This window comes from Dromiciops gliroides, chromosome 1 (genome assembly GCF_019393635.1).
Source record: "Dromiciops gliroides isolate mDroGli1 chromosome 1, mDroGli1.pri, whole genome shotgun sequence".
Lineage (NCBI taxonomy): Eukaryota > Metazoa > Chordata > Mammalia > Microbiotheria > Microbiotheriidae > Dromiciops > Dromiciops gliroides.
This window is the reverse complement of record NC_057861.1, coordinates 617,056,161-617,128,249: the sequence shown is the minus strand read 5'-3', so window position 1 is coordinate 617,128,249 and position 72,089 is coordinate 617,056,161. Positions and strand designations below refer to the sequence as shown.

At 40.1% G+C, this 72,089-nt stretch overlaps 1 protein-coding gene and 1 pseudogene across 1 annotated transcript; one reads left to right on the top strand and one right to left on the bottom strand.

Annotated features, from left to right (window-relative positions):
- Positions 1-10,404: 10,404 nt before the first annotated feature.
- Positions 10,405-11,065, bottom strand: HRCT1 (histidine rich carboxyl terminus 1). The gene has a single exon (XM_043973560.1). The coding sequence runs from the start codon at positions 10,891-10,893 to the stop codon at positions 10,558-10,560; it is 336 nt and encodes a 111-aa protein (XP_043829495.1). The 5' UTR covers positions 10,894-11,065; the 3' UTR covers positions 10,405-10,557.
- Positions 11,066-48,883: 37,818 nt separating this feature from the next.
- LOC122733142 lies at positions 48,884-49,461 on the top strand (annotated as a pseudogene).
- Positions 49,462-72,089: the final 22,628 nt, after the last annotated feature.

Here is a 72,089-nt window from a genome sequence, read left to right as displayed (position 1 = left end):
CTGTCTTCCCATCTTAACTCTTTGTCCCTTCTAAAGAATCTTTCACATAACTACCAATGGAATCTTTCTTTCATATAGATCTGATCATGTCATTCTCCTACTTAAAAACCTTCATGAGCTTCCTATTGCCTACCAAATACAGAGTGCTTTACTTGGCATTCAACATCTTCCCCAGTCTCATGTTACTCTCCTCCATTCATTCTATGCTCCAATCACATTAGAATACCCTGTTCCAAGAAGGTGTACCATACTCCAATACCTCTGTGTCTATACTAAGGCTAGGGAGTAGCCTGACAGTTGGCACTTAATAAATGTTGTCATGGCATGTCTTTAAGTTCTCATGATATATAGTTTTCAATTTCCCAGTGGTCTCTAATTATTGACTAATTGTATTAGATTACAGAATTGTAATTTCCCACTCAATCTTTCCCTGGACTCTGCCTTTGATAGACTGACTTACTGATCTACCAGGAATGGAAAACTGTGAAGTTGATAGTCTCTTTCTGCTACAAATATGTAGGCTGATAGCCATATTCCTAGCCCATTGTGTGTGCATGCTGGCTCCCTTCCAGTGCTTGAAGCAGGATATCCTTAAAAAAATTATTTTAGATTTCAATATGTTAATCTCCTAGCCTGGAGCAAAAGCAATTTTAATGTGTGTTTTTTTCTTGTTTTGTTTTTCTTTTTCTGAACAAGGTTTCTTCAGCTATCTGGGAAAAGTCTTGATCTAGGAGACTATAAGCTGTTCTTTGTTTCTAATTAACCACAATTTCCTTTGTATGAAGCATTTCTAAATCCATATGTATTGCTGATTTCCATAATTTTCCCTTATACTTGTTCGCATCAGAATAGATTCTGTCAGAATTAGTTTATGTATGATCAGCGATAATAGAGAGTGTCTAAGACAAAAGTCCTAGGAATGTTGAGTGCTGTAGGTGTTTTTTTTTCCTTTGTTTTTAATTCTTTGATTATCTTTTTTAAAAAAAGAAAAGAATGGGGGAAAGGAATATATTGAAATGAAGGTGTGGAAGGGATGAGCGTACAAGCAAAAGACTACAAAGAAAGAGGATTGGAGGGGAGCAGACAACACTTGAGCCTTACTTTCATCTGAACAAATCAAACAAGAGAAGGATACACACACACACACACACACACACACACACACACACAATGGGGTACAGAAATACATTTCACTTAACAGGGAAACAGGGAGGAAAGGGGAGAAGGAAGAGAGTGTAATGAGAGGGAATGTAGATTGAAGAAGAGATTAGTCCAAAGCAAAACAAACTCTGATCACAGAAAGAAAAAAAAGATAAGACCCTGAGACTGCACACTGAGCAAGGGAACAAGAAAAAGGGACAGAAGATTAGAAGTAGATTGCATTAAACCCAGAGCACCATTGCTGAGCACACTCCTTGCTCACCACCTTCTTCTTTATAAAGAGGGGCCAGGAAACTGACCAACATAATGACCTAAAATGATTCCAGCACCTTTAGATAAAACATGCTACCCAACTCCTGACAGATAACATTGGATTCTGGGTGAAGATTGAGACATGTGATTTTGGTCATGTACAATGTGGGAATTTGTTTTGCTTGACTCTACAAAGAGTATTGTTTCTCTTAATTCTTCAGTGGTTGGAAGGGAAGGAGTTGGAAGAATGATAAAGTGGATTTTTGTTTTAAAAAGTGAAGTTTTTTTAAAAGGCTATTTCAATAATCTAGGGGAGAGATAGCCAGGGCCTGAAATGAGGTGGTAATTCTATGAGTAGAGAGAAGGGTTCAAATGTGAGAGCTATTATGAAGGCAGAAACTGTAAGATCTGGTAAACCAATGGTACAACCCAAATAAATATTTCTTTGTATTCATTTTCCCTCCACATCTACCTATAATATGAATTAAGAATACCAAAGGATCTGTAACCACACGAAATCAAATTCTTTTATACTCCATTACTACAAACAATATGGGCAAGGGTTTCTTTTTTGTTTTTGTTTTTGTTTTTTTTTAAGTTATTGTAAACTAGAAATGAAGTTGCAGGCTATTTTCTTATCCTCTTAAAGTCTATGACAAAAACCATACTTAAGACTGTTCACAGGATTTTGGTTTGAAAAGTCCCCTGGGCAAGGACTTGCTTATGAAAACTGTTTTCATCAACTAAGAATGCTTGTGATTCTTTTCACATTCTGACATTAACCCTATGAAACCAAAACACTTTTTGGCTTCATCTAGAGCAGAATGAATACTTCTTCAATGAATTCATTTCAGCATCTTTATTCACATTATAGAGTGAAACATTTAAGAAATAAAATCATGATTAAATAGTGACACACTTTGGGTTTTATGCCCTTCCAGGTGGATACAACCCCTCCGTAGTTTAGAATTTGAACAGGCAGCTTCCAAACAGAAATTCAGGGGTTGGAGGCTTTGGGGGAAGAGGAGGATCGGACAAAGCAGGGGTCAAATCAAGCACATAGCAATTAGCAATTGTCACAGAGCTGATAACAAAGGACTTTCTCAGTAGAGCTGTCCTAAACGTGTGTGTGTGTGTGTGTGTGTGTGTGTGTGTGTGTGTGTGTGTTCAGGTAAGAGATAGCATGGTGGGGACCATGCCTACGGACTAGTGATTTCCATATGACCAGCCTTATAGATGTGTTTATGATAGCAAACCCAGAATTCTATTTTCAATTTGATTCTTCCATGTCTAAAAACATGTGTTCTAATGACCTCATATCGGGATTCTATTTCTTAACTTGTGCTTTCTTTTTATAGGCCTTTAGAAAAAAAACAGGCTCATAGGCCCTCATGCAGGCAGTGTTAAATGTCCACAAACTCTTGCATTCCTTACACGGAACTTTATTAATGTTCCTGCCAGGACTTCTCTAGAAGATATACACAAGGTAGTATTTCTATGTTGGCTATATAATCATTTTGTGGTATTTAGAAGGATGGGGACTCAATATTTTGCACTGTGATTCTCTATTCTCAGACTTAAATCTATGCTATTATCCTATACCATTTCCTTGCACTGTGCTCATGTTCCCATGGCCCCCCTATCCCCCCACCCCCACCCCATAACCCCACTGGACTTACTTTTTCCATCACAGATTACAGCCTATTTCAATTCATTGTCCTGGCTGTGCCACAGGGACTGCTGGATGGGATGGCTTGTTTTGTGTTTGTCTGTTCCCAGTCTCTGGGTACAGTTCCCTCACTCGGCTTCCAGGGTTTCCTGCTGACATATCCTTTGTAGCTTGACCCCGCCCTTATTTGAATAGCAGACCACAAGAAGCCAGACCAGTTAGTTGCTAGTACATTCCTTGAAGCCTTTCCCCTGATTGTAAGAGGAGAAACCTTCTAGACAGTGACTGTTTCTGAGTCTGGTTTTTCCTTGTCTAAGTGCCTTGCCCTGATACCATGTACTTATTATCATCTTTGCCAGTGTGAGATTTAAAATTGGATATTAGATCATAAATTTCCCCTACTTAACCTTTCCCTTAATTTATCTCCCAGACTAGTAAATGGAAGAAGCTTTTGGTTATCCTAACCGACTGTTAAAAAACTTTCATATTTTTTTACCACATTTCCCCCCTTTGCTTCCTCAAGAAACAGAATGTTTCCTTGATGTAACAGTAAAAAGAATATAATAAGTATTGCTAACTAATAATATGTGAACAATATAGAAAAGGAAGAGAGGAAAGTTTTGTACAGAGGGGTGATTTTTTTTTGTCCTCATGAACCGACGCTTTGACATTAGTCTTGCAAAGGGAGAGCCTCTGCAGAGAGTACATGTTACAGATAGTATATATTGTAACAGAAAGGAGATAGTAAAAACTAATAAAGCAAAACAGTTCATATAAAGTCTCTGAGTTCTCTTGTCTTCTTGAAGTGGTAAGATGTCATCAGGAGGAAACTAGATTCTGGTCTGGAAAACTGGATTCTGGACTCTGGTCTGGATTCTGGATTCTGGACTCTGGTATGGAAAGCTGGATTATCTTCTTTAACTGTTTGAATTGCTGTTTTTTTTACTAAACCTTAGCATAGTATTGTCAATGATCAAATTAATAAATTCCATTACATTCCCTCCTTTATATCCTTAGACTAGTAAATGGAAGAAGCTTTTGGTTTTCTAGATAGACCTTTTATTGTTATGGTAGTCACAAGATGATGTTGATTAGAAGGATAGGAAAGTAGAAACACAATACAAATCGTCTTAAGTCTAAGCTTAGTCTATATTCCTTATAAAAACTCACCAAAACCGAAGGCCACCTTTGGAGAGAGAGAGAGACCATCTGTGCATCACAGTCAGGAGACCAGCAGAGCAGGAAAAAGCCCAACTTCTGTTCTCTCCTTGTCTTTTAAGCTCGCACCCCGGAAGTCGAGTGTGTAGCAGGCAGTCTGACGTGCGCAGCAGGCGGACTGGCGTGCGTAGCTCATGCCGTTGGTCTCCTCCCCAAAAGGGTGGTCCTTAAGAAAAACTGGTGTCTTTCAGTTATCCTAACCGACTGTTAAAAAACTTTCATATTTTTTTTTATCACACCAGCATGGTACAACACAGAGATCATTGGACTTGGAATCTGAAGATCCAAGCTGGAATCCTAACTCTGTTTGCCAGTCACCTTTGGGTATGTTGTAGAACAACACTGAATCTCAATTTCCTCACCTGTGAAATGGGTATAGTACTACTTATACAACTAATTTCCCAGAGTTATCGGCAAAGGCCAATTGTTATATAAATGCATTATCAAACCATTCTGGAAAGTAATTTGGAACTATGCCCAAAGGGCTTTGGGGCTGTGCATACTGTTTGACCCAGCAATACAGCTAGTAGGTCTGTATCCCAAAGAAATTATAAAAAAGGGGAAAAGGACCCACATGTACAAAAATATTTCTAGCAGCTCTCTTTGTGGTAGCAAAGAATTGGAAACTGAGGGGATGCACATCACTTAGGGAATGGCTGAAATGATGAGCAGGCAGATTTCAGAAAAACCTGGAAAAACTTAAATAGACTGATGGTGAGTGAAGTGAGAAGAACCAGGAGAACATTGTACACAGTAACAGCAACACTGAGTACTCATCCTTGAAAAAAGCTGGGGCAAATATTCTGCTGGTATAGAAACAACTAGAGAAATAGATAAAGCACAGGATAATACTTAAATATTTTTTCCAAGGCAAAGGAATATAGTGTAAAAACTGATCTGTGTCTCTATCTTTTCCTTCATTCTACTCTGAATTAAGAGGGATGAAGGGAGAGGGAGAGAAAGAAAGGAAGGAAGGAAGGAAGAAAGGAAGGAAGGAAGGAAGGGAAAGAAAGAAAGAAAGAAAGAAAGAAAGAAAGAAAGAAAGAAAAAAAGAAAGAAAGAAAGAAAGAAAGAAAGAAAGAAAGAAAGAAAGAAGGAAGGAAGGAAGGAAGGAAGGAAGGAAAGAAAGAAAGAAAGAAAGAAAGAAAGAAAGAAAGAAAGAAAGAAAGAAAGAAAGAAAGAGAGAGAGAGAGAGAGAAGGGAAAGCAACAGGAAAAACTAGATGAAGACATTCTATTGCTATGACTCATTGTAGCATGAAAGTTTTCATTTCTCATTCAGGTCTGTTACTAACCTCTGTCTGTACTACTAATATTGTGCTGTCCTACAAATCAACACTCCTGGAATAGCAATAAATAAGTAATTCAGCCGACAATCTAAAACAGGTTGAGAATTTCCTTCCTTTTAGCCAGAAATGTAAAAATGAACAATGACTTGATTCTATCAGGGAAAAAACAAACCAAACTAGCAGTCGTTCTTTTAGAGAACATTATGAAGACTTTGTACTATTGATACCACAGCTGCAACTGACTTCAAAAGATCGTTTGTTCCAGCCTACCGCCCTCAGGCCTACAAGGTTTTGTAATTACCCTCTTTTACCCCCTTTTTGATCGTAGCAAGAAAGGCAGAGAGGGGCTAAGGTCCCACAGCTAGTAAATGGTAGGGGAAGAGTTAAAATGGAGAGCTCCTGCCTCCTGGTGCCTTGCTCTTTTCCCTACATTCCAGCTTGCTTTTGTATAAGGGGTTCCCTTCAAAGAATGACTGAGGAAAAAAATTGATTGGAGACATACGGCTTGTAATTGGGGTCAGTGATGAAATCAGATAGTTCCAAATGCCATGGGGTGGAAGTTCTGAAAACTTTCCTTTGAATCTAAGACATTCATGAAATAAACAGAATAAGAAAACTCATCCTGGGGAAAGAAATCTCTGGTGGCCAAACCAGAGGGGTAGGGAGGAGCACAGGCACTTGAGCTAAGTTATAGCATTGCCTCCTCCTTTTCTGTAAACCAAGAACATTATAACAAGGAATCAAGAATCATAAATTTAGAGCTGAAATGGAATTTAAAGTTCTTTAATCCAACCCTTTCATTTTTTAAAATTTATTTTTAATTTATAATTTTAATCCTTTTTTTTTTGGCAGGGCAATGAGGGTTAAGTGACTTGCCCAAGGTCACACAGCTAGTACGCGTCAAGTGTCTGAGGCCAGATTTGAACTCAGGTCGTCCTGAATCCAGGACTGGTGATTAATCCACTGCACCACATAGCTGCCCCCTAACTCTTTCATTTTATAAATGGGAAACCTGAAGCCTAGAGAGCTGAAATGATGACCAAAGTCACACATGTAGGAAATAGGAGAGCTGGGATTTGAACACATGTCCTCACACTTCAAATCAAGTGTTCTTTCTACTAGATCATACTGCCTCCAAAAGAATAAAAGTAAGCATTTTTCTAGTAAATAAGAAAACAATGCACATGATTCACTATACCATATTCATACCATCAAATATTATTATCTGTTTCACCAATGCCATAGTTTCAGCCCTATTGTAAAACTAATAGATGATAGAAATTAGGGATAACCTGACCCATAATATTTCAATTACTTGAGTGAATAAAAATTAATCATTTGTACTACAAGCTGAGTTTTGCATTGTTATAAAAACTCTCTACTCTCTTTTCCTCTAAGCATAAAGGAGAAGAAAAAACTATGGTGGTATGACCTATACTTTGTCCCATGGAGGTTACCACAAGTGGGAGAGTGCAATTGATCACACACCCCTCACCCCCCATCCTCTGCCTCATGGTGATCATCTGCCCACAGAGGAAAGGGAGAAAGAGATTCCATGTCCCTGACATGTCAATCCTAGAATAAGAAATGTCTACTAGAACAGGGTCCACTGGAGAGATGCTACTCCTTCAAATAGGTACAGACCCAGAGGAACAGCAAAGGGACCTAGGAAATAGAAGGCAAGCACTGAGTAAGGAAAGTCCCTTCACTTACAATCCAGCTACAGAGAACACATCTTTGGGGTCTCTAGGATTTCTAGGGACAAGTTTGGGATTGCTTAGAGGAAGGAAGTTCTTTCCTAGGGATGTAAACCTCCTTCCAAAGTTCCTGAATAGCCTATGGATAGCCATCAAGCTGAGAATTAGTTCATACAGTTATCCCTTCTATATCATGACTTTTTCCATTGCTGTTATGATATACTGTGGGTCAGCAGAAGAAATAAAATGGGAATCTTGGGGAAGTTTTTTGGAAGCTGTAAATGACACGCAAAGGCCAGCAGATGACACAGGAAAAGTTTAGAAACTCAGAAATGCATAAAATATATGTATTGGATTATATATATACACACATATATATATACACATATTTATATACATACATACACACATATACAAATACATATGTGCATATATATGTATATTACACACACACATAGAGAGTATTATATAATATTTAAAAATTATCTTTTAATACCATAATAATTCAGATTTCTTCTCTGGTATAAAGGGAGGGGCAAAAAATTATATGTAGATTTTCCAGATTGTGCAGTCACCACAATAAGGATAGCTGTACTACGTTTAGCCCACAGAAGTTAGATGGCAGCTAGCGTTAAGTAGTAGCATGGAAAGTGGTCCCTTGGGACATGACCTATCAGCTCCATGTAGTAAAATTCCTAATTATTCCTCTGATCATAGAATTTACAGCTGAAAGAAACTTTAGAGATCCTCTATGCTAGAGCTTCTTAAACTTTTTCCACTTCCGACCCCTTTTCACCTGAGAAATTTTTATTATATGAAATTGGTATACATAACCTTTTCCTATTGCCAAATTTTTCACAACCCGCATTCAATTTCACAACCCCATATGGGGTCACAACCCACAGAAGCTTTGCTCTAGATGAAGCATTCTTAATACAAATTCTATAAACTTTAAAAAAATATATATATACATTGATAACCATAGTTCAGTATAGTTTCATTTGTAATCTATTTAATAGTATTATTTGGTGGCATCCATAGGCTTCACCAGACCCCCAAAGTGTCCATGACACAAAAAAAGTTTAAGAATTCCAGCTCTTAATTACCAAAGAAGAAGTTAGCCTGAATGAAGCCCACACAATTCTCTCATGTCAGAGCCTGGTCTAGAATCCAGGTCTTTTGGCTCCCACTAGAACTCCACCCCACTGCTCCATTCACTATGACACAATTTCCCCTTATCTAATTTATCAGCTGATTATATGACAGCATATGGGAGAAGTCAAAAGCAATGGAGATTAAATTAGAGTAAGGGCAAGAAAGACAGTGTAGATCATGAAATTTTAGAGCTGGAAGGTACCATAGAGTCCAACCCCTTCATTTTAGGGATGAATAAAGGATGACTCAGAGAGATGAAGTTCCTTGTCCAAGGTTCACAGAAGGTTAATCGCAGAACTGTAACCATCAGCTGTTTCCTTTTTCTCCTTCTACTAGTATAAATGTAGTCCAGATAATTCCTGTATTTCAAGAATCTAAAACTTGGACCAAAGCCTTCATTAGCATGGAGTGAATAAGGTTTTTCCCCCATGGTGCCTAGAAATAGGGGCTTCCTGAAGTAATCTTTATGCTTTGCCTCAGTATTCTTTATTTTTCATTATGCAAATCAATAGTCCTTGAACAACAGCTCCCCCCCCCACCTTCAGGTACCAACCCCTTTCTCCAACCTCCAACCAATATGTCTTCTAGAATAATTGCATCCTCAGTCAAGTTACCTTCTATGGCAGATAATTCCCCCACACTTACTACAACTAATTTTTCCCCAAAATGACAGTGCCAAAATGATTCTACCCCAAATGAAAATTCCTAGGTAAAAGAAAAGTGGGGGTAGCTATGTGGCACAGTGGATAGACTACTTGGCCTGGAGTCAGGAAGATTCCTCTTCATGAGCTTAAATCTGGCCTCAGGCACTTACTAGCTGTATGACCCTGGAGAAGTCACTTAACCCTGCTTGGCTCAGTTTCCTTATCTGTAAAATGAACTATAGAAGGAAATGGCAAATCACTCCAATGTCTTTGCCAAGAAAACCCCAAATGGGATCACAAAGAGGGGCGCATGACTGAAATGACTGAATGATAACAACAACAACAAGGGGAAAGGACCCTTTTTGAAGGAATGTTTGCCTTTACTTTCAGTAAATGACATGACACCTACCTAACATTGTTTGACCAGACCACTGATAGATATCTTATCAAATTGAATATTAAAAATTGCTCAATAGAATGTTTGTTCACTCAAAGATTTCACTTTTTACATATATAGTCATCATTTTCTTATAAGATTATAAAAACCTTTTCAAACCACTTCTTCATTTCAGCCAACCAGCTATTAAATGTCATCACCCAGACTTTCTATTTCAACACAAAAAAGTACAGAGCAAAGTTAAACCATCTCAGAGATTAAAAGCTATAAAGTGTTTATAGTTGTCTTTATGAAAGCCCCGAAAGTGAATGGAAAGGCAGATGTTTGTCTTTTTTTTTTTTAAGGCAGATCTATACCACCCTACAAGGCACTGTCTTTTTTGGTTTAAAATTTTACTCCAGCTAAAGATTTGTGATTCTTTTTCCTCCTGCCCAACACCATATTAGCATTATCATTTCTGAATGTAATATACCAGTTGTTCAGAGAGCAAAGAGAAAAACAGATTATAGGGAAGGTGTATTTGTATATATATATATATATATATGTGTGTGTGTGTGTGTGTGTGTGTGTGTGTATACATATGTTAGAAGACATTTCTGAACACAGACTGTTAGAGTTGGAAAGAACCACAGAAGAGAGAATATTAGTATTAGAAAAGACCTTGGAATCCAGAAGCATAAGGTTATAGCTGGAAGGGATCATAGGTTATAGCCAGATAGATGATAGATAGATACACAGATAGATGATAGATAGATAGATAGATAGATAGATAGATAGATAGATAGATAGATAGATATGAAGAGAAGAGTAAAAGACAGAAGAAATAGACACATTGTCAGAGACATCGAGACAGAGAATTATACTCTATAGCTATACAGCCTATACAATATACTATTAACAGATAACCCTATTATGTTAAACACTTCAAAATGTCCTTTTCTTATCAGTTATAATCCATTGGTTCTAACATTCATTCAGAAAAATAAAACTGTCCTTCAGAAATATCTCATTTTCAGGGAAGGCAGGATTCCTCAGACTGGGAACTGAATGGAGATAGATGCCTTTCTTGATCCAAATCAGCGATGAGCCCGGTGAGCATGGTGATGACGGTGAAGATGGTGATGATGGTGAAGGTGATGGTGATGGTGGCCTGCTTGGAGAGGGTGGAGACCATGGAGGTTTCGGTGGTTACGGTGAAGGCGTCCAAGGGGACCACCAGCACGTAATGGCCAAGGATGGACCCACCTGACACGATTTCTCCCCACGGCCCTGTAGTTCCTCTCTATATCAGGCTCATGGGCACCAGCTCCATTGTGGTGAATGCACATAACTAACAGCAGCAGAAAAAGGACCACCAAGGCAACTCCAGTGAACAGGATCAATGGGTTGATGCCACCCAGAAGACTGAGCATCTTTAAAATGGGAGAGACTACAAAAATCCTAATTTGCAATCCTGGTTATCACTGATAACTCTGCCAATGAAGACAAAATGATGATTTGCTTCTTGCAGCAGCAAAACAGCCAGTTGCATATCTCTCCTTCTTTGGTCTCTTTACAGCCTGCTAGCTCTATCTTCCTGCCTGGTGTGGCTCTCCCCAGCTTGCTGTGCTGTAAATTTTGTTCTCTCAACTCCTACAATCTGGAGATGCTCCAGAGAATTTGAGAACAGCCTCTTTTGGCTTGACGTCTAGGAAAATAGAAATAAACAGTGAACTGTTTTAGCTCTGAGATAGCTACCAGAAGTCTGACTCCAGGCCAGAATCGCAGAATTTCAGAGTTGAAAGTGAATTTGTTGGTCACCTAGTCTAACCTGTACTTGAAAAAGAATCCATTCTACAACATACCTGTCAAATGGTCACCAAGTTTCTGCATGATGACCTCCCAGTGGAGAAAATGGGGCTGCCTCCTAAGATAGGCCATTTCTCTTTTGAACAACCCCCCCCCCAAAAAAAAAACCACACACAGCTAGAGTGGCGAGTGAACCAAGGACTCCCAACCCCATCAAATACATGAGGGCCTTAAAGAGATTTATGAGCTATTTGTTAGTCCAAGTATGACTATATTTAAAACTAGGGCAATGGAACTTATCTTAAACCAAACCTACATATTTTTGAGAAAGAAGGAAAAAGAGAAGAAGAAATAGAAGAGGGAGGAGATAGAGTCAGAGGGAGAGGGAGAATTTATTAAGCATTTACTCTGTGTCAAGCACTGTGCTTAGCACTGGGGATACAAATACAACAAAATAAGGCATCCCCAACCATCAAGGACTTTACATTCCAATAGGGAAAGAAAACACAGAAAGAGGAGAACAAAAGGAAGGAAAAGGGTATCCACTGTCAAGGCTGCTGAGTTGAAGGGGTGGAGAGGAAGTTTAGCAAGGGTGTCAAGAATGAAGTGAGAATGGCTGGGGCTATTCATGAATCAGTTGACTGGACTAGGGATTTATCAATCAGGAGAATGGGTATGAGAATGAAGGATATATCCAGCATGGGAAGGATGCTAATGAGGAGGCAGGAAGAAGTTCTTGGTACTGGGTTTTGGCCACTTCAAACCACACAGAATTCAGGATGAACTGACTCCAATTCAGGCGTCCTTTACTATCCAAAGGATAATTTGCCAATGTACCTGAAGGTAAGGAAACCATTAGTTTTACAATGAAGTAGCCCCTTTCTGCCTTTCCTATACAATCTAGTCAAAACTGATTCAGGCAGTCAGGGACCAACCCTGAATGAATACCTCCCTACCCACTACCCTACCTCCAACCCTTCCATCTGAGTGAGATAGCTGAGGGTCTCCTTTATAAGTCAACTAGGCATCTAGATAGCTCAGTGGATAGATAAATGGTAGTGAAGTAGATAGAGCATTGGCCATGAAGTTGGGAGGACCTGAGTTCCAATCACAAGTCACTTAACCCCAATTGCCTTATAATATCTGGGGCCATCTCCAGTTGCCCTGATATATATCTTGCCACTGGACCCACATGGCTCTAGAGGAGAGAATGAGGTCGGTGACCTTGCACAGCCCTCCCTCACTTAAATCTAATTCACTGCAAGTTGTGACATCACCCCAATGTCCTCTTCAGAACGAAGGAGAAACAACAGCAACAAATGGACTTGGAGTCAGAAAGACTTCAGTTCAAATCCTGCTCTAGACATTTACAAGTTGTATGACCGTGGCATTGTTACTTATCTACTCAATGCCTCAGTTTACTCATCTGCAAAATTAACATAATAATAGTCCCTACTTCCCAGAGTTCTTTTAAGGATCAAATGAGACAACAGGTATAAATTGTTTTGCAAACCTTAAAGCATTATATAATGATAATTATTATTGATTCTGTGGGGACCAATTTTTAATTGGGGTGTGTTAGCTAAGCAGCTAGCCGCAATATTGGGGCAAGGAAGGAGACCGACAGTCTCCCTTGAAACAGAGCAGGATTTATTTAACAAGAACGAACTTTAAAAAAAAGCAAAATAAAACAAAAAAAACACAAACAGGATCAGTTGGATCAAGGGAAAGGAAATAAAATGGGGAAAGGGAAATTATACAACCCGAATAACACCACCACCCAGGAATCAGCTGAGAATACACAGCAGCGTCCTGTCGCCTTCCAGCTTCCAGCTAGAATGGCAAATCTTCTTCCCAGCAGACCCCAGACAGCCACCAGCCAACTGGCTGGCCACTCTAACAGTCATATGACTGTCCTCACTAAGCTTCCAATCATTTTAATTTTGCCAGGCCCATGTAGGCGTGAGCCAGTGGTGATGACATGAGGTGCCAGCACCATGGTGATGGCTACAACCAGTGGGTGGAGCACCGTGCCATTTGCGGAGCCCCAGAGGCCAGGGAGCGCACTGAGGTTTTTGTTTTTTGTTTTTTGTTTTAATTCTAGCCAAAAGATGGGGTCATAAAAACCTCAAATAATAATTAATTCTTTACAATTCTTGGTGTTACTGTCAGTAAGTTCCCTAGCATAGGGCTTCTTGGGAAAAGATATTGATTTATATAAAAATGAGCAGCTGCATGGAAGGGAGAGGCTGTTAGGATAGAATGTACTCCTCCCTCTCCTTTACCATTCCTTCAGTAAACATGGTCTTACCCAAGGTAAACACTGACCTGACAAAGACCTTTATTGTTTCCTGGGTTTTTCAGAGTATTACTTGAGGTTTATGAAAGAGTTATCATCACTGACACATCTTGTCAAGGACATCTGCAATCTTTGAAGAAAATGTGATAGTTTCCTCTCATTTTTTCACAGTTTGCTCTTGGACAACCTGGTGCTACACTGCCCCTGGTTAAAAAAAAAAAAAAAGGGGTGTGTGTGTGTGTTTTTGGGGTTTTTTGCAGGGCAATGGGGGTTAAGTGACTTGCCCTGGGTCACACAGCTAGTAAGTGTTAAGTATCTGAGGCTGGATTTGAACTCAGGTCCTCCTGAATCCAGGGCCAGTGCTTTATCCACTGAGCCACCTAGCTACCCCGAAAAAATGGTTTTAAAAAAGTGGTAAAATGGATGCTTGCAATGTATCTCTCAGATTACCTTTATATTATAATAATTAAAATCAATAATAATAATAAAAGATATTTCTTTAAGTTTTGCAAAGTGCTTTTCATGTGATCTCACTGCATTCTCACAACCATGTAAGATGCTATTGTGCCTCCATTTTACAAATTAGGAAACTGAGACCAAAAGAGGTAAGTGACTTTTCCAGAGTCACACAGCTAGTAAGTGAATAATATTTGATTCCAAGTCAAGTATTCTACCGAAAAATAAACCTATCTCTTTTAGTTCAAAGATCTGGCAAGTCTCAATCTTCCTCCTAACATACCTTGCAGTCTCTTCCCACAAACTTTTGCCAGTAAGGTTTCACTATAAAGTCTTGGAGAAAGATTCATTGTCCAGAAAGATAACATCAGACACTTGGCACCATCACCTTGAGATAAAGAGGCAGCATGGAATAGTGGATAGAATGTTTGATTTGGAGTAAGGAAAATCTTGATTTACATCTCCCCTTAGACATCTATCAGTGGTGCAGCCCAGAGAAAAGGACTTGTCTCAATTTCTTCATTTATTAAATAAGGGATTGGAATCAATGGCTTCTACAGATTTTCTCACCTCTAAACCTATGATCCTATGAATATCACATCCTGTCATTTATAAAGTCTGACCCCTGGAACCTAGTCGACCTCTAAATATACTTTGAAGATAAGTCCAGGTTCACGGCTCTATTTTTCTTGGTTGGATTCTCCCTCATAAGAGTAGAAGTAATCAAAAGGGGGCAGCTAGTTGGTGCAGTGGATAGAGCACTGGCCCTGGATTCAGGAGGACCTGAGTTCAAATCCGACCTCAGACACTTGACACTTACTAGCTATGAGACCCTGGGCAAGTCACTTAACCCCAATTGCATCAGCAAAAAACAAAAAGTAATCAAAGGGAAACTTTTCCACTTAGGTCCCATTACTCAGGACAGCTCTCTACTACAGACTGGAGTAAATGACTAATGTGAAAAACTAAACCTATGTCTTAACAGTCCTTCCCAATTTTTGGTGCTGCTATTGCTGATCCTTTGTGACTCAAATATCATTGGAAGTGCCAAGTGAATTATCTTCTCAGAATGCTTCCTTCAGAAGTGAAGTAATAATAACTAATATTTATATAGCTTAAAGCTTACAAAGTGTATTGTATATATAAATATGTATATATACACACACATACATACATATATGTGTGTCTATGTGTCTATGTATATGTATACACATCCATGCATACATAGGACAGCTAGGTGGCACAGTGGATAGAGCACTGGCTCTGAAGTTGGGAGGACTTGAGTTCAAATCTCACCTCAGACACTTACTAGCTGTGTGACCCTGAGCAAGTCACTTACCCCAATTGCCTTAAAAATCCAAGGTCATCTCCAGTTTTTCTGATGTATATCTTGCCACTAGACACAGATGGCTGTGGGGGAAAAGGTGAGGTTAGTGACCTTATACAGCCCTCCCTCACTTAAGTCCATTTCACTGCAAGTCATGACATCACCCTAATGTCATGTTCTTCCTTGAGAAGAAGGACAAACAATAACAACACACATACATGCACACATGCACATACTTGCACATACATATGTGTGTAAATATATATTATATATGTGTCTATGTGTGTATGTCTGTGTATTTATATATATGTGTCTATCTATATCTATATCTATATCTATATCTATAATCTCATTTAATCCTGTTAACAACCCCAAGGGGTAGTAACTACTATTTTCAACATTTTAAAGATTAGGCTGAGAGAAGATTGTGTGACTTGCCTAGGTTCACACAACTAATTAGAAAGTTGCTGAGGCAGAAATGAGCTTAAATCCTCCTGACTGTAAGTTCGATGCTTTACCCACCATGACACTAGCTGTCCACATAGTGGTCAATCACAAAACTCAACCATTAGTTGAACCTGCATTTCCAATCACTACTATATTTTGTGTTAAGTGTCCAGTGACTGGTCCCAGTACTGAGCCTGACCCTGTGTCATCAATATGGTTCCATGCCATACAATCTTGATAATATGGCTTGATCTAGAGACTCAGTGCCTTAAAGAATCCCTGGCCAACAATCTCTGAAGGAAGCTCATCCAGGCATCCACATTCCTGGCAGAGGCAACAGAGCCTTTCAAGAAAGGAGGAATAACTTCCATAACTACTAAGCCATTAATGAGATTATCATCCTACATCCTTGTACTCTCTTATTCTACTTCCATATTTCCTAAACCAGTGACTGAGTCCATTTTTACAAATTGGCCTTATCTAACATGGAACCTACTTACAATGTGAACTTGGGTAAATTACTTGACCAATCTGGATCTGTTTTCTCATCTGTAAAATGTAAGGGGGGGGGGTGATCATCAAGGCTCCTTTTAGCTCCCCAGCTATGATCGATCCTGTGATCCTGTGATGTATTTGTCTTAGTTATTGCTCTTCTTCTTCTTCAGTTGTTTCAGTTGTGTCCAACTATTCATGACCCCATTTGGGGTTTTCTTGGCAAAGATACTGGAGTGGTTTGTCATTTCCTTATCTAGATCATTTTATAGATGAGGAAACTGAGGCAAGCAGGGTTAAGCGACTTGCCTAGGATCACACAGCTAGTGTCTGAGTTTGAATTTGAACTCAGGTCTTCCTGACTCCTGGCCCAGTGAACCACAAAGCTGCCAACTGTCCTAGACATGAATGCAAACCTCTATTTCAGGCATGACTCTTATGGTCTATGTGATGTTATTTGGGCTCTAAACCACATTTGCAATCTTTCACATTCATGAACATGATTTTTCAACACCTTCTGCATTTGGGAGGATTGTATAACTTGATAGCTGGCCATTATAGGAAGCTTTAAGGTTTGCAAATTACTTTACATGCATTATCCCATTTATGCTCATAATAACTATGTAATGTAAGTATTATAATTATCCCTATTTTGTGGATGATGAGCTCAAATGATCTGCACTGATACTAAGTGTCTAAGGTATGGTTCAAATCTAGATTTTTCTGACTACTAGCCCAGAACCCTAGGTATAATACTTCCCAATACCCTGGTGATATCCCAATCCCCTCTGAGGGCCATATGAAATGCATCCAGTTGATACACAGACCTGACATGACTTTATATACCAATTAAATTCTCAGTTGGGAAATTTTCTTGGCTAGGGAAAGTTATAGACAAAATAATAACAATCCCATTTGAAGGAACAAAAGGTCAGGAATTTCATGGGAAATAATGAAAATAAATAAAAAATAGAGGAAGCCTGGCAGTACTCGATTTCCATCTAAATATTAGAAAACAGTTATCATCAAGACTATTTAGTTCAAATCCCATTCCAGAGCCATGTGACTCTGGGAAAATCACAACTTCTCTCAGCCTCAGTTTCCTTATCTATAAAATAAGGATAATAATAGCAGCTACATCATAGAATGGTTGGTTAAAATTCCATTAAATAACTTTGCAAATCTTAAAGTACTACATACATGCTAATCATCATCATCATTATTGGTATTATTATTGATTAAAATATAGAAAAGTAGATAAGTGGAAGAGACTAGTAAGCAAGGCCTAGAAACAAGTAAATAAAGTACTCCTATGTTCTGCAAATCCTAGAACAAAAACTATAGGGGAAGGACTCCTTATTTGAGAACAACTCTTAGGAAAACTAAAATGCAATTTGATAGAAATAGATTTTGACTAGCATCTTATGAACTAATTAATTAATTCAATTCTTAGACACTTGATGCAAAGCATTGTGTTATGCCATACACCGAGATGAGTTTCAAATGGGTATATGACATAAATATGAAGGGATGTGTGTATGTATGTGTATGTGACAGACAGATATAATATATTTATGTTGAGGGCAAATACATATATAAAAAGATAAAGTGGATCATAACAAAAAACTGTTATACAAAATTTAAATATTTTGTACAATCTTAAAGAATGTAATAAAAATATGAGGAGATGCTATTAATTGGGAGAAAAGGCTACTACTCATCAAACATCTCTGATTGAAGTCTGACATTCAAGATATATAGAAAATTGACAAAATTTATAAAACTAAGATCTCTTTCTTTTCTCTTTTTTGTCAGGGCAATGAAGGTTAAGTGACTAGCCCAGGGTCACACAGCTAGTAAGTGTCAAGTGTCTGAGGTCAGATTTGAACTCAAGTCCTCCTGAATCCAGGGCTGGTGTTTTATCCATTGTGCCACCTAGCTGCCCCAGAGCTGTTTCTTAACAGTTAAATGATCAAAGTATATGGATGGTTTCCAAGTGAAGGATCAAAGCTATCAAAAACTCATGAAAACATGGTCTAAATCATGAATGATAGTACAAATGTTAGAGTTACAACTAGCAATTTTTACAACCAGGAAATTCAGTTAATTTGGATGGAGATGTGGGATGACCACAGAATACAGGACCACTTCTGGGATGAGGCAGTTATCTGCCACTGGGATAGGACATCCCAGAGGAATTCCTCTGGGTATAGCCATAATGGGAGAAGAAATACACTCCTGATAGCTATTTTTTATTAATCCTGCTAACTAGATGCCAAATTCAGGTGTTTCTATATAGCAGGAGTGTAAGTACTACCAATGACTTCTAAATTGGCACTGTGGAACAAAATTTCATGTCTTTCTTCCCTCATTCTTGGAGTAGTTGTAGCAAGACATGCACCCCAATAAAATTCTGATGGAAATGTAAATTAAAATAATACTGTTCTGGGGATCAGTTTGAAATTATGTAAGATAAAGTACTAGGCAGGCCATAGATTTTGATCTAGTAAATTCCACTTCAAGGAATATACAACCAAAAAATCAATAATAAAAAGAAACAAAAGTAATAGAAAGAATAATAAAAATGATAGACATATATATTGATATCAGTATAAATATAGATTTGGATATATTCAAATATTCATAGCAACACTTTTTTGCAGTAACAAAAAACTGGGAACAAAATAGGTATTCAGTGATTGGGAACTGGCTAAACAAATTGTGGTATTTTAATGGAAGGGAAATAATGCACCACAAGAATCAAGGCAGATACGGAATTTAAAGGGAAATGGAAATACTTATATGACCTGATGCAAAATGAGTCATATAGAGCCAAGAAAACATTGTATATACAATGTCTATAAAAGTACCACAGAATGTAACATTAAAAGATAACAAATCTATCAAAGATAAATCAAAGGCTATCATTAATATTGGTTCCAGATGGCTGGTGTGGAAGCACATCTCTTTTCTCTTGTCAGAGAGAGGTACTATAGGTGTAGAATGTTATATAGTTTATTGGACACCATTACTATACTCAGTGGTTTTGATTATCTGTTCCTGTTGCTGTTGCTATAAGTCAAAGTACTGTGTGATGGATAGAAAAAAAGTTGTAATTTACAAACTCCAATTGCATCAATAGAGTATTAAAAATGAAAATTTACCAACTTCCCAATTACATTAACAATTTTTTAAAAAACAGGTACTTGGATTAGATGAACTCTCAGATTCTTTCCAGTTCCTTCTCAGATCTTACATTCTGTGAATCTATGAGAATCTGCAAAGTGTAGAGATGTATGAACAAAAATCTCCGAAAATTGAAGAGGCATTGACTATACCACTGCCATCCTTGAAGATGTCAAAGGAATTTTGGCATTTTCCAGGAGGAAAATATAAAAACATCCTAGTATTTTTGAAAATTTGATTTGCACAAAATCATTATAGGAGTTGTTAAGGCATGACTATGATTATTTCATATTCAGGAAATAAAAATTGCAATAAGGAAAGGAGTTCACTGGCTCTGCCAAATAGGAGGAAATCCCTATCACCAAAAGATGCCCCTTGAGGGCTAATTTAATACTGGCTCTTACATTTGAATTAGGTGAAAGAACACTTAGATCTCTGATAGTATCTGTATAATTGTAGAAAGCAACAAAACAATGTCATGTCAGATGATATATAATGCTAGGAGAATTTTAGCTACAACATCACTTATTTCTCTATCATTTATATCTTCCAAGGAAATGCTTTGAAGACACCATGATTTTCCCAGAAACAAGAGAATTTTACTCATGTTTTTCTAGGATCTCTTGGTTCCCATGCAAGAAATCAAGCTAATAAGATATTGGATTTAACACAGGTTTTGTTTGACCCAACAAGACTCAGAGTAAGTTCCTATTCAAGCCTCTTGAAAGGAAAACTCTCTTTCATTTTATGGAGGGCATCAAGCAACCTTCTCCTCTGGTGGGTCCCATCTTCCCACTGGACCAATACATTCCACATAACTCGTAGTCCCAGAGTTGGGATAGATTCTAATTGCTCTTCTGTGAATATAGATCTTTGCTGGACTAATCCTTTTTCCTATTTAGTGTAGTGTCAAGTGGAGGCAGTAAGCATCCTTCTAGATATGAACAAGGTTATACATTTCCATCTCATCACTTTTGCATCTTTGTTTAATGTCATACCCAAAGTACCTACACAGGCTTTGTGAATGAACAGGCTTTTCTTCAGGCCTACATGCAAAAGAGCATCTCTGTACCTCATTATGTCTCTTTTCTGTTTTTATCTTCCTGAGAACCCTTTTGGCCCTTTGGGTTTCATCTCCTTGAGCTGGACCTCTCCACCTCTCTTCTAAGATGTCCACTCCCTCTTTGTCTTTTGTGTCTCTTTATCCAGCACCTGTCTCTAGGTGGGTCTTTATTTCCATGTAAGACTCAAGTCAAAGGGCCAACCCAAATGTAAGAACTCTATCATTACTGTGGTACCAACCCAGTGATCTTCAATTTTGTTGCACCTAAAAAAAACTGAATTTGACTCAGTGATAAGACCAAAGTCTAATCAATGGTGAAATGATCTACATTTGTAGAATGTTCTATAAAGAGAAGTCATAGTTTTTCCATGGAATTTCTTTTATTTTTTTTTTCAGGGCAATGGGGGTTAAATGACTTGCCCACGGTCACACAGCTAGTAAGTGTCAAATGTCTGAGGCCAGATTTGAACTCAGGTCCTCCTGAATCCAAGGCTGGTGCTTTATCCACTGCACCACCTAGCTGCCCCCATGGAATTTATTTACATGGATACAGCCTTGAAATGAAGGCTACGAAATATTTAGAGCTGAGGCCTGCTATTTGTTAGCATGAATCCCAGAATTCAGAGCTAAATTTGGACTATGAATAAAATGGCACACAAAGTCCCAGTCCAGAAAGCCTGCAACTTACAAAGAATTCCTTTTATGAAAGTTCATTTGTAAGCCAATTTTTGGAATCTTAAAAGGCACTTTCCCATAGGAAGAATGTTATAAATGGTAATTACTTTCCCCAACCAGTTTCCAAAGAGCCACAAGGGATCCCTTACACTTAATTTCTGTATGACTCAAGTCAAAGCACATCATCTCTGAGATTTTCAGTTTCTTCATGAATAAAATGGAAATAACATTTTTACTATTGTTCTCATAAGAGTGGGTGTGAGGGACTCAGGATGGAAAAGGCTCTCCAAATCCAGAAAAAAAAAAAAAAGAACTGTGGAATATGGATGCTGATTGACCATACTATTTCTTTTGTTTTTGGTGCTATTGTTTTTCTATTTTGAGGTTTTTCCTTATTGCTCTGATTCATCTCTTATAGCATGATTGATGCAGAAATATGTTTAATATTGTTATGTATATGTATGTGTGTATATATATATATGTGTGTGTATGCATATATGTATGTATGTATATACACACATACATATATATATAACCTATATCAGATTGTCTGCTGTCTAGAGGAGGAGGGGAGGGAGGGAGAAAAATTTAAAATTGGAAATCTTATACAAACAAATGCTGAAAACTATCTCTACATGTAAGTGGAAAATAATAAAATACATTTTAAAAAAAGAGTGGGTGTGAGGAAAGCACTATGTAAATGTGAGCTTCTTTTTCTTCTCATTGTTCTTCTTTTGCTTCTTCTTTTCTCTTTCTGCTACTCCTTATCCCCTTCCTCCTGCAATGCTATATGAATGATACTTGGCCATTTTAAACAGCTATGAGTGTTGAACTTGGAGTGAGGAAAATGAGATCAAATCCAGTCTAAGACACATACAAGCTATGCAACTCTGGGTTAAGTTACTTAACTTTAGTTTCCTCAGCTATAAGATGGTTATAGTAGTACCTATCTCCCAGAATTGCTGGGAGGATACAGATAGTATTTATAATAGGGCTTTGCAAGACTTAAAGTGTCATATAAATGTTAGCTGTTATTATATATAATATATATATATATATACACTATATATTTATATATAGTATATTTATAGTATTATATATACTATACTATACTATACTATACTATACTATACTATACTATACTACAATATAATATACTACTATAATATACTATAAATATATATTATATAGACCTACTATAGTTACCTCTTCAGTCAGGAACAAGAGACTGGCCAACGATTGACATCCAGGCCGTTTATTCATTCAAGTAATTTCTGTCATGTTTCCATGGCCATACTGTTAAAAGCCATTTCACAGGTGAAGTCCAGGCTGTCCTAAAGCTAATTTGTGCAGATAGCTCCATACTACAGCTAACCTGATTCTAACCTATGTGATTCTTCCATTTCCCCAATGTAAATATCCAAGACATATATTCAACTCTAAGAATTTATTCAATTCATTACACATGTATAAAGTACCTACTTTGTGGTAGCACTGTTGGTATTGGGGTTCTGGGGGCAATACAGAGTTTGAATATGAAACAATCTCTGCCTTCAGGAAACTTATAGTTATATAAGGAGGTCACTCATATATTGATAATTACATTATGAAGTACTAAGTCTTAGGTACTTTTATAAAAAATAAAGTGCCATGTAAATCACTGGGGGTGGGGGGTGGGGTTGGGAGGGTCAACTTCAAGGAAGAGGCTGAATTTGAGTTAGGTTGTAAAGCAGGATTTCTTAACCATTTTTGTATTATTGATACCTTTGGAAGGCTGGGAAAACCTATGGACCTATCAGGATCATGTTTTTAACTGCATAAAATAGAATACATAGGATTATAAAAGAAGTCAATTATGATGAAATACATGTATAGTTTTTCTCATTGATGTTCACAGAGCCCTTGAAATCTATTCCCAGATGCCTTTGGGGTCCATGGACCCGAGGTTAAGAGTTCCTACTTTAAAGAATGGGCAGGGAAGATGGTGGAGGAAAGGCAGTGAGCTCCTGAACTCATGACACGATCGCTCCAAAAAACATCCAAATAATGCCATAGTAAAAAGCCCAGAGCAGCAAAACTCGCAGAAGAATGTGCTGCAATTATCTGCTAACCAAGAATGGCTTGGAAGGTCAGAAGGAGGGAGCTGCTGTGCTGATACAGGAGTTGAGCCCAACCCCACAGTCACCCTGACACAGATCCAGTCCCAGCAAGGCCTCACCAGAGAAGCAGAACCCCAGAGCCTCTGAATCAGCTGAAGCACCAGTGTCATCTGGAAATAAGCTCACAGTCTGGTGAGTGGGCTGAGCCCTGGGCAGGGGGGTCTATGCTACTACAGGGGTCTATGCTGGTGCTGGGGCAGAACTTGGATTTTACACCCCTTTTGAGAACCAGGAGGTAGGCTTGAGCAGCAGTGGCCCAGGTGGGGGAGGGGCACAGGCTCATCAGAGCTAACAACCACAACACACAAAGCTGGTTGATTAGCAAGTTGGTCTGGAGTCATCTAAGGACCAAGGAATAGGCCAAGTGAGTGAAGAACCTCATTCTCCTTAAATCATACCACCTGGGACTTCTTAAGCTAAGGATACTGCAGCCTGGAAACAGTGCCCCACTTTAAGGAGCTAAAAGTCTAGTAAAAGAAAGGCAAGATGAGCCGACAGAGAAAGGTGAGGACCACAGAAAGTTTCTTCAGTAACAAGAAAGACTAAGGGGCACCCTCAGAGGAAGATGTCAACATCAGGGCCCCTATATCTAAAGCTTCCAAGAAAAATATGAATTGGTCTCAGGTCATAGAGGTGCTCAAAAAGGACTTTGAAGATAAAGATAGAGAGGTAGAGGAAAAAATGGAAAGGGAAATGAGGATGATGCAGGAAAGACATGAGAAAAAAGTCAACAACTTGAAAAGTCAAATTAGCCAAATGGAAAAGGAGGTACAAAAGCTCTCTGATGAAAATAATTGCCTAAGAATTAGGATTGAACAAATGGAAGCCAGTGATTTTATGAGAAACCAAGACACAATAAAACAAATCCAAATGAATAAAAAAATAGAGGGCAATGTGAAATATCTTCTGGGAAAAACTGCTGACCTGGAAAATAGGTCCAGGAGAGATAGTTTGAAAATTATTGGTCTACCTGGAAACCATGATCAAGGAATGAGCTTAGACACCATCTTCCAAGATATTCTCAGGGAAAATTTCCCTGAAATTCTAGAAGAAGAAGCTAAAATAGAAATTGAAAGAATCCACCAATCGCCTCCAGAAAGAGATCCCAAAAGGAAAGCTCCTAGGAATATCATAGCCAAATTCCAGAGCTCTCAGGTCAAGGAGAAAATAGTGCAAGCTGCCAAAAAGAAAGAATTCAAGTAATATGGAGCCCCAGTCAGGATAGCACAAGATCTAGCAGCTTCTACATTAAAGGACCGGAGGGCATGGAATATGATATTCCAAAGGGCAAAGGAAATGGGATTACAACCAAGAATCACCTACACAGCAAAACTCAGCATAATCTTTCAGCAGAAAAAATGAGACTTTAATGAAAAAGAAGACTTTCAGATATTTGTGACGAAAAGGCCTGAACTGAATGGCAAATTTGACTTTCAAATACAAGACCCTAGAGAACCATAAAAAATTGGAACTGGGGGACATATCTGGGGTCGTAGAGTGGGCCACTGTCTTGTGTCTGAGGCCGGGTTTTGGCTGGGATCCCCCTGGGTCCTGGGGTGATGCTTTGTCCACTGTGTCACTTAGCTAGGTAGTGACATTTTTAGGGTTAAATTGAGGGGTGAAGAGAATTCACTGGGGGAGGGGGAAGGGCAGAAGTGAAATCCTACATGAAAGAAACAGGAAAAGGCTCATGGAGTTGGGGAAGAGATGGGAGAGCAACAGGGCAGTAAATGAATTTTACATTCATCAGAAAAGGCTCAAAGACTTTAAACTCATCAGAGCTACCTAAAGGAGGGACTAACAGACACACCCAACTGGGTGGAGTAATCTGTTTAATCTGGGCAGTAAATTAGACTAACACTCATCAAAATTGGCTCAAAGACTTCAATCTCATTAGAATTGGCTCAAGGAGGGAATAATGTACACACTCAGTTGGGTGGAGTAATCTCTCTAACCCTGCAGGAAAATAGGAGGGGAAGGGGATAAAGAGAGAGGGGAAAAAGAAGGAAGGGCAGAGTGGGGGAGGGGACAGACAGAAGCAAATCCCTTTTGAAGAGTGATAGGATGAAAGAAGATGGATAATAGAATAAATATCATGGGGAAAGGAAAAGGATGGAAGGGAAACAGTTAACAATAGTAATCATGAAAAAGAGAAAAGGGGAAAAATGTAGAAAAAATATTTATAGCAACTCTTGGTGGAGGCTAAGAACTGAGAATCAAGGGAACATCTATCAATTGAGGAATGATGGAATAAGCTGTGTTATATGATTGTAGTGGAATGGTCTTGTGCTACAGGAACTGACAAACAAGATGATCCCCGAAAAACCTGGAAAGACTAATGAACATTGATGTATAGTGAAGTGAGTAGAGCTGGGAGGACATTGTGCATAGTGACAGTAGTATTATTCAATGAGCAATTGTGAATGACTTAACTACTCTCAGCAGTGCAATGATCCAAGACAATCCCAAGGAACTAATGAGGAAGCTTACTATGCACCCCCATAGAAAGAACTGATAAAAAGAACACTTGTGGATTGTACATATATAACCTGGTTGCAATCTTGTGGAGGGGGGAGGAAAGGGAGTGAGGGAGGGAGAAAAATTTGGAACTCTAAATCTTATGAAAATGAATGTTGAAAACTACCTTTACATGTAACTGGAAAATAAAATAAATGTTTGTTGCTGGAAAAAAAAAGAATGGGTACGATTTAACAGGTAAGTAGACTGAAGAGAAGATATTTTAAGCATTGCAAATATAAAAGGCATGGAAAGGGAAAATGTCAAGGATGTTTTGGGGGCACAGAATTTGGCCTACTCAGTGGAATGCATCCCACCCAACAACACTAACACTTTCCATCCTCAAGTATGCCCATGAACAGGATTTTCATTCTCTCTCTCTCTCTCTCTCTCTGTAATTCATAAGTTCATCCCTTACAGCTTGAGGATAAAAGTACTGAAATAAACACACACAAAACTCCTCCACCTAAATCTCTTTTCCCAGGGAAAGTGATCATTTCCTGCAGAGACTGGGTGTACAGACATAGTTGGAAATAACAACACAAGAATTTGGAGAGGAAGGTCTTGACTGGGCTAAAGAATTGTTTTGAATCTGAGGAATGCTGCCATGTAAGGGAGGAGAGCCTAATTCTCAGGCAAATATTTTGGGAATCTTTTATTTCAACACTGTCCACTGCTGCTTAATATTAGGGTGAGTATGGGATCTACAGAGCTTTGTATAGGCAATGCGGTATAATAGAAAGGACATTAATCTGAAAACCAAGATATCTGGCTACTAGACTGAGCTCTGCCATGAATGATCTTTGAGTCAATTAACTATTTTGAACCAGACCTGGGCTAAAATATGTGTCACCTATTTGACCTTGGGTAAGGCACTTATAACCTTTCTGGGCCTCACTTTCCTCAAATGTAAAATAAAGGGATTAGAATAAATGACTTCAAAGATTCCTTCCAGTTTTAAATATTATCCATACAATGTATAAGTTGGGTTAAATAATCTCTAAGGTCTCTACCAAGTCTACATTTCTTAGGTGTCAATAGTGGAGAATCACAGTATACTCTTGAAGGATCCTGTATCATGTAAAACTATATGTGTAGTCACCTTATTTCTGTCCCAAGTTTGGGGATAATTAGCTGGGGTTCCTAATATAGTTGTTACTTATAAATTAGAAGCTTTAGCACCAGTCTGGGGGCATTAAGCACTTATTAAAGTATGTTAAACATTAATAAAGAGAGTGCACATTTCTTTGAAAGTTAAGAAAAGGCCTATCTAGCCTAGAGGAGAGAATAGAGCTCAGCCTGGCCTTCTAGCCTACAGGAAAAATAGAGTTCAGCTTGATTTACTTCTTCCTCCAAGTCCTCTACCACCATGAGTGCCTCAGAGAGAGTAACATGAGAGTAACTGAGTGTGGAAGCTTTTTCTGGGTCTGGAGGAGAGGCGGTCCTCACACACTGCTTCAAGAGAATTGGCTAGTATCAACCAAATCCATTGGTTCACTGGACTTGAGGGTGGTCCTGTGTTGAGGTCAGAGTTCACACCATCTGAGAACATACCCTCTTGAGGACCAGGCAATGTATGGTTTTAATTGAATTAACTTTAAGTGAGTTAATCAGGAAAGTCAGTGAATCCAATGAATCTTAATCCAATCAGTCCCCAAAGGAGCCTTTGGGCATTCCCAAAACCCTATTATTTTCTCACAATCCTGTAGAAACTTCTTTTTGAAGTGTATGACTAAGTCATCTCAGGCCTCAGACTCTAGACACTAAGGACAGTTCATGAGATGCTTCTAAAGAGACTCTAAACTATCTTACATCCCAAGCTTCAGAACACCTAAGATGACATGAGAACTGTTGCTTGCAGGTACTTAAAGATTGGAAGCTGAGTACTCATAAAGTGTAACTCCTGCCTATGCCTCCCCTGCCATCTTGCACTCCAGAATGAGTGGCTAACCTCACTCTTCCTCAGCCACTAGATCTCGTAGATATAAGACATCCTGGGAGTTCAAAGCAATGACTCTATGCTTAGTAACCACAGGACCCCACAAGTATTTTTTTCCATCCTGTGGAAGAAGAAAATATAGTTCCTGCCCCATTCATCCCCATATCTTTTTTTTTTTTTTTTGCAGGGAAATGAGGGTTAAGTGGCTTGCCCAGGGTCACACAACTAGTAAGTGTCAAGTGTCTGAAGTCGGATTTGAACTCAGGTCTTCCTGAATCCAGGGCCAGTGCTTTATCCACTGTGCCACCTAGCTGCCCCTTATTTGCCTTTTTCAGTCCTTCATAACCCGGTCCCCACTACCTTTCCAACTGTATACCTTACTTTCCTCCAGGAACTCCATAATCCAGCAACATGGGACTCCTTGCTGTTCCTCACATGATACTCCATCTCCAGATTTCTTTTCATAGGCTGTTCCTCATACCTAGAATGCTTTCCTTCCTCATTGATACCTGTTGGCTTCCACAGCTTCCTTCAACTCTTAGTTAAAGTCCCACCTTTTTTTAAAATTCAAATAAATATCCTTTATTAAAGGAAAAAAGGAATATTGTTAAGCACCAAAATTGTATGTTGTTACATTGCTTGTACAAGAAGAGAAAAGTGGTTGCAGTACTTAGTATAGAATATTTTAACTCTGAAGTCATGAGTGGAAAAAACATGAAATAAAGAGCAATACAATAATTACATTGCAGAAAAGTTGCACTAAGGAAAAAAAGGCAACAGTCAAAACAATTATTGGAGATTTCATAGTATTACTCTAAATGCTTGCTTAGTTTTTTCTTTATACTTTGTTACTTAATACTTTAGAACGTTGAATATTATTTAGTATTGTAAATTTGCAAGAGCTGGCATTTACAATACAATGTGCATTTAAAACGTCCACTCAAATGCAACTGTTAAGGAACTTCTTAAAGCGAAGGACAATGTGCTGGTGTTTTTTTTTTTTAATTTAAAAAAATTTTTATAATATTGCACAAAGCTAGTGAGGTGGATCAGTTTGTTATTAGAATTGTCATTTATCCAAACAGGCCAAAAAATGTCAGTTTAATTAACCCTAATGAGCTGCAATCATGCAAAATGATCTGTAGCTTTCTATTCTTCACAAACTGAATATTGTGGTTTTCATACTTGGCAAGACATACTGTACAATGAGGCTTTGGAGATACTGTCAGAGGTAAAGAAGTCATTGTATGGGTCAAATTGTCTATCCCTCCTGCTTCATAAATAGGGGAAAAATACCACTTAAAGTCCCACCTTCTTCAAGTAACGTTTTCTAGCTCCACTTAATGCTAGTGCCCTTACTCCAATTACGATTATCTCTAATTTATCCAATATATATAAATGTGTATATATATATATATATATATATATATAAAGTGTGTATCTATGCACACACATATGTTTGTATGTAGTACATACATAAACATATTATACATACATAATTATTTGGAATGTCTCTTTCATTAAAATGTGAGATACTTAAGGTAGGGGAATTTTTTTTTTTTTACCTTTCTTTGTATCCCTATTGCTTAGCACCGCATCTGGCACATAGAAAGCACTTAATAAATGCTTCTTGATTGATTGGTTGATAGAAGATGAAGGAAGTTCAGGTTCAAGGGCCAAGAAAAACTAGTTTCATTGAAAAAAAACATATACAAAAGAGCCAGATGGCATTTTGCCACATCTATGGACAGGGAGACAACATTGTGTACTGGCAAAAATGCTACATTTGGAGTCAGAGAACCTGGGTTCAAAGTTCATTTCTAGTACTTTGGCAAAACTCATTATATCTCAGTTTTCTCATTAATAAAATAAAGGAGTTATACTATATGACTTCTAAGGTCACTTCCAAACTCAAGGCTATCATTTTGCGATCCCCATTAGGCACATGAATTTTGGATACACATGTGATAACTAATTTTTTTTCCAGAAGCAAAATAAATAGGACTGGTGTCAGGGGAAACAGTACTGGGGACCACCTCAAATCCATGAAAAATCAGTCTCTGGCCTTCTGGTCCAGTAGCCCTCCTTTGCTTCATTCTACATGTATTCATAAAAATCAATGTACAAATTGCCTTGGTGTGCTGCATAGTGGATCATGGTTGAAAATTACGTTTAAGTTATCCTGAGTCTGAAATGATCATTGTCCACTGGAGACTAGACCTGTATGAGAGGGGAGGGTCAGGCCCTAGATCCCATATATCTCTGAAGAATACAGTGTCTGATTCCTAGACTGCTTTAGATCTTTGGAACTCTCATATACACTCTTTCAGGTCAAATGACTATCTGAAACATGACTTTCTTTAATCCCCTAGACAAGTACAACTAGCTGTGAATGAGTGAGTTTGCTTCGAACTGTTGAAGATCTTGAGAGAGTTATCCTTTTCCCAACTGCCACTTAACAGGAAAATGGGAAATTCCAGCTAAAATTGGGCCAAGTAAGGGAGAACAGTATAGGACCTATGCAAGGGATACCTGTGGGTTAAGGATTGGGGGAAAGCAAACATCATTGTGTGGCAAATAGGGTGTTCGATTTCAAATCAGAAATGTTGGTGTTGTTCAGCCATTCAGTCATGTCTAACTCTTTATGATCCCACAGACCACAGCACACCAATGTCGTCCATGGGGTTTTCTTCCCTTTTGACATTGGAGTAGTTTGCCATTTTCTTCTCCAGTGGATTAAGGCAAAAAAGAGGTTAAGTGACTTGCCCAGGGTCACATAGCTAGTAAGTATCTGAGGTCTGATTTGATGTCATGTCTTCTTGACTCCTGGCTCAGCACTCTATCCACTAAGCCAAACAGCTGCCTGAACTTTGTGGATCTGGGAAAAATATTTAATGTCCACACATCTAAGTTTCCTCATCTGTTAGAATGATGGAGTTAGACTCAGTGACCTCTAAGGTTCCTGTCAGTGCTAAATCTTTAATCCTATATAGAATACAATGAAAAGCACCTGAGTTATGTGTTTTGGTTTGTGTTTTAAGGTTTTTTGTTTGTTTTGGTGAGGCAATTGGGGTTAAGTGACTTGCCCAGGGCCACACAGCTAAGTGTTGTAACTGAGGCCATATTTTAACTCAGGTGCTCCTGAATCCATGGCTGATGCTTTATCCACTGTGCCACCTAGCTGCCCCTACTTTAAGGTTTTAAAAGATGGAGGACCTCTAGAGACTCATAACTAGCACCTAAATAAGAAATCAACCAAGAAGAACCTGCCACTTAGCTATGTCCTCAGTCCAAAAGGTTAAAAAAAAGAGTAGATATCAGAATAATCTTGCAGTCTACTATCAGCAATACCCAGCCAGGGTGCTGAAATGGATCAGCAGAGTACTGCACTGAAATTTCAATGCCCATTGTAAACACAAGATAAGAGATTGATCAATTGCCAACCCACACCAAATGGCTAAGATGTTAGCCAATCTGCCAGTCTACAGCTTGCCTACAATGAAAGTTGAGGCCCTAACAATGCAAAACATTACAACTACTACTTCTTGTCTGTTGTCCAATTGTTGGATTCTCTGATGAGACAAAAGATAGACATGGGAGAGTTGAGGAATCAGGCTCTATAGAGTCTCTTTCAGCCAAATGTAGCTGGATAATGTCGGGAAAATTTTTAAGTCCGACAGAAGAACAAAAACAACAAAGTTTCCAGGCTGAAGCAAATAGGTTTATTGAGAGAGGGTTAGTCCCCCAACAAAGCCAATAGGTTTATTGAGAGGGTTTTAGCCTCCCAATAAATCCGGTCATCCAGGCATTGCACCTGAAAGACCCAGAATTACACAATCCAAAGTTACACTTGTACAGTATTATATCATTAGTTGTGCTTCTAAAATTAAAACATATTCTTAGGAAATATGAGGAACTACCTAAATGACTATAAATGACAGCATTATAATAACAATAGGGTGGGTCATTGTCAGGCCACTGGTCAGGAACGTGAACTCTTTATAGAAAAGTATGTCACTCGTGATTATTAAAATATAGCATTGCTGACTACTAGATCTTGTGATATTAGCTAATGCTTGACATTGGAAAATTAGGAAATATGAGAAAAGATAACCTTTTGACCTTATACAATCTATATTAAATAGAATAAATCACAATTTTTAAATTACTATATTGATTATTATCTTAATCAAATCACTTATAACTATGGTAAATCTCTTATAACTAAGGGATGGGGAAAATCTCACTCACAATAACAGGCACTAGGAAGATGATCTAGGTCAAAACCCAGATTAAAAGGAAACTGACTTTGACTGCCACATGGGAGAATTTAGTAGTTTCTATGACATTCACTTAAGAGAAAGGCTAAATCCAGAGTTACCTGATACTTCAATGTTGGCCTAACTTTTGAGTGGTAGAAGATAACTCCATTTGCTACCAGTCAGCCTGGAGCCCAGAAATGAGATTACTGACCATTTGGCCTAAAGACAGTATTCTCTCAGAGAGAATTGGGAGAAATAAAAAAGAGGGCCCATCAGTGACCACAAGCCAGAGAAAAGGGGTGACTCCTTTCTCTTTTTTCATTTTTCCTTTTTAGAAAATTATTTGCAATGTCCTCTGGCAGCAGAAGGGGAGGGATACCTGGATAAATCCAGGCATTATATAGACAAGAGATATCCACAATGTTTGCTTTAAAAAAATGTTTCTTAAGGACAAAAGTGATTGGAGGTTCAATCTTTTTTGAAAAATAAAATAATCCTCTTGACCTAGCCAATTCAGACCAAGTATGTGAGTTAGTCACCTGGAAGGATGTATAAATATTATCTGCTGGAAGAGACCAGAACTGCAGAACTGAATAGATGTATGCTAGGCACTCTCTGCTGGAGAAGAGTGATACTGCATAGAGCAGCCAAATGTAGATAAGTGGCAGGAATAATAAACTACAGAGGGTGAGGGTGGAGATGGCAAGAGCACCACCACCTGGTGGGAGGGAAGAAAAGTTACAAGAGTCAAACAAAATAGGCCCAAATAGAACAGTTGATACAGGGAGTTTGGAGGAAGGAGACCCAAGCCCATCTGCCTCTAAAAAAGAACTCTATCCAGGTCATAACTTTAGGTCATGAAAATTGTATATGTCTCTGTACAGTGTGGTTGGGAAAAGTTGATCACTAAGACATTTTCTATGGATATAAATGAAAGTCCTATGTGTTACTATTAGGTTATAAAAACAACTGTTCATTTTTCAGGTCTCACAAGGCCATGTTTTTAAGAAGAGATGACTGGTCTTGGGGAGTGTCCAAGTACTGAGGCTCACAAATCATCTTGGTGGGAACAATGAACCAAAGAAGTAAATTGTTCCCCAAAATGAATCAGGGACTTCTTTTTTTTTTTAAACTAGGGAAGAGCCTTTGAGTCTTCTGCAACATATGAACACCTGAGTGTACTTGGATATTTTCCAAGCAATTCTAGTAAGAGGAAACATTTGTAATCAAAACTGCCATAGGTGCTTCTCTAAAAATCTTCAAGTTGTGGCTTTGATTGTTCAATATTCCTTCTTTCTTGACCCAAGGTATATTCTCAGGTTAAATGTCATGACAAGACAATGATAAATTAGAAATTTAGGTGTCGCTTCTTTAGATTTCTAACTTTTAAATTCTAATCTGTAATACCTACCAGCGTGGTGGTAGATAAACTTCCAGTGAACTCCTAAATTGGTATGGGCATCTTGGTGTAGAGGTAAAGAGAGAAGAGGTAGGTAAGACCTACTAAGTCACAGAGAAGCTAATATCTTTGTCAGAAGAAGAAATAAACCATAGTGAAATAATAGGTTTTAAGGGCTTTGAAACTAGTCTGTTATGCTGAAAGTAGTACTGAATTCTGAGTCAGAAATACTAACATAAATGAGGAACATGATGAAAATAAAGAACCTGGAGGTGTGATGTTAATAAATAGGACATTGGATTACAATATGGCCTAAAAATGAAATAATTAAAGATGAGTATGTAGCAACTGAACACTTCTTGGAAAAGAGAGAGAGAGAGAGAGAGAGAGAGACATTATAGCCAACAAAGAGGAATGTTTTGGTAAGCCTTTTGGAGGATATTGCATAGGAATAGAAAGGAATATATTTATATCTCAGTTGTGCATGGCACCTTCACAAAAACTGACCATGTATGAAGGCATAAAATCTTCACAAGTAAATGCAGAGAAGCAAAAATGTTAAATGAGTCTTTTTTCTGAGCACAATGAAATAAAAATTACATTCAATAAAAGGCCTTTAAAGCAGAGATGAAACAATTAATTGGAAGAAAAATCTGGAAAGATTTAGATGAACTAATGTATAGTGAAGTGACCAGAACCAGGAGAATGTTGTGCACAGTGACAGCAACATTGTTCGATGAAGAACTATGGAAGACTTAGCTTTTCTCAGCAATACAATCTAAGACAATCCTAAAGGAATAATGATGAAGCATACTATTGTGATAAAATAATGGGATGTGGCATACATCCAGGGGCTCCCACCTGAAGATTGATTCAGAATTTATTGAATTGGGTGAGACTGAAAGACTGACTGAGAACCTACTTAAGGATGATTAAATCAAGACCACACCTGGCTGGCCCTGAGTGGGGTGTTGTTCTCAGAGGCTGTGGACTAGACATCAACTAGATACCACACTCAACTAATCAACTTGAAGGATCTCCCCTTTGCGGAGGGAGACAGGAAGTAGGAAGGTGAGGCCAGCTCCCTGGATCAGCCCTTTTTTCCATGACTTTGGGTTGGTAGCAGAGAGAGGGAGAGAGAGAGAGAGAGAGAGAGAGAGAGAGAGAGAGAGAGAGAGAGAGAGAGAGAGAGAGAGAGAAGTAGATAGACTTTTCTTACATTACGGGAATCCATGTGCTGTCTTTACTCCTTAATAAATACTTAAAAGCCTAAACTCTTGCTGAATTTATCAATAAATCTTAGCTAGTTTCTCCCAAAAACTGGAGGGAGGGGCAGGTAAGGACACACATTAGATTTTAAACATCATGAAAGGAACAGATTTCATTAAGAGGAATGCTGTGTAATAAAGGTGTTTAGAGAGGCAGATTGGGGCCATCCAGGTGTTTTTTTGTTTAATCATAAAAGTATTTTTTCCAATTGTATATATAGATAGTTTTCAACATTTGTTTTTATAGGATTTATAGCTCCAAATTTTTATCCCTCCCTTCCCTGCCCCATCCCCAAGACAGAAAACAATCTGATATAGGTTTATATATGTACAATCACATTAAACATATTTCTGCATTAATTATTGTTGTAAAAGCAGAATCAGAACAAAAGGGGAAAAGCTCAAAAAAGAGAAAAAAACAACAAAAAGTAGAAACAGTATGGTTTAATCTTCATTCAGATTCCACAGTTCTTTTTTCTAGATGTGGAGAGTATTTTCCACCATGAGTCCTCTGGAATTAATTATCTTGGATCATTGTACTGCTGAGAAGAGCTAAGTCTATCACACTTGATCATCACACAAAGTTGCTGTTACTGTGTACAATGTTCTGCTGGTTCTTCTCACTTCACTCAGCATCCGTCTACTTAAGTCTTTCCAGGTTTTTCTGAAATCTGCCTGCTCATCATTTCTTACAGTACAATAGCATTCCATTATATTCATTTACCACAACTTCTTCAGCGATTCCCCAACTGAAGAATTTCCTATTCTTTGCCACCACAAAGAGAGCTGCTACAAATATTTTTTTTGTACATGTGGGGCCTTTTCCTTTTATATGATCTCTTTGGGATAAGTTACTGGGTCAAAGGGGTATGCACAATACCATAGCCCTGTAGGCATAGTTCCAAATTGCTCTCCAGAATAGTTGGATCAGTTCACAACCCCACCAACAATGAATAAGTGTTTTAATTTTCCCACGGCTTTTCAAATATTTATTATTTTAATTTTTTGTCATATTTGCCCATCTGATATGTTCATGAGGTGGTACCTCAGAGTTGTTTGAATTTGCATTTCCCTAATCAATAATGGTTTAGAGCATTTATTCATAAGGCAATACCTTTGATTTCTTCATCTGAAAACTGCCTGCTCGTATCATTTTGACCATTTCTCAATTGAGGAATGACTTGCATTCTTATGAATTTGATTTACTTGCTTATATATTTAGAAATGAGGCCTTTATGAGAAACACTGGCTATAAAAAGTGTTGCCAGGTTTCTGCTTCCCTTCTATTTTTGTCTATGTTGCTTCTGTTTATACAAAATTTTTTCAATTTACAGTAATCAGAATGATCCATATTGCATTTAATAATATTCTCTATCTCTTGTTTGGTCATAAATTGATCTCTTCTCCTTAGATCTGAGAGGTACACGATTCCTTCCTCTCCTAATTTAACTATGGTATTACCATTTATGTCTAAATCATGTATCCATTTTGACCTTATTTTGGTATGTGGTGTAAGATGTTGGTCTATGCCTAGGTTCTGCCATACTATCTTCAAGGTTTCCCAGCAGTTTTTGTCAAATACTGAATTTTTATCCCCAAAATTGGTTTCTCTGAGTTAATCAAACAGTAGATTACTATAGTCATGGACTACTGTGTCTTCTGTGCCTGATCTATTCCATTGATCCACCTGTGCATTTTTTTCATTTGTTCCCTTGATATATACACTATGACCAGGTGGGGTTTGTACCAGGAATGCAGGGCTGGTTCAATACTTAGGAAAACTATCAGCATAATTAACCACATCAGCGACAAAAGCAATATAAATCACATGATTATCTAAGTAGATGCAGAAAAGACCTTTGCCGAAATACAGCCCCCATTTCTATTAAAAACACTCACTAGAGAGTCAGCTTGTAAAGGGTTTTCAAAGACAAGAAATGGCATATATTTTAACCTAGAAGAAATAGGGAGCCACTATAATTTTGAGACTAAGGGAGTTACTCCTGAAGACCTGTGCTTTTGAACATATTACTTTGGCAACTAACTGTGTGGAGTGGGGAGAGACCTGAGGTAGGAAGAAAAAATAAGAGAATGGAGCAGTAGTCCAGTCAAGATATGATGATGGCCTAAACTAAGCAAGAACTGTTGGGGAGATAGGACTGACAGAGTCTGGTGGAATTGCTGAGATATGGTAACTGAATGGGCATGTGGTAGGAAGTGAGAATGACAGCAGCCTCAAACCTGGAGGGGGGTGTCATCTGTAGGAACAGGGGAGTCTGGAGAAGGGGTATTGGGATGGGGAGGGGGGGAAATCAAGAGTTCTGTTTGAGTCTGGGAATCATCCTCCAAGAGATAATAAGGCCCATGAGAGCCAATGGTACCAGCCCTCTATGTACCATTTTCTGAGGCAATTAATAAGACTAATAATTTTTAAAAGCAAAGTATACCCTAGTCTCTTTACACACTTTCTTGCCTATGTGCCTTTTCTTACACTGTTTCCTCTATCAGGAATGTCTCTCTCCTTCCTTCACCTGTTGGATTCCTACCTGTCCTTTAGTAATCAGGGCAAATACCATCTTCTCTGTAAATCCTTCCCTGATCTGTAATGACTTGTCCTCCCCCACATGGAATTTACATAGCATTTTGTTTGGCAAATCTCATGGAATATCACATTTTGCAGTTCCTTGTGATTGTGTTTCATCCTTCATTAGGCTGTAAGCTCTATGAGGGTAGAGATTGTGTTTGATCTAAATTTATATCTCTCTCAGTACCTAGGACAATGGCTTGTACACAGTCTCCACTTGATAAGTGTTTGCAATGAATTAAAGAATACCTCATTTATGTCTATACTGCTCAAGATACTCTTGACAACATTTACCCAGGAACCTTACACAAATGATTAATACATTGGATTTTTCTATTCATCTAGCATATATTCTGTAAATACCAAAAGTATATAGTAAGATGGAAGTTTGTACCAAAAAAGAAATTGATATTTGCCCCAAACCAAGAATTACAAAGAGTCATGAATAATTGCCAATGATGATCTTCAATAAATCATCTGATTTATCTTATGGCAATTTGCTTTTCCTGGTGTTCCATTTCCCATGTAAATGATGTACTGAGTTATACACCTTTCAGTCCTTTCTCAGGATTCTTGAATACATAGGCATTCACATCATTTGCTGTGACATCCCTGACTAGCAGATAAGCAGTGGTGTTTGGGACCCCCTGCCTAGCCTAATTACTCCAGTAACTCTGTAGGCAAAGGCACCTCTAAAGGGTGGTGGCCCTTAACATTTTAAAAATTCTGGCAGGGTTACAATTAGAGCTCTTAGCAAAGAAAAAGGTGTAACAAGTCTCTGCTGAATTCCTGGAACAGAATAATGGATTTCTTATATCCATAAAATATACAATATTGCTTATCTAAAAGTATTCAAGCCGTATCTTAATTTATTTACACTTTTCTGCTCTTCTCACAATTTTCACCACTAGATCATTTTACCAATGAAGTAACTGAGGCAAAAAAGGACAGCAGAGATGTGAGCTAAGGAAGATGAGTCTTCAGGCCTGGTGCTCCATCCACTGAACAACCTAGACTAGAGTCCTACCAGTATTGGAGTGGAAGGTGGGATTCAATAGAGCAGCCTGGTTAAAATTTTCTCTCTAGGCAGAAACAAAACCTTGAAGAGAGTACTCCAAAGATGGGGGATTCCTTATGTTCCTGGCTTAGAATGGAGCAATCTCAGATTTGGGAATTTTCTTGCTAATGTTTAGCAACCAACTGCATCCTTTATATTCATTTGTGTTTTCTGTGGGGTCAAAAAAAGGACCTACTCTATTGGAGACACAATTCCTGATGTCAGTGGAGTCCTAGACATGAGGTCCCGAGAGGAAATTATAGGTGGGAAGATAATGAGATAGAAATGGCCTCTCCAGACCAACATAAGGTGGCCCAGTGGTTGAAAGGCTGGCCCTGAAGTCAAGAGGACTTCTTTATGACAGTTTCCATGACCCAACCTCTGGGGCTCTATGATGCAGAGTGGGAATTCTGGCTAGGGGCAGGCTCTCAGCTTGACTGAGCTGTTTCTCTTGAGACTGACCTCTGGAGAAGATCGAACTCTGTTCCCTTCTCCTGAGGAACCTTGAGATGACCTTAAGTAGGATAGAATCCCTGCTGGATTCAGTGCTGAAAAAATATGAGATTGACCCTCACTTCTATATCCTGGGCTGCTTGTTGCTCCTTTTGCTGCTGTGCTATGTCAAGAAGGCTGACCATCCACCCCAATTCCAGAAGGAAGAAAACACGCCCTAGGGTAAGGGGAACAGTCTGATTTACTATAGAGATGCTCCCTCCCCCTACCTTTCCATTCCCCTCCCGGCTCTTTCCTGACAACTGATACTTCTTAATTTCCCCTTTGTTCTAAGGCATTCTACCTTCCAGAACTCCTTTTTCTCCAGGTCACACAAGTGTTCTAGAGGAACCAGTGATCAGTGAAGGGGACAGAGAAGGGGGTGTGGCTTTGTTGTGGTGGTTTATCCATTTGGAGTAATGTCTGACTCTTGTGACCCCATGGCAGGTTTTATTGGCAAAGATACTGTGGTGGTTTGCCATTTTCTCCTCTAGTTCATGTTCCTTGTGAGGACACTGCAGCAAATAAGGCCTCAGCAGAGATGTGAGGTTAAGAAGATGAGTCTTTAGGCAGTGCTGCTGCATTTTCTGAGCCCCCTAAACTAGAGACCTACCTGTATTGGAGTGAAAGGTCATACTAAATAGGACTTCCTATTTATACTTGTATTTCTTGAGGGAAAAGAAACCTTGAAGAGAGTACTCTAAAGATGGGAGACTCCTTAGGTTCGTGGGTTAGAAGGTAGCAGTCTGAGACACGGCTGAGATTTTTTTTTTTTGCTAATTTTTGGCCACCCCTAGATCCTTTATATTCTTTTCTGTTTTCTGTGGGGTTAAAAAAAAAGGCTCTACTACATTATAATTCAGAACAAGAGTAGCTGTTCTCTGTGGCCTCAACCAGTGTTTCTTGCATTGCTTCCGGTTGTCTTTGTGAGGAAGGAGAATTCTTTTGATTGCCCAAGTGATAAATGCTCAGAGGCAGCTTTTGTTCAGGAAGGCACTTTGAGGTCAGATGCTGGGTCTTGGGGATGACTTGCTGGTCACTAGGGGGTCAGCTCACTCATGGGACTGTTGATTAAGGGCCTTCTGACTGGTTTCTAAAGGATGGGAGTGATATAGGTCTGGTCTAACTCAAGTCTCCTTGAGAAGCTAAGCAAAAGAATGGACACACCTAAGAAGTAAGAGAGATAAGCCCATTAGGTGTGGCTGCTGCCTTATCAGTGCCAAGGGACAGAGATGACTTCAGAAGTCAGGACCCCCATTCCTTATTCAAGTCTTTCCCATCCTACCTCTCATTCAAGCTTTCCCCACTCCCAAAGGGAATTTTCCATAATCAGGTAATCACCCCATCTATCCCCCTCCTCTACATTTGTCCTCTCTAAAGTCTTTGGTCTCAGAGAATCATGACTATAAGTCATCTCCTCCCCTAGAGGTTCAAAGGCTTTGACTTCCCTCTTGGTCCCTTTCTCTAAGTGCCCAAATAAAAGACCATTTTATTCTAGATTGTGTTGAGAATTGTCATTCTTTTTTATATATTCTTTTTTATCACAAAAGTATTTTATTATTTTCTAGTTACATGTAGAGATACTTCTGAACATTTGGTTCTATAAGATTTCTATTTCCAAATTTTTCTCCCTCCCTTTTCTCCCCAAGACAGCAAGCAATCTGATATAGGTTTTATATGTACAAACACATTAAACATTTTTCTGCAATAGTCATGTTGTAAAAGAAGAATCAGAAGAAAAGGGAAAAACCTCAAAAAACAAAAAACAAAAAAAAATTTAGAAATTGTATGCTTCAATCTGCATCCAAATTCCACATTTCTTTTTTTTTTTTCTGGATGTGCAGAGCAATACAATAATCCAAAATAATCCCAAAGGATTCATGATGGAAAATGATCTCCACATTGATTTGTAATACTTTAAAGAGGAATACACCAAAACCCCCACACCACCTATTTCCCCAGTGTCATATGGGTAATCCCTCTTTCCTCTAGCCACAAAATCCAGAGGTAATATCTCCATTACTTTTTCTCTCCCTCTTGTGCACTGACTCTATCCTTTGCCCTTGCAAGTGGAAGGATAGTGTGGTCAGCATTTGCAGTGGACAACAATGGGCAGCAAGACATCTTTCTTACTCATGAAGAGTTCAACAAGATATCCAAAGTGGGTACAGACACTCCACTAGACCCTCCTGTGGAGCACAGTGAGAATATTCTGAGGGATTCCCCTTTGGGTGCATTAAGCTCAATTTGACCTTGAAACCTGAATACTTGCAGGGGCGAAAAAACAATTGGACTCATCTTGTGCTAGAGAAAGTCCTCATGCCCTTAATCCAAATCAGCCTTTACCACACTGGGAGGGGGCTCTATTTCCATTATTTTGTTTCTGTGTTTTATGTACATTTATCTGTCTATCAGTCACCATAATTGTGTGTCTGGATTACGAGGTTAATCACTGCAAGACGTCGTGAAGGTTTTTGTTTTTAATTTCTAATATCATTACAAGGGGCTAGAATCAAAATGGAAGGTACCACATGTCCTAAAGCCCTTCTCTTTTCACATAGCAGTTTGTGCTTTGGGGCTGAACCCCTTCCTTTCCTCATGACAGTTTCTGGTATGGGGCAGGGGAGCAATCTGGTGGCATCTAGTGCCTAAGGATGTAGCATGGTTAAATATACTGTTATATACTGCCACTTTCAAAACATTTTGTAGGGGACAGCTAGGTGGCATAGTAGATATAGGATAGGGCCTGGATTCAGAAGGACCTGAGTTCAAATCTGGTCTCAGACACTTGACACTTACCAGCTGTGTGACCCTGGGCAAGTCACTTAACCCACATTGCCCCGCAAAAAAAAAAGAAAAAGAAAAAGAAAAAAAAAAGAAGTGGCTTGCTTTCTGCTTGAGATTTCCATAACTGGAGGCACAGAACCCATCTGACTAAGACAGAACCTCACTGCTACTATGGTGAGGGTGTCAATATTTATTAACCTATATTCATTAGAGAATCTAAAGGAAGTGGGTTCCTCCTGCTTTAGGACTCTTGGATTAGTCAGAATCTATCACTCCTACTTATTATCGAACCTACAATCCTGCTTAAAGATCACTCCTGTACAATTCAATACTTCTTGTAGTCAATGGCTCTATCTCTAATTCCTTCCTGCTATCCCTCTTACAAATATATATATATATATATATATATATATATATATATATATATATATATATACATACATGCATATCCAGAATCTATGGTCTTTTGTTTAATCTTAGATTTCTCAGTCTCATGCTTTGCTTCAGAGAACTTCAATGCAGTGGAAAGACCCAGTACAGACAACTTTGGAGAAACATACAAAACTCACTTTTGAAAGAAGGCTCACTGGGGTAAAATAAAAGTAGTGCATAAAAGGAGGTTCTTGTTGGCTTTGTGGGAAGGCACATTAAATTTTATCAAACAAAGCCCTGCTAACTAAAATTGGATGCTGGCAAAAGTGATCTGACTTGTTAACATTGGATCAGCATATTAAATGTCCTAACCTCTCAATGTTCTCCTTTCCTCCTACAATCTATTGTTCTTTACAATTACAAAACTAATCACTATTTCAATAAAAATCTCAATTGTTAATAATACCTGTGTGATGCTCATTGTAGTTCATTTAAAAAAGGATTTTGATAAAGACTGGAAAAAGTATTTACCAGCACAAAGCTACATTATATCTTGACTAAGCTCTCTGTGAGATTCTGTATTTTCCTTACCTGAAATGGCTCAGTTTGCTTGGCCACACTAGGTTGGTATGTGCAGCAGTACTGAAAGAAAAAAGAAACCCACCAAAATTGGGATCTCTGGACATTAAACAAGCTCCTTTTGGAAATGGAATAGCTTTGATTTTGAAGGGAAACTGAGGATGCAACAGAACTGGACTCCACTAATGATGCTAACTTACTTGCAGCTTTTGGTATAATCAAATTAGAAACTGTGCCTAAAATGTGCCTTGATTAAATACTATTGTTAAATCACTGTGATTTGTTTCTGGGATGCTTTGAGAAATTTGCAAAATCACGCTTACTTGCAGGACAACTGGTTGTGATTAGTGACTGGTCAAAAAATAAGCAGAGAGTGAGAGCTGAGAGAGGAGAAAGAGAAGAGAGGAGAGAGAAGAAGCAAGAGGGAGAGAAGGAGGGAGAGAGCAAGGGAGGGAGAGATCGAGGGAGGCAGAGAAGCAGAGAGACGCAAGAGGATGCCCATCTGCTTGATCAAAAGCCTCTGGCTAGTGAAGTAAGGTGGGTTTTGGTAAGGTGAGCCAAGCAGTGGCTCTGCCAGGCCTCAGAAACTTTGCCACTGTTCTTTGGCAGGTAGATAGAGCTGGGGTCACTTGTTTCCTTGCCTAGGAGATTAGCAGGAACCAGACTTTGGGGAAAGGGGAGTAAAATCCAAATCTTAAAGAATAAATCCTCTTTTGGGAAGAACAGAAAGGATCTGAGCTGGGGAATGTAGGGTGGGACAAGGAAGAAGAGCATGTTGGGAAAGAGGGAGAAAGTGATGGACAGCTTGGACAAAAGGATTTGAGCCAAGTAAAAGAAAGAGATGAATCTGTCTTGAAGTGTCTGTTGGACAGCAAGAGAGTATTGATGGAGGCAATGGAGTGTGTGTGTTACCCATTTTCTATTGAACACTTGCTCCCAATGCAGATAATTATTTACAGCAACATGCAAGCAGAAAAGCAAGGGTGGGGACTGGTGAGAGCTGGGTGCTCTCAGCAAAGAAATAGGGAAAACTTACAGTGAGGATGGATGTACTTGTTGGTTGAGATTGCCCAGGCTCTCTGAGGTGGGCCACCCACTGGGTGTGTTTGGGGTGCCTGAACAAATCTTACTCTAGTTCTACAGCCTTAAAAACTGAGTGAATAGCTGAGACAAAGACCATATTTGGGCTCTTCTCAGAACCTTAAAGATAGAAGAGTGAGTTTAGTTTCAAACCCCACAACTTTGTTGCCCACATGGCCCAGTAGGGGGCATGCCAGCACACAAAGCTCTGAGAAGCCAAGGCCCCTTGGATTTAGGCCTGAGCAGGGCTTGGAACAGGGCTGTGCATTGTAAAAACTGATCTGAGCTGGGAATTCACCATAAGGTGCCTGAGATGATTCCCACATGAAATTTATGCTCAAATGCCGACTTAAGTTTTGTTTCTTGAAAACTTAACATAGCACTGTTCTAGAGAGGAATGGATATTTTTGCTCCGAATAAGGTTAAGGCCTAATGTCACCATCTGATTAGTCAACTGGTACAATCAGATGGTCATTACAATGACCATATATGGGGGATTGGTAATATATGTTGCTTGAATTCTTTGAGCTGCTAGCAACACTTGAGCTGCTAACACTTGTGTTGCACCATACTATTGGAGCTGTTAGCTGTGTTTCTAACACAGCTTGATGGCTAAGGCTGGTACCCCTTCATCTCATATTTCTTTAGAATATTCTTAGGAAGAGAAGGAAAGGCAATAGAACAGTGAATAAAATCTTGGAGTGAGAATGACTTGACTTCAAATCTCACCTCTGACACAGAAAGCCTGTGTAATCATGGACAAGTGACTTAAGCTCTCTCAGCTTCAGTTTCTTCACTTGTAAAATGGTGGCAATACTACCTGTAGTTTCTACCACTGGGGGTTATTGTGGGGTTCAGATGATATAATTAATGTATGGAAAGTGCTTTGCAAACTGAAGTGCTGTTTGTCTCTGTCTTGTACATAGTAGATGAGCAAAAACAGTCATTGAATGGATGTGTCATGGGATACTGGGAAGAACTTAGCATTTATCTTAGTTCTTCCTCAATAATAGCAATGTATATTGATATAGCCCTTTACAGCTAAAAATTGTTTTCACATATATTGTGTGATTCTCATAAGAACTTCCTGGGACAGCCCAGATAAGTACCCAGCATTTCTAACTTCAAGTCCAAGGGCTCTTTTTATAACCATATTAAAAACTTCCTCAAGATGGAGAAGTAAGGCTCAGTGAGACTAAGTACTCACCAAACCTACAGGATCATTTACATCTATCTTGCTTCCAGGGTGGGCTCTTGAGCAGCCAGGGGATTTCCACCACCAGACCCAGACCCATGCCTCAGAAGCCCTCACCAACTGGGATGGTGGAGTGACAGCCAAGCCCCTGGATAGTGGGGGGTGGGGTCAGGGCAGCGGGTTGAGGCTGGGGCCGGGCTACAGGGCATTGATGGTTGCAGGCAGCCCTTGGACTTGATCTTGCTCAGAGGGCGCCACATTGCCCTGCCCCTGTGCCGCAGCCAGGTTGAGCCCCAAGTTCGTATTCCACCACCTGCCTCCCTCCCCTTACCTGGGGAGGGGTAAGCATTTCTCTATTCAATAATAATTTAGAGCATTGAGGGAGCTCAGAAAATGTAGCATCTCTGCTGCCCTTGTTTGCCTCAATTACTTCATTGCTACCATGATCTAGAGGAGAAAAAGGGTGAAAAGAGCAGAAAAGTGTAAATAAATTAAGATGTGGCTTGAATACTTTTAGATAAGCAATATTGTGTATTTTATGGATTTAATAAATCGGTTATTCTATTCCAGGAATTCAGCAGAGACTTGTTACACCTTCTTCTTTGCTAAGAGCTCTAGTTTTAACCCAGCATTTCTCTATTTGATAATGATTTACAGCATTTTTTCATTTGGCAATAGATAGCTTTGATTTCTTCATCTGAAAATTGCCTGCTCATATCTTTTGCCCATTTATCAATTGAGGAATGACTTGCATTCTTATAAATTTGATTTGCTTGCTTATATATTTTAGAAATGAGGCCTTTATCAGAAACACTGGCTGTCAAGAGTCTTCCCAGGTTTCTGCTTCCCTTCAATTTTTAGCTGTATTGCTTCTGTTTATACAAAATCTTTTCAATATACTGTAATCAGAATAATCCATTTTGCATTTCATAATATTCTCTATCTCTTGTTTGGTCGTAAATTGCTCTCCTCTCCTTAGATCTGAGAGGTACACGATTCCTTCCTCTCCTAATTTACCTATGGTGTCACCTTTATGTCTAAATCATGTATCTATTTTGGCATTCTTTTGGTATGTGGTGTAAGATGTTGGTCTATGCCTAGGTTCTGCCATACTATCTTCAAGGTTTCCCGGCACTTTTTGTCAAATACTGAATTTTTATCCCAAAATTGGAGTCTCTGAGTTGATCAAATGGTAGATTACTGCAGTCATGGACTACTGTGTCTTATGTGCATAACCTATACCATTGATCCACCATTCTATTTTTTAGACAGTACCAAATAGTTTTGATAACTGCCACTTTACAAGTATAGTATCAGATTTGGTATGGCTGGCCTCCCCTTCATGTGCATTTTTTTCATTTCTTCCCTTGATATTCTTGACCTTTTGTTATTCCAGGTGAATTTTGTTATTTTTTTATATCTCTATCAGAGCCAAAACAGAAAAACAAGATTTTAGACCAATCTGGCTCATGAATATTGATGTAAAAATTTTAAATAAAATAAAATTTTAGCAAAAAAATTACAGCAATACACCAGAAGGATCATACACTATGACCATGTGGGGTTTATACCAGGAATGCAGGGCTGCTTCAATAATTGGGAAAACCATCAGCATAATTAACCACATCAGTTGCAAAAGCAATAGAAATCATATGATTATCTCAGTAGATGCAGAAAAGGCCTTTGCCACAATACAGCACCCATTCCTATTAAAAACACTCACTAGAGAGCCACCTTGTGAAGGACTTTCGATGCAAAGCAAAGGCATATATTTTCACATAGAAGTAAGAGGGAGCCACTATAATTTTGAGACTAAGGGAGTGACTCCTGAAGACATGTGCTTTTGAACATATTATTTTGGCAACTAACTGTGTGGAGTGGGGAGAGACCTGAGGTAGGGAGAAAAAATAAGAGAATGGAGCAGTAGTCCAGTCAAGATATGATGATGGCCTGAACTAAGCAAGACGAGTTGGGGAGATAGGACTGACAGAGTCTGGTGACATTGCTGAGATATGGTAACTGAATGGGCATGTGGTGAGAAGTGAGGATGACAGCAGCCCCCAACCTGGGTGGAGTGCTAAAGGAGCTGTGGTGTCATCTGTAGGAATAAGGGAATCTGGAGAAGGGGTGTTGGGGGCAGGGGGTGGGATTCAAGAACTCTGTTTGAGTTTGAGAGGCCTGGGATTGATTCAATTGGATCTGGAAATCATCCTCCAAGAGATAATTAGGCCCTTGAGAGCCAATGGCACCAGCCATCTGTGTAACATTTCATGAGGTAAATAATAAGACTAATATTTTTAAGAGCAACATCTATCCTAGTCTCTTTACACACTTTCTTGCCTATGTGCCTTTTCTTACACTGTTTCCTCTATCAGGAATGTCTCTCTCCCTCCTTCACCTGTTGGATTCCTACCTGTCATTTAGTAATCATTTACCATCTTCTCTGTGAATCCTTCCCAGATCTGTAATAACTTCCACTCCCCCACTTGGAAGGCACATAGCATTTTGTTTGGAAAATCTAATGTCTCATGGAATATCACATTTTCCAGTTCCTTCTGATTGTGTTTCATTCTTCATTAGGCTGTAAGCTCTATGAGGGTAGAGATTGTGTTTGATCTGAATTTTTATCTCTCTCAGTACCTAGGACAATGACTTGTACACAGTCTCCAATTGATAAATGTTTTTGAATGAATGAAAAATGCCTACTTTCTTGACAACATTTACCCAGGAACCTTACACAACATATTAATACATTGGATTTTTCTATATTCCTAGCATACATTCTGTGAATGCCAAAATTATGTAGTAAGATGGAAGGACGTACCAAAAAAAAGAAATTGATATTTTCCCCAAACCAAGAATTACAAAGAGTCATGAATAATTGCCAGTGATGATCTTTAATAAATCATCTGATTTATCTTATAGCAATTTACTTTTCCTGGTGTTTAACTTCCCATGTAAATGATGTACTAAGTTATACACCTCTCAATCCTTTCTCAGGATTCTTGAATACATAAGTATTCACATCATTTGTTGTGACATCCCTGACTAGCAGATGGTGTTTGGGAACCCCTGCTTAGCCTAATTACTCCAGTAACTCTGTAGGCAGAGGACCCTCTAAAGGGTGATGTCCCTTAACATTTTAAAAATTCTGGCTGGGTTATAATTAGAGCTCTTAGCAAAGAAAAAGTTGTAACAAGTCTCTGCTGAATTCCTGGAATAGAATAACCGATTTATTAAATCCATAAAATACACAATATTGCTTATCTAAAAGTATTCAAGCCATATCTTAATTTATTTATACTTTTCTGCTCTTTTCACCCTTTTATCCTCTACATCATAGTAGCAATGAAATAATCGAGACAAACAAGGGCAGCAGAGATTTGAGCTCAGGAAGATGAGTCTGCAGTCCAAGTGCTCCATCCACTGAGCAACATAGACTACAGTCCTACCTCTACTGGAGTGGAAGGTGGGATTAAATAGAGGTGCCTGTTTAGAATTTTTTCTAGGCAGGGAAGAAACCTTGAGGAGAATACTCTAAAGATGGGGTATTCCTTATGTTCCTGGTTTAGAAACGGGCAATATCAGACATGGGAGTTTTCTTGCTAATGTTTAGCAACCAAATGCATTCTTTATATCTTTTTGTGTTTTCTGTGAGGTCAAAGAAAGGCTCTACGCTATTGGAGATCAAATTCCTGATGTCAGTGGAGACCTAGACATGAGGGGTCTTCTGAGATTCCCAGAGGAAATTTTAGGTGGAGAGACAATGAGTCAGAAATGACCTCTCTAGACTGTGGTTTACAACTGCTTTGTGATAGTAAGGTGGCCCAGTGTTTAGAAGGCTGGCCCTGAAGTCAACAGGACTTGTATTTAATTCAGCCCCAGACACTTACTCCTTGTATGACTTTTGGCAAGTCCTGTCTTCATGCTCATTCCCTCAAAAGTATTTCTGTTTCTCTTTGGCCCTTTCACTGTCAGAATGATGATGATTCTAAGGAACCAGACTGTCGACATCCCAGAAAATGTTGACATCTCTCTTAAGAGTTTTACAGTTTTTGTGAAGGGACCAAGAGGATTCCTCTGAAGGGATTTCAACCATATCAATGTTGAGCTCAATCTCCTTGGAAAGAAGAAAAAAAGGCACTGGGTGAACCAATGGTGGGGAAATCAAAAACAACTTGCAATTGTTCGAACTATCTGTAGTCATGTACAAAACATGATCAAAGGTATTACTCTGGGTTTTCATTACAAGATGAGGTCTGTCTATGCTCACTTCTCCATCAATATTGTTATACAAAAGAATGGTTTAGTTGTTGAAATCAGAAATTTCTTGGGTGAAAAAAATTTTGAAGAGTCTGCATGAAACCAGGTGTGGCTTGTGCTGTTTCTCAAACACAAAAAAGATGAGTTAATTCTTGAAGGAAATGATATTGAACTTCTATCAACCTCAGCTGGACTGATCCAACAGGCCACCACAGTAAAAAACAAGGAAATCAGAAAGTTTTTGACTGGTATCTATATTGTGAGAAAGGCACAGTGCAAAAAACAGATGAATAAGTTGGGAAATATTTCAAAGGCACTGTCTTGAGGAATCAAAGCTTATTCAGATGTCAAAATAAAAATAATTTTTGTCAAAAACAAAGCATTTGTGTTTGATTAGATCATTGAGGGGCTTGGGACTTCCCTGGTTAGATTGCAAATGGAAAGGAACATCCATGGAAAACTCCCTGAAGGAGGTAGTTTGGGGATAGGATGAGTAAATGCCCATGTAAAGAAGTCTCAGAGTCCAGAAACAGATCTGGGAGGTAGAGGAAATGATGGGGAGGCACTAAGAGGGTCCCTTGGAGAGAGGGGCTGTTGTCCATATCTTTCGGATCACCCTCTGCTCCCACACCTTGACCTTCACTAAGTTATGAAAGGTCTTTTGTGACAGTGTGCATGACCCAACTTCTGGGGCTCTATGATGCAGAGTGGGAATTCTGGCTAGGGGCAGGCTCTCTGCCTGCCTGAGCTGTTTCTGTTGAGACTGACCTCTGGAGAAGATGGAACTCTGTTCCCTCCTCCTGAGGAACCTTGAGTTGACCTTGAATAGGACAGAATCCCTGCTGGATTCAGTGCTGAAAGAATATGGGATTGACCCTCACTTCTACATCCTGGGCTGCTTGTTGCTCCTTTTGCTGCTGTGTAATGTCAATAAGCTTGACCATCCACCCCAATTCCAGAAGGAAGAAAACATGCCCTAGGGTAAGGGGAACAGTCTGATTTACTATAGAGAAGCTCCCTCCCCCTACCTTTCCATTCCCCTCCCTCTTCTTTCCTGACAACTGATCATTCTTAGTTTCCCCTTAGTTCTAAGGCATTCTACCTTCCAGAACTCCTTTTTCTCCAGGTCATACAAGTGTTCTAGAGGAACCAGTGATCAATGAAGGGGACAGAGAAGGGGGTGTGGCTTTGTTGTGGTGGTTTATCCATTTGGAGTAATGTCTGACTCTTGTGACCCCATGGCAGGTTTTCTTGGCAAAGATCCTGGAGTGCTTTGCCATTTTCTCCTCTAGTTCATGTTCCCTGTGAGGACACTGAGGCAAACAAGGCCTCAGCAGAGATGTGGGCTTAGGAAGATTAGTCTTCAGGTGGTGCTGCTACATTTTGAGCCCCCTCAATTAGAGACCTACCTGTATTGGAGTGAAAGGTTGTACTAAATAGGACTTCCCATTTGTACTTTTCTTTCTTGAGGGAGAAGAAAACTTGAAGAGAGTACTCTAAAGACAGGAGACTCCTTAGGTTCCTGGGTTGAAAGGTAGCAGTGTGAGACACAGGAGGTTTGGGGTTTTTTTTTTGCTAATGTTTAGCAACCACTGGATCCTTTCTATTCTTTTGTGTTTTCTGAGTGGTCAAAGAAAGGCTCTACTCTATTGGAGACCCAATTCCTGATGTCAGTGGAGACCTAGACATGAGGGATATTCTGAAGTTCACATAGGAAATTTTAGGTGGTGAGACAATGAGGCAGAAATGGGCTCTCCAGACCAACAGCTGTGGTTTACAATTGCTTTGTGATAGTAAGGTGGCCCAGTGGTTAGAAGGCTGGCCCTGAAGTCAAGACGACTTGTGTTTAATTCAGCCTCAGACACTTACTCTTTGTATGACCTTTGGCAAGTCCTAAATTCATGCTCATTCCCTCAAAAGTATTTGTGTTTGATTACATGAGCACATTGAGGGGGCTTGGGACTTCCCTGGTTAGATTGCAAATGGAGGGGAACATTCATGGAAAACTCTCTGGAGGGGAGGTAGTTTGGGAGTAGGATGAGTAAATGTCCATGTAAAGAAGACTCAGAGCCCAGAAACAGTGGTGTGGTATTTAAAATCTAATGTGTGGTAGCCATAAGGGGAATTTTTCAAGCCTCAATTAGTTGTTTGTATTCATTTTTATTGGAAATCAGAAAAGAGAAGAAAGGCCTTTGCCCTTCAGAAGCTCTGCCTTTATATGATAGGAGATACCTTGATTTGGAAGTAAAATAATTTAACAGGCACCATAATCCTATAGGTCTGAGGCTGAAAACCTTCTTTCTTTGGGGGGAATAAGTATGAATTTGCTTATTGCTTATCAACATGTTATTTAATCAATATTAATTAATAATTCATGAAATTAATAATATATTCATGAGATATTATTTTAGTCATTGATAGTAATCTACAATGTTTATTTAATTTTATCATTTAAGGGTGTTATTAATGTCTTTTGCTTTTGAATTTCCTAGCATACTACTCCCCTGACTCCTCCTTAGTGAACCTTCTCTTGTAACAAAAATTAAAACACACACATGCATACACATACACACTCAGAATGTCACGAAAACAAAATGTGTCTGACAGCATATACAACATTCTAAACCAATAGTTTTCTTCCACTACCATCTTCTCATTTCTTCCTCCCAGCCCAAATTTAATCATTATACTACTTCAACATTCCTTTGTATTATTATTGAATTATCACTGATGAAGAGGAAGCAAATTAAAGAAAAAAAAAGAAAACATGAAGAAATGCAGATCATTATAATTGTCTTTAAGTGATAAAAAATAGAAAATATTCCTTAAAAACTTTTTCCAATAAAGTCACAGAAGGAACATAGTTGAAGTAAGTACAAAAAATAATAAATGAGTTGTATGAGAAAAAAAAGAGACCTAGAGAGGGGAAGAGAAACACCAAAGACAAAGACAATCTCACAGAAAGCAGAGAAAAGAACTCTATCTCTATCTTGGGGTCTTTGAGAAGATTCATGCTAAAAACTTTTAAAACCTTTTAAAATTATACATACAGGAACAAGAGAGAAGATTTCCTCTTGGTATTTGCTCTGAAATAGATGTGATCATTGCCATAGAAATGGCATGGATGTGGTGGGTGGTCCTTGGACAGCAGGACACACATTGCTGGTACTCTTCAGGAATGAAATTTAACTAAGGGCTTGATGCAAACCACGGAGCAGAAATTCTCCACCCCTGTATAGGGAGAAGCCGGAAGTCAATTTCCATCTTGTTCCGGACATGGATATGGCTGAAGACTAATATGGCTGTTGGCCTTGTAAAGGATAGGCTAAGGAAAGAATAGAACAATGTGAATATATGTTCTGAATCACTAATTATAAGAGGAATACACCCAAGATTAAACACCCAGGATTCCATCTTGTATCACAAAAATTGCAAAGGTGACAAAAATGGGAAGTTAATATTGGAAGAATTGTGAGAAGACAAGGCATGTTATTTCACTGTTGGGGGAACTCTGACTTCAGCCAACAGACTAAGATATTATTTTTGAATTAGACCATAGAAGTATCTCATCTTTCTATACCCTTTGGCCCAGTGGTCCTACAATTACTGGGCGCATACCTACTCCTCACCACTACACATTTCCCTCAGCCAGAAAAGACCCTGGGATCATTGATTTAGTGATGGAGAAGGGCTGGACCAACAAGTACATGAATGTAATGGAATATTATCACACAATAATGGGGGATGTAAAGAATTGAGAGAAACATGGGAAGATCCACAGGAACTCATGATGCAAGAAAACATTATAAGCCAGGATCCCCAAAAGGATGTACAACTTGGAGTGACTGAAAAACTGGAGAAGGTCCCATAGCACAGACAAATCATGCCTTCTGGCTCATTACACAGAGGCAGAGGACTACTAGGGAAGTCAAGTGGGGTCACTAAAGTGGATGGTTTTGCTTTTCTTTATCATTACATGCCTCAGTGGACAGTGAGGTGAAAATCCAAATGACTGTGAATGAAACATTGTGTTTCTAGAAGGAGTGGTAGGTTGGGAGACTGAACAGGACACAATTACAATGATTCAGGCAGGAAGTGATGAGGAGGAGGGATACCTTATGAAAGATGAGGTAGAGGAGAGATGGTTGTGATGAGGGGGTCTTGGGAGACAAAAAGCTTTGGCATAAATGATAGTTGAGAAAGTTATTTCTCTTGCCTGGATCTCTATTGCCTCATCTGTAAAATGAGGGGATTGGATTAGTTGACCTTGAAGGTCCCTTCCATTTCTAATTCCCATTAGCCCAGGGGTTTTTCAGGGGAGGGTGGGGAAAGAGTGGAATCTGTACTGATCATACACACACACACACACACAAACACACATCTCCTCACCTTACAGCTAGGATGTTTCCTCAATTTGTTTCTTCTTTCGTGAGGCTCAATCAGGTCCACTGAAGATATTTTCAAAGGTATATTTGAAACATGGTCCAGGTGTGCATGTTCTATGATAACAATGCCTAGCATTTATAGAGTGCTTTAACAGTTGCAAAATGCTTTACTTATACCTGTGGATATCTCTGAAAGTAAACAGACTTATCAGGGAAGTCACCACTGGCAGGCATTTATAATTACTTAGGTGCTAGTTAGACAAAGCTGTTAGTGATTGCATGTCCCAGGGGTCAAATAAGGGATTCCCTTAACCCATCTCTCTAGCCTAGTCTCCTTGGTACTGAGTCCAATTCCTATCCATGCACAGGAGGCTCTAAATAGAATCTAGCTGGGAGACTGGGTCCTTTGGGGGACAGGTTTTGGTTCCAGATGAAATTTCTCTAATTCCTCAGACATATCAGATATCTAACCCTTTCCTCATTTTTGTCTTCCAGCATAATAGAGCAGGGAAGAGAGAATCTGCAGAGAGAGGTAAGAGAGAACTTCTTTGGGATTGGGTCCCCAAGCCTTGTGCTCTATCCCCTTGAGGGCCCATCCCCATCCTCATTCCTATGCCCAGCCTGCCCTCCTGCCCAGGTCTACTCCATCCTATCTACCCCTTTCCCAACCCATTTCCATCCCTATTCCCGTCTCCATCCTCATCTCCCTCCTCATTCTCATCCTCATCTTCATCCTCATCCCCAACTCAAACCTCTGTCCCATCTCCATTCACAGTCACAAATTCTTAGAGTTGGAATGGAAATCAGAAGTTACCTATTTCAACTTGTCCTTGAACAAAAATTCCCCCCATCACATATGCAATGACCACTTATAAAGGTTTTACATGAAACCCAGCAAAGGGAAAGCCAACAGATTCTAAGGCAGTCAATTTCAGCCTGAGGTAGCTCTACTTATTGGAAGTTCTATCTCATTTGAAGCCTAAATTTGCTTCAGGCATTTTATCTGCCCTTTGTTGCTTGTTCTGTCCTCTCAGATGAAACAAATGCTGAAATACTCCTTTCAGAGGAAAGTGCTTAAGACAAGACAGTTATTGTGTCCCCTGAAAATATACTCTCTTCCAGACTGGGTCAGTCATTCCAGAAAAATTTCTTAAATGCTTACTAAATGCCAGTTCCTATGGTAAGCACTGGTATTACAAAGAAAGGAAAGAGTCTGTTTTTTCAAGAAGTACAGGGGATGATGGGGGATGTCATGGGGAGAACAATATAGAGGAAAAACTATGTACAAATAAGATATATGGAAGATAAATTGGAAGTAATCTCAGAGGGAAGGCACTGAAAATTCCCCACACAGCATGATCTTGAGGCTATCGCTTGGCACATTATCAATGACCCTCCAAAAATGTGGGCACCTAGAAGTGAATACCATATTGCTATGGTACAAATGGACAAAATCACCTACTGGTTTCTGGACAAAATGACTAAGTTCCGAAATTTCTTATCTATTTCCTTTCTTTGGGAGCCAGATCATAATACCAGGAAGACAATTTCCCTTCTATTTCTCCATCTGTTGAACTTCACCTGAATGCCTTCCATCATGTTTTCCAACTCTGATTCCTAGGTTTCCTTATGAGTATATCAACTTCAGTCCCTGGATGCCCTTGGCCAGCCTGTGGCTTTCAGAGAAGAAAAATACCAAAGGAGAGGCTCATCAAAAGGAAAGCACAATTTGGGCAATATTCTGAATTGGGCAAAAACAAAAAAGGACAATTTATTCTCTGCTCTTCATTTATTCTGGAAATGAAGGAAATGGAAGGCAGGAAAGTGACTTATCACACTGTCCTGGCCTATTTGAACTTGGTTATGAGCTCAGGGGTGTTAGGGAGTGTCACTTCCCAACATATCACCTGACTCTTCAGGATCCCCCACAAATCTTGCCCACCTAGCACACAACTTAGATGACATCCAAAGCTTTTTTTCCAGCTGTAAATCTTATACTATTTTTTCTGGTTCCATAGCTTGGAGGTTTGACCAGGAAGAAACAACGCATGCCCGGGAGATCCATTCTATCCTGGAAAGGTAACCTATCCCTTTTTTCCAACTGCATCAGTTCTAGATTTTTGTATTAATCATAAGGTGGGAGAATCAAAGACTTAAGACCTAATGAAAGGCCTGCATGGTGAGGTGGGTTCATGGGATGGGGAAGGGGAGGAGGGAACAGGAGGGACAAAAATACTTCAAATGCCCCTTACCTAGTTCCTGCCTCCATAACATTTCCAGGTTGCAGCTGATCATTCCTGTTTCCTGCAGTCACAGGGCCAAGCTCTTGGAGAACAGCAGCATCCAGCAGATGCTAAACACAAACTACTGCTGTGGAGTGTGCAGTTCTGTGGCTTTGGAGTCTGATCTACTCTTCAAACCTACTCTACCTGAACTGGCCCACAGGGCCCTGCCATCAGATCTACCTCTGAAATTGCCTTCCAAATTTTCCCGGGTCCCCAGGCCATCACAGAACACAATTTCATCACTCAATTCCTCTTTCTCATCAGCTGCAAATATCTTACCAGGCCAACCTCATTTTGTTTCTCTCAAGCACCCACTGTACCTCAGTTTCTCCTTGCCCCATTCTCCATCTTCTGCTACTACCCCTTTTCAGACCAAATCCCCTTTTGCAGTTCCAATGTACCTACAGTCCAGTATGATTTCCAGGACCCGTATATGTAGACTGAGTCATATCTCAACTGTGGTCCACACTTCTATGACATCAGAAAAAGTAGCCCAGTGGAAAAGGAACCTCCGTAAACCCCACGTAGATCATGGGATACAGGACAAAGGACAGGGAACAAATCACAGTTCATTACAGGGCCAGACCTCTCATAGTGGACACCCATCTCCAGATCCTCCAGCCCAGGTTTTACGGGTCCCAAAGTCAGTAAGAAGGCCCCATTGCAAAATGTTTATAAAGCATTTAGCTAAAAAGATGAAGAACTTGATCAAGTGGCTTGTCTCCAAGAAGAAAAGCAGAGGGAAAAAAGAGCCTAAGGCAGAGTCAGTGAAAGCTGGGAAGACCAAAAAGCAAAGTCCATTCACAGGCCTGCATCCCTGCCAAGGGAGTGAGGCTTCTTTCAGAAGTGGGACTACTTCAACTCCAGAGGATATGTCAGTAGTTGGCCTGATCTGGAAGAAGAAGAAGACAGGGGAGAAAAAGGAACATGGTGCTTGGGAAGAGAACAAGCAACAGCAGAGGGAGCTCCAGAGCCTGGAGACCCAAACAGAGTCAACTGGTGGTAAGTTCAAGGGGCTCAGGGCACATGCCTCTGCCAGTGCTCAAGAGGATAACAGCAAGTCAAGTGGTCATGCAAAAGATTATGAAGACCATTGGACCCTCAGTTTGGAGAGGCAGGTCCAGGACACAGAGAAAAGGATGAAAAGATGTAAGAAAACTGTAAGATTCATAGATCAGCAACTGCCCCCTGAGAAGCTAACTTGCAGTCCTAGTGAGGTGTCAGTCTCTTCACATCAATTCCTTTATGAACAGAGAGAGGGAAGCTTCTCTCCTACTCTAGGCCACTCCCAAAACCATTTCAAGTCACCTTGTGGGGGATCCTACTCCTCTCAGATTGGATCCCCAGATCTTCCTCCTCAGCATGGAGAAATTTGGCTTCCTCCAAGAGAATCCAGGATGTCAAAGGATAACTAAATTGTTCTTATACCATGTGACATTATTAGTCCTTTGAAACAGGATGGTTATGATTGTGTTAATCATTCTTCCCTAATACATTAATAAAAATTATTCATTATAAAACAGAACAAGAGTAGCTGTTCTCTGTGGCCTCGACCAGTGTTTCTTGCATTGCTTTGGGTGGCCAGGGTGAGGAAAGAGAATTCCTTTGATTTCCCAAGTGATAAATGCTCAGAGGCAGCTTTTGTTCAGGAAGGCACTTTGTTTCAGGAAAGCATGCTGAGTCTTGGGGATGACCTGCTGGTCACTAGGGGGTCAGCTCACTCATGGGACTGTCTCTAAGCCGCCTCCTCCCCTAGAGGCAAAAGCTTTTATTTCCCTCTTGGTCCGTTTCTCTGAATGACCAAATAAAAGACCATTTTATTTTAATTGGATTGTGTTGGGAGAGTCGTGATTTTTTAAAGACAAATACCTAAAGACCCCCAGACCACCTATTTACTTGTGACATATTTCTGGTACCCAACAGTGGGGCAGGGGAATTCCTCTTTCCTCTAGCCCAAAACCCAGAGATAGCATCTGCCTTATGTTTATTCTCTCTCTCCTGCCCTGACTCTATCCCTTGCCCTTGCTAGTGGAGGGATAGTGTGGTCAGTATTTGCAGTCCACAACAATGGGCAGCAAGGGGTCTTCCTCATGAAAAGCCCAACAAGACATCTGAACCAGGTTCACACACTCTTGTGGGACAGAGAGAGAATATTCTGAGGGATTCCCATTTGGGTACATTCTCCACAATTAAGCTAAATTTGACCTTAAAACTTGGATTCTTGAACAGAAAAAAACACGAGTTGCACTTATCCTGCTCTAGAGAAAGTCCTTATGTCCTTAAGCCAAATCAGCCCCTACCACACTGGGAGTGAACTCTAGTTTCCTTAGTTTGTTTCTGTGTCTTACTGTATCTTATGGGTGTTTATGTGTCTATCAATTGCCATAACTGTGTTTCTGCCTTACAAGGTTAATCACTGCAAGACCATGAGAAGGGGGGAGTATGATGGATTTTGTCTTTAATTTCTCAAATCATTACAGGGGGCTAGAAGCAAAATGGAGGGTACCACATGTCCTAAAGCCCTTCTCTTTCTCTGTGGCAGTTTCTGCTGTGGGGCTAAACCCCTCTCTTTCCTCACAGCAGTTTCTTCTATGGGAGAGGGGAGCAATCTGATGGCATCTAGTACCTAAGGATTTAACAGAGTTGAATATACTGTTACATATTGCCACTTGTAGTGGAATTTTGTAGTGGAATAGTTTAAAATTGGGAATTATTTGTACGTGTAAAAGTTGCAAAGAATAATATGGTTTTGGAATGTCTCTAACCATTGAACCCCATTTCCCTAAAAGCATCTTCTGCCTTGGGTTTATTTCTTTAACTCTGTTAAAGTAGGCCACACCCTGTCTGCATTAAGACTTGTAGGCTACAGGGGCAGCTAGATGGTGAATTGGATAGAGCATCAGCCCTGGATTCAGGAGGACTTGAGTTCAAATCCAGTCTTAGACACTTGACATTAGCTGTGTGACACTGGGCAAATCAATTAGCCCAACTGCCTCACCAAAAAACAAAAACAAAAAACAAACAAAAAGACTTGTAGGCTGCAAAAGCCTTGACCAAAAACAGACAGACAGGCAAAGAAACAACAACAACAAACACCAAAAGCAGCCACACTTTAATTCCAAGTCATTATCTGATAAGTTTTCTCAGAAAGTTAAAATTTTCCATTTACTATCTCATAAGGCATGATGATAGTATCTCTGTGTAAAGCAGAGAGCAAAAGCACATGCCACTGAATTAAGAACACCTGATGGGTAATTAATTGGTTTTATTTCAAATTTCCTAATATTGTTTTAAGGTATTGTGTTTCTAAATTTCCTTCCAAGGTATAAATTGGTGAGCAATTGTATCAGCTATGTTGGGAAAGCAATTTCTCTTATATTTGGATTTTTTTTTTAATTCTGTTAAAATAGGAAATCTGACTTTACCTAGGTTTGCTATTTAATCTGGAATTAAAACATGTATGCAATTGCATGCAAACTAGTTGAGTCACCTTTAAATATGTGCTCACTGTTTTTTTCCATAAAAGTATTTTATTATTTTCCAGTTACATGTAGAGATAGTTTACAAAATTTGTTTTTATAAGATTTCTAGTTTCAATTTTTTCTCCCTCCCTCCCCCCTCCCCAAGTCAGCTAGCAATCTGATATAGGTTATATATGTACAATCACATTAAACATATTTCTGCATTAATCATGCTGTGAAAGAAGAATCAGAGCATAAAGGAAAAACCACAAAAGAAAAACAAACAAAAGAGAGATAGTATAATCCAATCAGCATCTAGATTCCATAGTTCTTTTTCTTTCCTTTTTTTTTCTGGATTTGGAGAGCATTTTCCATCATGAGTCCTTTGGAACTATCTTGAACCATTGTATTGCTGAGAAGAGTCAGGTCCATCACAGTTGATCAACACACAATATTGTTGATACCATTTACAATGTTCTCCTTGTTCTGCTCACTTGACTCAGCATCAGTTCCTGGAAGTCCTTCCAGGTTTCTCTGAAATCCACCTGCTCATCATTGCTTACAGCACAATAGTATTCCATTACATTCATATACCACAACTTGTTCAGCCATTCCCCAACTGATGGGCATCCTCTCAGTTTCCAATTCCTTGCCACCTGTTCTCACTGGTTTTAGAAGTACTGAAGGGCAGTGCAATTATCCCAATGCTTTTGTTAGTAAGTGTCTTAAAGCAAAATTCATTTGTGTAATACTACCTTAAGGATGAAAAGCATCTGATATTTTGGGACTATTATATTATTCTGAGTCTGAGTCTAGGTATGATGATGGAGGAATATGACAGACTCAATGAGACAAGGTTTCTGCAACCCTAAGGGGCTTTTGCAGGTGATGGATTTTCATGGGAAAGGCTGGAAATTTTTAGCAAGGACTGAGGTAGGATTCTCTTGACTTAATATCCTCAATATGACATATGCAATGAAAACTATTCCACCTGGCTGATTTTAAACATGACCCCATGCAAATGGCTATCTATACAACTTCTGCCTGGAGTGAACATGAAGCTTGGGGAAGCATTATTCTCCTACAACTTTGTCCCTCCTCTTTTTATGACAAATTCCTATAATAATATCATTTGATCAGCATGAACACCATAGGGGCTCTTGATTCCTTAAGTTTAGGACTACAAATGGGTTACTAGAGTGAGATGCAGGTATAAAATTTAAACTACTTAACCTAAAAATTCTACACCTTTTTATATTCTAAACTACTAAAGTACATAAGCATCTGGCTTTGTCTTCTATCTGCTGTTAGGCAGGAATTTTAAAACTGAATCTGAAACACCTTAAGTACAACTTATTTGACATGCATTCTTTTGAAATTAATTCCTTAAGTGTCACCTTAAGTCCTTTACTACAATTGAAGATCACTTGGTAACTTTTATGTAAATTAATTTCTGGTCCTCTTTTTATGCAATAACTTTAAATCCAGGGGTATTTAGATTTGGACTTCCAAAATGAAGTAAGTTAGAATCATGGAAGTAAATCCACTGAAGAACCATTTAACCAGTGGGTGAAGGTGCCTGGAGGTGGGATTGTGGTTGTGGCTGGATTTGGGCTTGGCTTTGGGGTTGGGGCTACATCTGAGTTTGGGGTTCTGGCTGCATGTAAGTTTGGGGTGAGACTATATCTGGAGGTGGAGTTGGGGTTGTGGCTGCATTTGCGATTGGTTTGGGGGCTGGCTTTGGGGCTGGAGCTGAATTGGGGTTTTGGGTTGGGGCTGGAACTGGGTTTGGAGTTGGGGTTGGGGCTGGGGTTGGGGTTGGGGTGGGCAGAAGGGGAAAGGGCATACACACCACATATGTTTTCTTTTAGGCTTAACTAAGGGGCTGGGCTGGGAGGGATTTTTCATTTTTGTACTGGGCAGCTCTTTGGTGCTGAGAGCCTTGATCCAAAAGGAAGGACATCCAGAGCTTTCCCACTCCCTGCCAGGAATTCAGGGTCACAGCAGGGATACCCTGGCCTCCCTGGCCCACGGCTTCAGCCTTGTAAGAGCAGGCCTTTCCAGTGCTAGGCCATTCTATCTCCAAGCTTCTGTGGTCCTTTCCCTGGCCTGGGGAGCTGTCCTTGTCCTGTCCCTGGAGTCTGGGGAGCCCTGAATGTCCCACACTTGATGTTCCACACTGTACAAATGTATATTCTTCTGAAGAGCTAGGAGCCTGAAGAAGGGGTTGTTGACTCTGGCCTGGTCTGTGGAAACAACCTAAGGAAATGGGGTGGGGGCTTTCTTGGATTTTCTCCTTTTGATGAGCCCTGAAATGTTTATAGTCTGTTTTTGCATTTTTTGTAATGACAATATTATAAAAGAATAAAGTATTTTTAAAATAGAGTATCTGTGAATCACTGCACTACAAGCAAGTGAGGAGAGGGGGGAAAAGAGGGTAAGGGAGGGATTATAATGGCCTCTCAACCAGCACCCCTCTCTCTTGGGTTTCCTCCTATCATGGGGAGAAATATCTCATGGGGGAAATAGGTGCTGTGGGGGTTTCTTAGGTATTGCTTTTTTTCTTTTTTCTTTTTGTTTGTTTGTTTGTTTTTTGCTGGGCAATGAGGGTTAAGTGACTTGCCCAGGGTCACACAGCTAGTAAGTGTCAAGTGTCTGAGGCCAGATTTGAAGTACTGAATAGTAAAATATAGCTTTTGTATCTGCCTGTCTCCTACAAACATATCAGACAAATCATGTTTCCTTTCTCCTACAAATTAATAAACAGATCAGAGAAATCATAATATCTTATACTATCTCCTACAATTTATTCCCATACCTGTCCTCCTACCAATTATAATAACAGATCAGAGAACATGGTTAAGGACCAGACCATAGTATTTAATATCTCCTATGAGAGAAAACCAGATCAGAGACAGACAGAAAAAACCACCATAGTATCAATTTAATATTTTTTTGTCCCAAGAAGAAAGAAATAACACCTGATCATGTGTGGAGTCTTCCCTAAGAGAGAAGCTCAAAACTCCTCTTCTTTCTAAGGGTTTTAAAGTTTCTTGGCTCACAGGTTACAGAATACCTTCATTGGCAGGATACAAATCAACCCATTACAAATGTAAATCAGTTAAACAGTACAAATCAGTTTAATAGCTCAACTTAAAGCAAATGCTAATGAATAGATAGGTGGAAGTAGGAACAGGTATTATCAGAGACTGAGTAGGTCTCTCTTTCTGGGGAAAGAAGATAGTGAATGGGAATTTCAAAGGGGCATTTGAGTTTGTTAGGGACTGTGTGGTTGCTTTGAAGTCTGAGCAAAGGGCATCTTGCTCCTATTAATGCAGGGTCTCATAAAATCCATTTGGATGGTAAGGTACCTCCATCAAATCCAGGTGATCCATATACTCATATTAACAGAACTCAGGTTCTCCTGCATTCAGGGCCAGTGCTTTATCCACTGAGCCACCTAGCTGCCCCCCTACTATTCTTTTATTTTGTTTTTTGTTGCTTTGTTTTTTGTTTTAGGTATTGCTCTTTCAAGAATTTCAACTCTGGCCCACAATCTAATCTGCATAAAATGATCCTCCCCACATGGGGAGTGGATGTCAGTATCCTTCTATCCTGCTCTACCACATTTACAATCTTGGGGGACTCCAATAGGTTCCCATTTCTCCTGTTTTTTTTTTCCATTCAGCAGCTGACCCCATCTGCTTTACCTAATCTGCAGTCGCCTAAAGCCATCTCCTTTTTCCCTCCCCCACTGGGCCCTCTGCCCAATCCTCTGTCTCAGCCTCCACCTGAGCTATCTCCCCAATCAGCTTCACCCAGGTCCTTACCAGCATCTCCCACTGCTTCCCTGCTTCCATTAAGGGAATTTCCCATTGGGAAAGGCACAATATTAAGGCATGTTCCTTTTTCCATAAGCAGGCTATCTCAGATTAAAGAGAAATTGGGGAGTTACTCAGAGAACCCCACAAAGTTCATAGATGGATTTAAGTCTGTGACACTGGAGTTTGACCTTTCCTGGACCGATTTACAAATCATTCTTGCCAGCTGTTGTACCCCTGATGAGAAAAAACAGATTTGGGACCTGGTGGTACAAGTTGGGGATGAACACTCTCAGGTTGGAAATTGGGTTGGGGTCCCTGGATTTACAGCTGTCCCAGTTGCAGAACAGAGATGGAACTATGATAACAGGGAAGACAGGGCTCATAGAAATTGCATGGTCACCTGCCTGGTTGAGGAAATGAGAAGGGGGGTTAAGAAACAAGTCAATTATGGAAAGGTGAGGGAGATAACACAGGGGTCTGACGAAAATCCTGCTGTCTTCATGAGCCGCTTAGCAGACTCTCTGAAGAAATATGCTAACCTAGACCCCCAAAGAGATGTAGGAATAACTGTCTTCAATATTCATTTTATCCTGACATTAGGAGAGAGCTCCAAAAGTTAGACTGGGGTCCCCAGATCCCATCCTCACAACTCCTTGATATTGCTTTTAAGATTTTTAATAACAGGCACCTTGCAGTAGCCAAAGAGGGAGAAAAGATGGCTCATGCCCGCTCCATAGACCAAGCTTCTATAACAGCAGCAGCCATCACCAGATCTGCTACCAGCAGAACTCCGGCTGGCCGAGATTCTGGCAGCTGCAGTAAACCAGGACACAGAAGTGGGGGACACCACACGAAGGTGAGGCCAGCTCTCCTACTTCTTTGTCCCCAGGGCAGCACCCAAGAGATTGGCTTAGCAAAAATCCAGCGCTCTGCAGCTTGTTCTCCTGGCCAGCACCTTGTCAGGCCTATGGCCAAGCTGGACATAGGAGGCAAGCCTAGGAATGGTGTTGGGGTGATCTCTGTCTTACTCTCTGGTTCAGGTCCTAGCATGCAATCAAGGCACAAAGTAGGGATGGGATAAAAGGACCCTAAAAGTAGACAGACACTGACCCTCACAGAACTAGGATTTCATTTGATTACTTAAATCCAGTAAAGCAGGCCACACCCTGTCCTGCATTCAGCCTTTCCAGCTTCCACTGGGGGAAAAAAAATGGTCACACTTTACTCCTGAACTGATAAAGACCCATTTCATTTTTTCTCTGGTCAGTTTTAATTTTTTTTTGTTTAAGTCTGTTCCATCTAGGTTCAAGGATTCACAGCAGATATCCATTGTGCCTGTGTGTTCCCTCCCACCCTCTGGATTCTCTGAGCACCTCACAGCTCTGCACATTCCAGGCCTTCTCCACTTCCCTCCCCTCCCCCTCCCTTGCCCTGTGATTTCTACGACCCCCAGTCAGCATGAAGCAGGTTCAGAAGAATCTTCGTCCCCTTTCCTTATATAGAGAGAAGTGGGGAAATGTCATGGGGTGCCGAGCACCCCAGAATTTCTCTGGGGCACATCAAGGAATCTTTTCCTTGAGAAACTAAATCAGAGGACTGACACCCTAGAGAGATAAGTGGAACCAGTTTGGCCTGAGCTAGCTTTGTGATTTCCCACCCTCCATTCTGGTCTCCCTTATCCCTGGGGAGATAAATGTGGTTGTGGCTGTGGCCTTTGCATCCTAAAGAGGGATCCATAGCCACCTCTCACCCAATTCCTCTAGTCACTACCAGTGGGGGATGGTCCTCCCTCACTAAAGGAACTTTCCACAGTCAAATGGTCACCCCTCCCCCCATCAGTCCTATAAAAGTACCTGCCAGTCTCCTGCTCGAGGAGATTGGTACCTCTGAGCCACCTGCTTTGTGCCTATATCCCCATGAGAAGTCCAACTGACTGCCTTAGAATCTGCTGGATTTCCTTTCACTGGGTTTCATGTAAAACCTTTATAAGTGGTTATTGCATATGTGATGGGGGGAATTTTTGTTCAAGGACATATTGAACTAGGTAGCTTCTGATATTCATTCCAACTCTAAGAATCTGTGACTGTGAATTGAGATGGGAAGGAAATTTGAGTTGGGGATGAGGATGAAGATGAGGATGAGAATGAGGAGGGAGATGAGGATGGAGATGGGAATAGGGATGGAAATGGATTGGGAAAGGGGTAGATAGGATGGAGTAGACCTGGGCAGGAGGGCAGGCTGGGCATAGGAATGAGGATGAGGATGGGCCCTCAAGGGGATAGAGCACAAAGCTTGGGGACCCAATCCCAAAGTTCTCTCTTACCTCTCTCTGCAGATTCTCTCTTCCTTGCTCTATTATGCTGGAAGACAAAAATGAGAAAAGGGTTAGATATCTGATATGTCTGAGGAATTAGAGAAATTTCATCTGGAACTAAAACCTGTCCCCAAAGGACCCAGGCCCCCAGCTAGATTCTATTTAGAGCCTCCTGTGCATGGAAAGGAATTGGACTCATGTTTTGTACATGACTACAGATAGTTCGAACAGTTGCAAGTTGTTTTCAATTTCCCCACCATTGGTTCACCCAGAGCTTTTTTTTCTTCTTTCCAAGGAGATTGAGCTCAACATTGATATGGTTGAAATCCCTATAGAGGATTCCTCTTGGACCCTTCACAATAACTGTAAAACTCTTAAGAGAGATGTCAATATTTTCTGGGATGTTGACAGTCTGGTTCCTTAGAATGGTCTTCATTCTGATGGTGAAATGGCCAAAGGGAAACACAAATACTTTTGAGGGAATGAGCAAGAAGACAGGACTTGCCAAAGGTCATACAAGGAGTAAGTGTCTGGGGCTGAATTAAATACAAGTCCTGTTGACTTCAGGGCCAGCCTTCTAACCACTGGGCCACCTTACTATCACAAAGCAATTGTAAACCACAGTCTAGAGAGGTCATTTCTGACTCATTGTCTCTCCACCTAAAATTTCCTCTGGGAATCTCAGAAGACCCCTCATGTCTAGGTCTCCACTGACATCAGGAATTTGATCTCCAATAGCGTAGAGCCTTTCTTTGACCTCACAGAAAACACAAAAAGATATAAAGGATGCATTTAGTTGCTAAACATTAGCAAGAAAACTCCCATGTCTGATATTGCCCCCTTCTAAGCCAGGAACATAAGGAATACCCCATCTTTAGAGTACTCTCCTCAAGGTTTCTTCCATGCCTAGAAAAAATTCTAAACAGGCACCTCTATTTAATCCCACCTTCCACTCCAGTAGAGGTAGGACTGTAGTCTATGTTGCTCAGTGGATGGAGCACTTGGACTGCAGACTCATCTTCCTGAGCTCAAATCTCTGCTGCCCTTGTTTGTCTCGATTATTTCATTGCTACTATGATGTAGAGGAGAAAAGGGTGAAAAGAGCAGAAAAGTGTAAATAAATTAAGATATGGCTTGAATACTTTTAGATAAGCAATATTGTGTATTTTATGGATTTAATAAATCGGTTATTCTATTCCAGGAATTCAGCAGAGACTTGTTACACCATCTTCTTTGCTAAGGGCTCTAGTTTTAACCCAGCAACAAGCTCAAAAATCTTAAGGGCCATCACCCCTTAGAGGGTCCTCTGCCTACAGAGTTACTGGAGTAATTAGGCTGGGCAGGGGATCCCAAACACCACTGCCTATCTGCTAGTCAGGGATGTCACAGCAAATGATGTGAATGCCTTTGTATTCAAGAATCCTGAGAAAGGACTTAGAGGTGTATAACTCAGTACATCATTTACATGGGAAATTAAACACCAGGAAAAGTAAATTGTTATAAGATAAATCAGATGATTTAAGGAAGATCATAATTGGCAATTATTCAGAGAGCCTGGGCCATCTCAACCAACAAGCACATCCATTCTCACTGTAGGTTCACCCTAGTTCTTTGCTGAGAGCACCCAGCTCTCACCAGTCCCCACCCTTGCTTTTCTGCTTGCATGTTGCTGTAAATAATTATCTGCATTGGGAGCAGGTGTTCAACAGAAAATGGGTGTGTAACACACACACTCCATTGCCTCCATCAACACTCTCTTGCTGTCAAACAGACACTTCAAGACAGATTCATCTCTCTCTTTTACTTGGCTCAAATCCTTTTGTCCAAGCTGCCCTTCATCACTTTCTCCCTCTTTCCCAACATGCTCTTCTTCCTTGTCCCACCCTACATCCCCCAGCTCAGATCCTTTCTGTTCTTCCCAAAAGAGGATTTATTCTTTAACATTTGGATTTTATTCCTCATTCCCCAAAGTCTGGTTCCTGGTAATCTCCTAGGCAAGGAAACAAGTGACCCCAGCTCTATCTACCTGCCAAAGAACAGTGGCAAAGTTTCTGAGGCCTGGCAGAGCCACTGCTTGGCTCACCTTACCAAAACCCACCTTACTTCACGAGCCAGAGGCTTTTGATCAAGCAGATGGGCATCTTCTTGTGTCTCTCTGCTTCTCTGCCTCCCTCGATCTCTCCCTCCCTTGCTCTCTCCCTCCTTCTCTCCCTCTTGCTTCTTCTCTCTCTCCTCTCTTCTCTTTCTCCTCTCTCTCAGCTCTCTCTCTCTCTGCTTTTTTTGACCAGTCACTAATCACAACCAGTTGTCCTGCAAGTAAGTGTGATTTTGCAAATTTCCCAAAGCATCTCAGAAACAAATCACAGTGATTTAACAATAGTATTTAATCAAGGTACATTTTAGGCAGAGTTTCTAATTTGTTCATACCAAAAGCTGCAAGTAAGTTAGCATCATTAGTGGAGTCCAATTCTGTTGCATCTTCAGTTTCCCTTCAAAATCAAAGCTATTCTATTTCCAAAGGGCAGACTGTGGAGCAGGTTCAGAAGGGGAGTCTGGCTGTGTCAGCTTTGCACTGGGGTACACCCTCCTGTTTTGGGAAACCTCAAATTCCACTCAAACGACCCTGAGATGACCACCCACTATCAGAGTCTGGCCCTTTAATGGATTGGTGTCCTTTGTCCTTCATTCCTAGGTCTATTTGTGGTGCTTCTTTACTTTCTCTCTCACTTGAAGGCACTCCAAGACTGTGGATCAGGAGTCCCCAGATCTTTAACAGATGGTTCTGTATTCCAGAATTAAGGTAAATCCCAGAGATCTGGCCTCGTTTTGCTCAGCAATTCCTTCTCCTTGCAAAGATGGCATGTACTCTTGTCTGTGATATGAGTGTCCAGGAAATCCTGGGCACTTGGGCTGAGGAGTAGACTTTATCAGCTTCTGGGTGCTGTGGGGTTCTGGCATTTGTAGCCTGCTCAGAAAGCTTGAGTTCTGGGATAGCTGGGTGGCACAGTAGATAAAGCACTGGCCCTGGATTCAGGAAAACCTGAGTTCCAATCTGACCTCAAACACTTGACACTTACTAGGTGGGTGACCCTGGGCAAGTCACTTAACCCTCATTTCCCAGCCAAAAAAGAAAGAAAGAAAGAAAGGAAGGAAGGAAGGAAGGAAGGAAGGAAGGAAGGAAGGAAGGAAGGAAGGAAGGAAGGAAGGAAGGAAGGAAGGAAGGAAGAAAGAAAGAAAGAAAGAAAGAAAGAAAGAAAGAAAGAAAGAAAGAAAGAAAGAAAGAAAGAAAGAAAGAAAGAAAGAAAGAAAGAAAGAAAGAAGGAAAGAAAAGGAAACTTGAGTCCTGAAAGAACTAAGTTCTCCTTCTGCCACCTTGAGGTCTTATTGCCACATGGATTTTCCTCAGGCATAGGAATGGGCTGAGTCCCCTTTTGTTCTCCCTTCTGTCCCCAGAGAAAGGGCTGCAGCTGGGAACCCCTGAGTAACCAACAAGGGAGCATTAAGGACCCTTGGGAATTCTGCCATTGAGGGAAGCCTGAGAAGGCTGCACAGGATTCAGCAGCATCAGATGTTAATGGGACTGAGGTGATAAGTCCATCATTTGAGGAACAGACTTTTGGAATGTTGTCCAGCAGGTCTGCTTCTTCACATACAGCCTGTGCTTAGGGCAGATTTGGGGGGGGGGCCTGGAGTCAGGGGAAGTGGGGTGCTTTCTGTGTCCTTTCTCCTTCATTCCTTTGTCTATATCGGGTTTCCTGAAGCTCCCATCATGCTCGGGTAGTCCCTCCTATTTTGGGAAACCTAAAATTCCCCTCATAGGACCTGGAGATGGCCACCCACTATCAGAGGTCTGGCCTTTTAATGAACTGGGGTCCTTTCCCTGTGCTTCATCCTTCATTCCTTGGTCTCTTGGGCATTTACTGAGGCCCTCTATTTTTGCTTTAACATAAAAGTATTTTATTATTTTCCAATTACATGTAAAGAGAGTTTTCAACATTTGTTTATTTTTTTAAGCTGGCATACTTCCGTTTATTCATTGTTCTTTTTTTTTTTTTTTTCTGGCAGGGCAATGAGGGTTAAGTGGCTTGTCCAGTATCACACAGCTAGTAAGTGTCAAATGTCTGAAGTCAGATTTGAACTCAGGGACTCCTGAATCCAGAGCCAGTGCTTTATCCACTGTGCTACCTAGCTGCCCCCTATTCATTGTTTATTAAAAAAAACAAACACATCTTATATCGTTGCCACAGCAGCTGCCTGAGTCTTCTGGACAGACACCCGAGTGTGAGTCTTCACAAGATGGTAGGTGAATTCCAGATAAGGATACTTAGTAAACACAGTTTCCTTCCACAGGTCTGGGGTTAGGTAGCTGTAGGTTTTGGAAATGGCATCAAAGATAGCTTTGGCGACCTTGCCCAGAGTGGCAGTACAGCCCCTTGCAGAAGTGTGGCAGTCATCACTTCCAGCCATCATCAGGAGCTTCTTAGGCACAGGAGCTAAGAGAATGCCAGCACCTGGAGGGGTGGGGATCAGGTGCACCAAAACCCATCCACAGCACCCAGTGTCCTTGCAGGGCACTGTGTGAGGCTTGCCAATCTTATTCCCCCAGTAGCCACGTCTCACAGGAACGATGGACAGCTTGGATAGAATAATATCACCACAAATAGCTGTGGCTACTTCCTTGGAGCACTTGACACCCAAGCCAACATGGCCATTGCTGTTTCCAATGGCCACAAAGGCCTTGAAGCTGGTATGATGTCCAGCTCTAGTTTGTTTCTGAACAGACTTGATCTTCAGAACCTCATCCTTCAATGAAGACCCTAGGGAGAAATCTATGATCTCAGATTCCTTAAGAAGAAGGGAGAAAAGATAGATCTCCAACAAAGACTTGATGTTCATGTCCTTGACTAGGCAGCCCAGCTTGGTGACAGGAACCCACTCCTTACCCTCTGCCTTTCTTCCTCGGGTCCCACGGCTTCGGCTCAGGCCTCCACCATGGACCAGACCTCAAACTCAGCCCCCACTGCTGAAGCCACCATGGAAGCTTCCTTGGCCTATGACTCTGGGGCCCCCAGGGCCCCCAGTTCCTCCTGCAGCACTGGTGTAGTCTGCCATCTGGTGTTCCTTAGAAGTAGAAACATAACATTGGTTGTTATAAGATTTTAGTTCCAAATTATTCTCCCTCCCTTCCTTCCCTCTCCCCTCCTTAAGAGAGAAAGCAATATGGTATAGGTTATATAGGTACAATCACATTTAACACATTTCTGCATTAGCCATGTTCTGAAATAATGAGAACAAACGGGAAAAAAATCTCCAAAAAGAAAAAAAAAACAACCCCAAAGTAGAAACAATATGATTCAATCTGCTTTCAGAATCCAGAGTTCTTTTTCTGGATGTTGAGAACATTTCCCATCATGAGTTCTTTGGAATTGTCTTGGATCATTACACTGCTGAGAAGAGCTCCAAACCTATCAGAGTTGATCATCACACAATGTTGTTGTTACTGACCACAATGTTCTCCTGGTTCTGCTTACTACACTCAGCATCAGTCCACTTAAGTCTTTCCAGGTTGTTCTGAATTACTGCACAATATATATTACATTCATATACCACAACTTGTTCAGCCATTCCCCAATTGATGGGCACTCTCTCAATGTCCAATTCTTTGCCATCACAAAGAGAACGGCTATCAATATTTTTGTACATGTGGGTTGAGGCTCTCTTGGTTTTGAGATTGTGTCCAGAGCTTGGTCTGCTTTTTGCCTGTAACTTGAGACTGAATGGTACTTCAAGTGGGGGCTTTTTCCTTCCCACCTGACAAGAGGATCAGACACCTTATCACCTGTCATGTCCTCAATGTCCTGAAAATTGACAGCATGAACCTGGACAATAGAATTTGTAGTGTGGGGCTCAGACACACCCTGTTCTTGTACTCACTCAATGAATGCTTCCTCATTGGTGAGTTGTGCTTTCAAGACCTGGCAGGGCAGTGTAAATCTTGGGGGTCCAGGATTCTAAGAGAGTTTGTTCCTCAGCCATCCAGAAGACTTTTAGAGTCTTCAGCTACTGCAGTTTCTTTCAGTCAATGATAGGAATGGTGTGGTCATTTTGGGATCATTTCTGGAGACTCTCTTACCTTTAAGGAAATTCTCCAAACCTTCTCCACTATCTTTTTCTTCGGATGAAAATTGAACTTGGAGAAACTGGTGGGCTTATTCAATACACATGGCTTCTTAAGGAGGCAAATACTTTGGCTTGCAACTTGTCTGTCCTCATTGTCCTTGACAAGAGAAAATGCCCTTTGCCCTTGTGTTCCCTATCCTTGAAGTTGCTTCTTTTTTTGTTTTTTGCATCTTTTTTTGGAGGAGGGGTTGCAATGAGGATTAAGTGACTTATCGAGGGTCACACAGCTAGTAAGTGTGAAGTGCCTGAGGTCTTATTTGAACTCAGGTCCTCCTGACTCCAGGCCCAGTGCTTTATGCACTGTGCCAACTAGCTGCCCCTCAAGTTGCTTCTTGAAACGTGGGGTCAGGTCCTTCTGTCTTGGAAATGAAGCTGAATGTTTCATATTTGGCTCTGAAATTCCCCTCCTAGAACTCAGATCAGTCATGTATTGTCTGGGTCTCCTATCTATGAAGGTGGGTTTAGTGGAAAAT

Coding starts and splice junctions, on each gene's coding strand:
- HRCT1 (XM_043973560.1), bottom strand. CDS start 10,893: ATGCTCAGTCTTCTGGGTGGCATCAACCCATTGATCCTGTTCACTGGA.